Below are 60,315 nucleotides of genomic sequence, written 5' to 3'. Positions count from 1 at the left end.
CCATTATGGAGCAATCTCCCTGGCCCTTGTGACTGCTGTCCTTGGGTGTCAGTCTCATGTTATGTTATTTTATACTCCACAAATGAGCGCAGTCCTTCTATATCTGTCACTCTTTCTGACTCATTTCACTTAGCAAGATACTCTCCATGTCTATCCATTTAGAAGCAAAGTTCATGACTTCATCTCTCCTGACAGCTGCATAGTATTCCATTGTGTAGATGTACCAAAGTTTCTTTAACCAGTCATCTGTTCTAGGGCACTTGGGTTGTTTTCAGATTTTGGCTATTGTGAACAGTGCTGCAATGAACATACAGGTACAGGTGTCATTTCTACTGTGCTTTTTTGCATCCCTGGGATATATTCCCAGAAGTGGTAATGCGGGGTCATATGGAAGCTCAATTTCTAGTTTTTGAAGGACTGTCCATATTGTTTTCCAGAAAGGCTGGACTAGTGGGCATTCCCACCAACAGTGAAAGAGGGGACCCTGCTTTTGGGGTGTTAGGAACTAAGGGCAACTGAGGCGTAAGTCAAGAAAGCGGATATCTGGGAGTGAATATTACTCAGAGTAAATTAACTCCCAAGTTACAAAAACATAATATTAACTGTTTTCCTGTGTCCATACGAAAAGGACATTGTTTTAAACTATGCAAAAGACGTAAGAGAAGGAAAAGCAATATTTAACTTACAAGTTCAGTGTCCTTAGAAGGACACTTACAAGTTAACAGAGTCTGATTAAGGGGAAAAGGTGATTAAACTGGTTGGGGAGGAGAGCACAGAGAAGAGTGTACAGATAGACACAGAGGAATGGGAGTGACTTGGGAGCACTGTGATGGGTGTAATCTGATAAACCTAAGCTCCCTGTGGCAAGGGAGAAAGGACAAACCAACGTTACCCTACAGTCCCCGGAACTCTTGAGCACCCTTGGCAGCCCCCACCTCAAAAAGAAGTGTGAATGTCTAATGTCTAATGTGAATGTCAAGGGCATTCACATTACAAAGAAATAACTGTCCTTATTTGCAGATAACACCATTGTTCAAAGTGTCCAGGAATCTGCAAAAAACTCCTAGAATTCAAATGTGCATTCGGCACAGTCGCTGGACACAGTCGCACACAGACAGCTGCAGCAGTGCACCCTCTCCTCTCCTGCTAATGACAACAAAAAAAACTACAGCTTCTTCCCCCTCAAGAAAACAACTGTATTTCTACTCAGTAGCAACAAACACCAGAAAATAAAGAATTTAAATACCATTTCAAAACAGTAAATGTGGGTTTGAGTCATCGGGGGAAGTGCAGTCCTGTGGGCTACGACCTAATACCCTGGCCAGGTTGTCCTAGAACAGTGTAGGCTGGTCCTGCGGTAGCCCAAGGACCTTAAGGACCTTCCCAAGATTCCCAGGGGAGCTGGGAGTGCTAGCCTAGAGGAACGCCACCTTTCTGCCAGCAGCTTCTTGTCCCCTGATGTCCCTCCACTGCCCTCTGGGTCCCTATCCCTCCTCTGGCCATCAAAGCTAGAGGGTCCAAAACTAACCTAGGGCCCCACTGCCCTCTGAACTGATTCCCACAGCCAGCTAGTGCCCTGAAAATGCCCCCCCCCCCAAGTCTACAGCAACAAATGGACCATACCCTAGCCCTTTGTGTTCTCCCAGGCTGAAAAGTCACTGACCTTTGCGCAGCAGCTCACAAAACTCTGGGCTCCCAGCATCACACCTGAAGCTGACTGCTAGGTCGATGAGGGGGGCCAGACAGATGGGTGGGGAATGGGGGCCTGGGCCTGGGAAGGGGGTGGGTGCAGGGCCAGGCAGGACTGGGCCCTGCCTCCTTGATCAGGAGAGGGCAGACAGGTCCCTGTAGAGCCCCCCACTTCCCTTCCCTCCAAGAGGCTGAGAGGTGACTAGGGTGGGGGCTGACCTACAGACATGGGGGGATGAGGGGACATGACTCCCCATGGAACCTAGGCGAACACAACTCTCGAAATCTGGGTGGACGCAAGCCCCCTCAGAACATGGGGAAACACGAGGCATCTCAGAATCTGGGGGGCACGACTCCCCCCGGTACCTGGGGGCCACGACTCCCCTCGGAACCTGGGGGGCATGACTGTCCTCGGAACCTTGGGGGACACAACCCCCTCGGAACCTGAGTGGTCATGATCCCTCTCAGAACTTGGGGGGCACGACTCCCCTCGGAACCCGGGGGACACGACCCCCCTTGAAACCTGGGGGGCACGATTGCCCTCGGAACCTGGGGGGACACAATCCCCCTCAGAACATGAGGGAACACAAGCCCCCTCAGAACCTGGGGAGCACTACTGCCCTCTGAACCTGGGGAGCACGACTCCCCTAGGAACCTGAGGGGCACAACTGCCCTTGGAACTTGGGGGGATACAAGCCCCTCAGAACCTGAGGGGTCACGATCCTCCTCAGATACTGGGGGACACGACTCCCCTCGGAACCTGGGCGACACGATTCCCCTCAGAACCTGAGGGGACGCGACTGCCTTCGGAACCTGAGGGGACGCGACTCTCCTCAGAACCTGGGGGGACACAACCCCCCTCGGAGCCCGAGGGAGCACAACTCCCCTTGGTACCTGAAGGGACACAAGTCCCCTCGGAACCTGGGGGGACACAACTCTCCTCCAAACCTGAGGGGGCAGGGCTCTCCTCAGAACCTGAGGGGGCACAAGCCCCCTCCAAACCCGAGAGGACACGACCGCCCTCGGTACCTGAGGGTGTGCGACTCTCCTCAGAACCTGACGGGAGACGACTGTCCTCGGAACTTGGGGCGCCAGGACCCCCCTCGGAACTTGAGGGAACAGGACGCTCCTCGGAACCCGAGGGGACACGACCCCTCAGAACCTGACAGGACACTTTTCTCCTCGGAACCCGAGGGGACACGACCCCCTCAGAACCTGACAGGACACTTTTCTCCTCGGAACCCGAGGGGACACGACCCCCTCAGAACCTGACAGGACACTTTTCTCCTCGGAACCCGAGGGGACACGACCCCCTCAGAACCTGACAGGACACTTTTCTCCTCGGAACCCGAGGGGACACGACCCCCTCAGAACCTGACAGGACACGATTCTCCTCGGAACCCGAGGGGACACGACCCCCTCAGAACCTGACAGGACACGATTCTCCTCGGAATCCGAGGGGACACGACCCCCTCAGAGCCTCACGGGAGACGATTCTCCTCGGAACCGGGGGGGACTCGACGGCCCTCGGAACCTGAACACGGGGGCGGGGGCGCCTCCTCCTCGGGACGTGGGCGGCGGGGACGCTCGTCGAAGCCTCGGGGGCCTTTTCCGGGCCCGGGTCGGGGTCCCGCGGCCACGACGGATTCGGACCGGGCGGACTCGCTCGCGCCTGCGCGGCCGCGGCGGCCGGATCCCGACAGGCGCGGCGCGGGCAGCCCGTGGCGTCATCGCGGCGCGCCGGGCCGGCTCCGACAGGCGCGACGAGGGCGGCCCGTGACGTCACGCGCGCGCCGGCCGGGAGGACCGGCCGTCCCGGGGTCCTTGAGCGAGCGCCGGGAGCCATGGCCTTGAGGCTGCTGCGGGTCGCGGCGGCGGCCGCCCCGCGCGCGGTGAGTGCGGGAGGCCGGGGTCTCGGCGGGGAGTCCAGCGCCCCCCGGGGCGGCCGGCAGCCGGTGGGACGGGACGTGGGCCGGACGCGGGGGTCACGGGCGTGTGCTCGGGAGGAGGGGCCCTGCAGGGTGGGGGGTGCGGGGGCCCCTGCAGGGTGGGAGGTTGCCGGGCTCCTGCAGGGTGGGGGGTTGCGGGGGCCCCTGCAGGGTGGGAGGTTGCCGGGCTCCTGCAGGGTGAGGGGTTGCGGGGCCCCTGCAGGGTCGGGGGGTATGCGGGGGCCCTGCAGGGTGGGGGGTTGCGGGGCCCCTGCAGGATGATGGGGTTGCGGGGCCCCTGCAGGGTCGGGGGGTATGCGGGGGCTTTGCAGGGTGGGGGTTGCAGGGGCTCCCGCAGGGTGGGGGGGTTGCAGGGGCTCCTGCAGGGTGAGGGGGTATGCGGGGGCCCTGCAGGGTGGGGGGTTGCGGGGCCCCTGCAGGATGATGGGGTTGCGGGGCCCCTGCAGGGTCGGGGGGTATGCGGGGGCTTTGCAGGGTGGGGGTTGCAGGGGCTCCCGCAGGGTGGGGGGGTTGCAGGGGCTCCTGCAGGGTGAGGGGGTATGCGGGGGCCCTGCAGGGTGGGGGGTTGCGGGGCCCCTGCAGGGTCGGGGGGTATGCGGGGGCCCTGCAGGGTGGGGGTTGCAGGGGCTCCTGCAGGGGGGGGGGGGGTTGCAGGGGCTCCTGCAGGGTGGGGGGGGTTGCAGGGGCTCCTGCAGGGTGAGGGGTTGCGGGGGCCCTGCAGAGTGGAGGAGTTGCAGGAGCCTCTGCAGGGTGGGAGGGGTGTGGGGCTCCTGCAGGATGGGGGGTTGCGGGCTCCTGCAGGGTCGGGGGGGGTTGCCGGGCTCCTGCAGGGTGGGGGTTTGCAGGGGCCCTGCAGAGTGGAGGAGTTGCAGGAGCCTCTGCAGGGGCGGGGGGGGGGGGGTGGCTCCTGCAGGATGGGGGGTTGCAGGGCTCCTGCAGGGTGGGGGGTTGTGGGGACCCCTGCAGGGTAGGGGGAGATGTGGGGACCCCCTCCTTTCCCGCTTTCCTCCCAGCCAGTGTTTGGTGATCCCGTCAAGTAAGTTCTGTTAGGCTGGTGAGGATTTACCGCCGACACGGACGGACAGACAGACAGCTGCCCTTACACCTTCCGCCGGGGTGTGCAGTCAGAGCAGCAGCAGACAAACCCACGGTCCCAGGACCGTGGCCGTGGCTGCAGTGCTGCCACTTTGTCTTCCAGAATGGGTTTCACTCGAGTGCCCAGTGCGGGAGGCGCTACGGGCCTCTGGCCTTCGTGCTGGGTGAGAAAACCAGCAAGAAGCTGACGGAGTACAGCAAGGTCATCACCGTGGACGGCAACATCTGCTCCGGGAAAGGCAGACTGGCCAAGGAGATCGCCCAGAAACTCGGTACGAGCCCGACCGTGCGCGGAGATTCCTGGTGTCGGCACGTCCCGACTCGTGTGCTAGTTCACACCCGGGTGGCCCAGTGCAGTGGGGGTGCGCATCCGGAATATCGTCGAGAAAACCGTCTCCCTCTTTCCGAGGTGGGCGAGTGACAGACATATCGTGGTGGTCATGCCCGGTCGGGTTCTATTCCGGCGACCCTTCCTGGTGGGGGCTGGTGGTCGCCTGCTGCCCGGGTCTCCGCCTGCAGGATCCAGGCGTGAGGGGGCCTTCCCCGGGCCTGGCGTCTCCCGCAGGGGGGCTGCTGACGAGCTCTGCCCCCGCTGGGCACGTCTCCCCTGCAGGCCTGAAGCACTTTCCGGAAGCGGGGATCCATTATGCCGACAGCACCACGGGTGACGGGAGGCCCCTGGACGTGGAGTTCAGTGGGAACTGCAGCTTGGAGAAGTTCTACGATGACCCGAAAAGTAACGACGGCAACAGTTACCGCCTGCAGTCCTGGCTCTACGCCAGCCGCCTCCTGCAGTATGCGGACGCTCTGGAGCACCTGCTGAGCACAGGTGCGAGCCGGGGGGTCCTGGGGACGGCCACAGTGTCCACTTTTCCCAGGGCCTTTGGCGCCTTGGTTCCGGCATTCCCCGAGAGCCACAGTGCTGCTTCAGAGGGAAGGTAGCAGAGACCTCGTGACCTCAGAGACCGGGGTTCCCGCACCTGTCACTGGGGTGGGACAGGCAGGGATGGAGTGTGAGGACCTGTGAGGGACTGGGCAGGGAGCCCACGGATTGGGTTTGGCCAATGGTGCATTGCCGCCATCTGTTGTGCCCTGGCCGGGCTGGGACTGCCAAGGTGGGCCAAAGTGGACGGGGGTGGTGTGGCGGGGACTGGAGCATCAGGGCGGGGCTGGAGCGAAAGCACAGCGGGGAGGGCATTGGCCTTGCACGCGGTCGACCCGGGTTCGATTTCCCAGCATCCCCTAGGGTCCCCTGAGCACTGCCAGGAGTAATTCTTGAGTGCAGAGCCAGGAGCAACCCCTGTGCATTGCTGGGTGTGACCCAAAGAAGAAAAAAGCATCAGGGCTGTCAGGTGCAGCAGGAAATGGAACCTGCCTGGAGTGAGTCCCCACACATGCCAGCCAGCGACAACCATGGAGGGTCTGAGCTCCCGGGTGCTCTTGGGGTTGGGGGGTGTAGGTGTGTGTGGGTGGGTGCGTTTGCGTGCATTTGGTCATATGTGGGGGTGCAAAGACTGGAGGATCTTGGGGGGTGGACAGGGAGACTGTTGGGGGGGTGTGTTTAGAGTTTGGGTTGTGCAGACTGTTGGGTGTGTTTGGGGTGTTGGTATATGCAGAGTGATGGGGTGCATAGAGTGTGTGTGTGTGGACTCTTGGGGTACATGTGTAGACGTAGGGTTTGTAAGTAGTGTTGGGTGTGGGGAATGTTGAGGGTGCAGACTGTTGGGCTCTATGTGGAGTGTGGGGTGTGTAGAGTTCCAGGCGTGTGTGTGTCGTATCAGGTGTGGGGAGGACGTTGGGGTGTGGAGAGTTCCAGGCATGTGTGTGTTTGTCGTATCAGGTGTGTGTGGGATATTGGGGTGTGTAGAGGTCCAGGTGTGTGTGTGTGTGTGTGTGTGTGTGTGTGTGTGTGTGTTGTATCGTATGTGGGGGTGTAGACTGGCACTGTTCAGGACGCTGTTCACATCCAGCTGCTGCATCCGTGACTTGTGGTGCCCCTGGATCTGAGCTTGTGAGCCAGAAGGTGCTTTTGACAGGACCCCTGGCGGCCTGGCCCCTTGGGTGTGGGGTCCAGAGGGGCCGGACTCCCCTTGCAGCTGCCTGTGGGGGCTGGTTGGGTGCGTGCTATTTGGGAGTGGGTGGCCGTTGCCCGCCTTTCCCCGGGGCCTAGGGGAGGCCTGCATCTGCCCTCCCGGGCCCCGAAGCATTGAGTATCCGTGGGTGCGGGGGAGCACGGGAGGGCATGGTACCCTCAGGGTGGGTGTCGGGAGCTCAGGAGCGAGGTGCCTTGGGGGAGCCTGGTTGTCCGGGGCACATTCCCATCCGGGGCGCCGGGTGTGTGGGGACACTCCTGGCAGGAGCAGGACATCCCGACTGCGCATCGTTCTGGAAACAGCTCTCCTGCCGCCCGCACACGGCCCCTCACGGGTGCCAGCAGAGGGGGCCTGCTTCCCGCCTGATGTCCCCTCCATGTCCCCGCAGGCCAGGGCGTGGTGCTGGAGCGCTCCATCTTCAGCGACTTCGTCTTCCTGGATGCCATGTACAAGCAGGGCTTCATCAGGAAGCAGTGTGAGTCCGCGGGGTGCCGCCCACGCTGCCCTGGCCACCTCTGCAGCCTGAGGACGTCGGGTGAACCCTTGGTTCCCACAGGTTCACTTGGTGAACCTTTGGCAGCCACGCCTGCTGCTGTGCAAAGCTGCTTGAAGCTCTGTGAGGAGCCCCGGGAGGGGGGGGCACCCATTTGGGAGCGGGGGTCTGCCGAGCCCCTTCTCTGTGCACCCCAAGGACACGGCTCCCCGCCCTGCCGCTCTCGGGGTTCTCAGCAGAGAAGTCATGTCATTTGGGTTTGGGGCCCACACTTGGTGGTGTTCGGGCTTCGCCCGGCAGGGACAGTAAACGGTCCCCAGGGTTGAACAGGTGAGCTGTTGGGGGGAGGGAGTTCCCAACTGCTCAGCTGTCGGCCCAGGGCCTGTCAGCCATTCTCGGTGGGGGGTGGTCATAGTCTCAGGGGCCCTGAGTGGGGAAAGTGCAGCTGCACTGGGTGGAGCCACACCTGGCAGTGCTCAGGGAGCCGAGACCCCGGCCTCGCACACAGCCCAGACCGCACTGATGCTTTTCCCCCGGGTTGCAGGCAGCTGCGCCTGGCTCTTACACGGCTGTCCTGGCACTCGTGGGCCCTGGGAGGTGGGCCGGGAAGGGGGCCTGAGATGCGGCTGAGCCGTCCCTGCGGGCTTGGCATGCTGTGGGCTGGTCACTGGGGGCCAAGGGCCGTGGGGCAGGGTCTGCTGCAGTCGCGTGGGTGCCGCGTGGCAGTGACGGGTGCCCCTGGCCCGTGTGCAGGTGTGGACCATTACCACGAGGTGCGGAAGGTCACCCTCTGTGAGTACCTGCCCCCCCACGTCGTGGTCTACGTGGACGTCCCGGTCCCCGAGATCCAGAGCCGGATCCAGCAGAAAGGGAACGTAAGGCAGCCTGCTCCCCTCCCCACTCCTGTGTGGCATCGGTTGAGAGGGACCCCCGTAGCCTGGACACTGCCCTGGACCCCCTCACAGGCTCTGGGACGATGCTGGGCAGGGGCGGGCGGGGCTTGTGTTCCAGAGAGCCCCTCCCCGCGGCACAGCGTCCTGGGGTCCTGAAGGGGCTGGAAGTGACCCTGAGGGTGGGTACCCAGGCCTGAGCCTCCTGCCCTCCTGCCAGTTGCTAGTGCCGTGACACCCTCCTGCTTAGGGGCGACTAAAGCAGAAGTAGCCTTTAGGCTCTCGGGAACATTCCACCCAGGGTCAAAGGACAGAACTGCAAGCCTAAAAGACACCATGACCCTGGGGCAGGAGCAGCTGCACAACGGCTGGCCCAGCTCTGACCCCGGCGTCCCCTAGGGTCCCCCAAGCACTGCCCGGAGCAATTCCTGAGTGCAGAGCCAGCGTGGCCCCTGAGCGCGGCCAGGTGTGGCCCCAAAACCCAATCATAAAAAAGCCATTCTCCTCTGTGGAATGATCCAGAAACCGGTCTGGTCCTTGACGCCGAAGCAAGCCTCTGTGCAGGGTTCTGCGGCAGCTGCTTTGTTAGGTCCGAACCCAGCCCGGAGGGACAGAGTCCTCATTTTCCCAGGGTAGACCTGGTGGCCAGAGCTAGGAAGGCCTTTGTAGTAAAGGGACAGCTCACCCAACACCGCTGTCACGTGGCAGAGTGAACTGGCGCCCGCTAGGTCAGCCTCTGGCGTCCTGTGGCTCGGGTGGGTGGGTGCTTGGTGGGGGAGGGGTGTCAGTGTTTCACCCGCCCTTCCTGCCTCTGTCCAGCCGCACGAGAAGAAAGTGTCCGCTGCCTACCTCCAGGACATCGAGGACGCCTACAAGAAAACTTTCCTCCCAGAGATGAGGTGAGTGCCGCTAGGACCCTGTGCTGAGATGGTGCTGAGCTCGGTGCCGGGTTATGGGGCACTGAGATCTCACCACAGGTGCTGTCTGGGCTTGGTGCTGGGTTACAGGACGCTGGGCTCTCAATGCGGGTGCTGTCTGAGCTCGGTACCAGGTTGTGGGGTGCTGTCTGGGCTCGGTGCTGGGTTACAGGGCTGGGCTCTCACTGCGGGTGCTGTCCGGGGTTTCTGTCGCTTTCACATGAGGACAGAGCAGAACGTGTCTCCATTGGATTGGGGAAGGTGGGCTGGCTCCGGGTTTGCTGCTTTGGGCGATGCTTGGATTCTGAAGGGAGCCGGGCGGGAGAGAGGCCACAGCAAGGACGTTGTCCCTGGCTGACCCCAGAGCTCTGGCCACGCAGGGCCATTCCTGGGCGGGGCCTTGGGGCTGTCGTCAGCCACCTTGTCCCTTGACTTCAGGAGAATCAGGCCAGGGTCCAGCTCCTCGGAGGCAGGCAGGTACCAGAACCTGTCGCGGGGCTTGATCCTGAGGTCCGTGGCAATCAGGAGTGTCCAGGGCTTAGTGGGGCTTCCCGTCCTGGCCCTGTGTTGGGGTTCAGCTCGTGAGTTCCGAGGTTTGGGAGGTTTTACTCTCAGGGCTGATAACTAGGCCGTGGGGAGGGGCGGGGGTTCCTCGGCGGCTTCCCCAGGGACCGCGGCCAGAGTCGGCAGCAGGCAGCTTCTCCGCAGACCCCCGCCTCCTGCTGTTCAGCTACTCCCCCCGGTGGCCTCCCGGTGGCTCCATTGCCTCACGGTCTCCTCCGTGTGTCATGGTCGCCTTGCTGGTGACACACCCGCCTTGCAGGGGAGGCGACCGCGGAGGCCTGGGCAGTGTTCTCCAGGAGGGCACGGGAGCCAGCTGTGCCCAGCTCCTCCGAGGGCAGCCCTGCCCCTCCCGCCGCCTTCGGTGCTGTGCTTCCCGCCGCAGGTGGACTTAGGTCTGACCGCTTCACGTCTTTTTATCTTTTTCTTGTAGTGAAAAATGTGAGGTTTTGCAGTACACGGCAAGGGAAGCTCAAGATGCAGAAAAGGTAAGAAAGTGGGTAAACAGTCTGCGGTCACTTCTAGGTTTGATTCCGGCCGAGGGTCCAGCAGGCAGATAATCCCCCAGTCACCTCTCGCTGTTCTGGGAGTGTCCGGGGCCCGGCCTCTGCTGCTCCCGAGTGATGCTGCTTGTGGTTGTAGAACGTGGAGCGGGGAGGCAGCGACGGGCGCGCCCCCGGGCTCAGCACCCTGCGGATTAAGTTGCTTTTATTTTCCTTTCCGACCCCTTTCCTGGGAGCTTGACGTGTTTGCACAGATGGTAGTGGTTTAGGTGGCGCGTGTCAGAAGTCACCCCGTCCCGCAGACAGCGTGGTCTGAGTTCACGCCTCTGGGCCCGAGAGCTCCTGGTTCTGGTTCTTTGGGGACAGTGTGGCAGGGAAGGGAGGTTCTTTGGGGGAGCGGAGGTACTTCACCCCGGGAGCGAAACTGGTTCTGTGTTGGGTCAGATGTTTCCTCCTAGGACCGGTGGGGAAATGAGTGATTTCCCAGAGTGCCGCTTCCTGCGCCCTCTTGTCTTTTTTTTTTTTTTTTGGTTTTGGGGCCACATGAGGGCTTACTCCTGGCTCTGTGCCCGAAGTCACTCCTGGTGGGCTTGGGGTGCCATATTGGGTGCCGGGGATCGGACGCAGTTGGTTGTGTGCAAAGCCAGCGCCCCTCCGCCCAGTTCTCTGGCCCTGCCCTTCCCTGCCAGCGTTCGAGGATGTTTCTGTCCCACTCGGGTGACGCTGGGCAGAGCTCTCAGACCACGCCCTCCAGCACCTCCGTGACCCGCGCGAGCGGTGGGGCGCGCCTCCCTCTGGCCCCGTGACCCTTACGCTGCCTCCCCTGCCAGGTGGTGGAGGACATTGAATACCTCAAGTATGACAAGGGGCCGTGGCTCGACCAGGACGATCGCACGTTCCACAAACTGCGGATGCTGTGAGTCGGGCGCTGGGTGCCGTGGGATCTCGGGAAGTGCCGGGTCAGTCACCCTGCGGGGCCTCGTGGGGGAGAGTGACCCCCAGCCCTACGGCTGTGGGGGACGCGACCTCCCCCTGCTGGCCCCACACTCATCTCTGCCCAGCCCGGGTCAGCTGGCGTAGAATGGCCTTTCCAGGCAGGCGGGCGTTGCTGTGGGCTGCGTGCTGGCACATCGCCTCGGCTCTGCCCCCAGCAGCAGGGCGCCCCCTCCCCCCCACCCCACCCCCCCAGCCTTGCGCCTCCCGCAGGCTGCACAGGCCACTCCTGCCTTTGGAAAGTGCAGGGACTGTGCCAGGGCCATGACTTCATTCCCAGTGTGCGGAAGGAGTGTGGTCCCAGCTAGCAGGTCACGGCTCAGCCCCTCTGCCACTGCTCTGTCAGAGCTGCCCCACCTGAGGGGTCCCAACAGCTCACCATGGGAGTTTGATTCTTGTTTGAGCCCCATTTCTTAGCCCGGGCGCCGGAGAGGAAATTGCAGCCAGTTTTCCACTCCGTTACCTGCCCTTCTTGTTCCATCTGGACCAAACCGCTGGCAGGCACTTCTGTATTCTTGATTGTGTGTGGTGGGCCAGAGTTGTGGGGTGTGTACGTGTGTGTGTGTCAGGCACTTCTGTATTCTTGGTTGTGTGTGGTGGGCCAGAGTTGTGAGGTGTGTACCTGTGTGTGCATATGTGTGTGTGTGTGTGTGTGTGTGTGTGTGAGGCACTTCCTGTATTCTTGGTTGTGTGTGGTGGGCCAGAGTTGTGAGGTGTATACCTGTGTGTGTGAGTGTGTGTGTGTGTGTGTGTGTGTGTGTGAGGCACTTCTGTATTCTTGGTTGTGTGTGGTGGGCCAGAGTTGTGAGGTGTGTACCTGTGTGTGTGTGTGCGTGTGTGTGTGTGTGTGTGTGAGGCACTTCTGTATTCTTGGTTGTGAGTGGTGAGCCAGAGTTGTGAGGTGTGTACCTGTATGTGTGTGTGTGTGTGTCAGGCACTTCTGTATTCTTGGTTGTGTGTGGTGGGCCAGAGTTGTGAGGTGTGTACCTGTATGTGTGTGTGTGTGTGTGTGTGTGTGTGTGTGTGTGTGTGTCAGGCACTTCTGTATTCTTGGTTGTGAGTGGTGGGCCAGAGTTGTGAGGTGTGTACCTGTGTGTGTGCATGTATGTGTGTGTGTGTGTGTGTCTATCTGCTGCAGCATTTCCCATGTGTTGGCCACATCCCCCCCCTTCCCTGGGGTCCCAAGCCCTGTCCCTTCGTGGCGGCTTGCTTCCCCGAGGAGGGTGTGCCCTGCGGTGGCCTCCCTGGGGCAGCGTGGTGGGGGGCAGTTGGGAGAGGAGCAGCCTGCGGCTCCTTGGCAGGTGCTGAGGGAATTTCACGCCTGCCCGTTTGCATTGCATGCCCTCGACTGCGTTCTCCCTCCCGCAGTTTGGTTCTGGGATGTGTCCTCGGGGCTCGCGCTCCCTGGGCTGTGCTCTGCGTGACTGTGGGCAAGGTGGGAAGGGCAGCTGGGCATTGCTGGTGTCTCTGGCGTCGTGCTTGGGGGCCGGTCCCGCTAGGCTGTTCTCTAGGATTGGGGGATCATTCCAAAGTGTAGAAAAAGCCAAACCACCTCCAGCCCTGACTCGTGTTAACAGGTGAAAGGGGTCCTTCAGGTTCAGTTAAATTTGTTCTGTAGCGTCACTTTAGCAAACATCCTGGCGCAATACATCTAGGATAATTTTCACCTCTGAGTCTTGACACTGGTGCACGCTCCGAATAGGCCTGTGGGCCGATGCTGCTGTCAGCGGGCCTGCTGGCACTGAGGCTGGCCGGGGGGTCTGGCACCTTGGGGTCGTTGGGATGGTGTCCCTGTGCAGGGACTTGGGCACCAGACAGACACCTCCTGGGCACCCACATGCCTCTCGCCTGCAGCCCACTGGCCCCATTCAGACTGTTTCATTCAGAGAAGCAGCTTGTGCCAGTGTCCGCGTTTTGGCACTCAGGAGTGTGTGAGGGGCGTCCTGTGGTCTGTGTTCCTCCCAGACAGAGAAACATGTGGACAGCCACCAGCCACGGGGCCCCCACCCTGCCTGTGCCCTGTCAGCCCCAGCCCACAGGGACCCCACATGGTCCCCACAGGGGAGGACACAGCCCAGCACCAGCGTGTGACCCACCGCCTTCCTTCTCAGGGTGCAGAACAAGCTGGAGGTGCTGAAGTACACGACCATCCCCGTGTACCTCCCCGAGATCACCATCGGCGCCCACCAGAGCGACCGCGTCTTCCGCAAATTCAGCGAGGTGAGCCATGGGGGCCCGTGCCAGGCCCTGTGGGGTCTCAGGACTCGCAGTCTCTGTGGCAGGTTTGGGGCGTCTGCGTGCCCCGTCGGCTTGGGACCAGTAAGTGACTTGGTTGTCCTGAGATCCATCTCGAGTCACTGGAGAGGTCGGCCCGGCTGGGGCTAGCAGGGGTGTCGGCCAAGCTCAGCCTCGGCGCTGCCCACCCAGGCAGACGGCCACTGGCCTCCCCCAGCCTGCAGCCCCCCTCTGGCCGCGCTCTCTCCCCTCCCTCCCCTGCAGCCCCCGTGCTGTCCCCTTTCTCCCTGTGGCCCCCACAGTGTCTCCCCTGCCCCTGCAGTCAGCGTCTCGTGTCCCCTGTCCCCCGTTGGCCACAGGGTGGCCCTGGAGGGGTGGTGGGTGCAGCGCTGCCCCAGCCTAGCCTGGCAGGAATCCCTGACTCGTGGATTCACGGCCCTGGAAGGGAGCAGGAGAGACAGCCAGGCAGCCATTGGAAGCGGTGGGCCGTGCTGAGCAGCCTCGGGCGTTCAGGGGTGGGGGTCCCTGCTCAGGTGTCCACTGCTCCCCACCACGGGTGTCTGCACATGTGGGTGTGGACCGGCTGTTCTTGGATTCCTGGCTCCCTCTCCCCGCCTTACACGTGGTTGCTGCATTTCGGGAGCGAGTCCCCGTGTCCCTTCGGCCCCCGGGGCCCAGCCTGAGGTGTTTGCACGCCAAAGGGCCACCACATCTGCCGGGGCACGCAGCCCTGGAGAGGAGCTGGACCCGAGGGGCCGGCTGTCCTGTCGGCTGCTTGCTCGTTCCTGTGCTGTGCCCATTGTCTGGGGGGTCTGGGCCAGCAGAGCCGCAGCCCCGCGTGAGCAAGCGGGCACGTGTGTGTCAAGCAGCTCTCGGGCTCGCTCTGAACTTCAGGTTGTTCAGAACCCAAAGGACTTCTGAGGTGACTCTAGTCTCGTCACCACGCCCGTGACGGCATCACCAGGAAGCAACTTGAGGCCTGGGCTCCAAGTCAGCCCCGGGCCCTGCGTGTGGCCCCTGATCTCCCGTTGTCTCGTGCTGGACTCATCCCCCTACGTTCCCCACGTTCTTTCCCCTGTGGCCTGCCTGTGTCCCCGGGTTCCGTCGACAGTAGCTGGGCCAGCTGGGAGGAAGGTCTGTCCGGGGAGTCCTGGCCCTGTGTCTGCCCTGCTGGGCCCTAAGTGGCCCTAGGCACCCTGGACCAGCGCTCGGCAAGGCCCTGAGGCTCCCCCAGAGCTCGGGCCCAGCCTTAGCCAGGGGCGGCGAGCAGGGCAAGGAGCCACTCACCAGGCCTCTCCCCATAGCTGCCGGGGCGCAAGTACTGCCCCGGCTACAACGAGGACGTGGGCGACCAGTGGATCTGGCTGAAGTGAGCATCAGGCGCCCCACCACGGCCGAGGACAGTCTGCGGCGCCCAGGCGGCGGGAAGCGGGGTCAGCCCGCATGGGACCTCCCCTGCACCACTCGGACCCTGAGGAATAAACGTCTCTGCCTCTGTGCACACAGTGTCAGCCCACTGCACTCCTGCGGCTCCGTTAGGCCTTCAGGCTCAGCCACTGTCTCGGTGTCGGGGGTAGTTGGGGGATTTGGGGGGAGGGCAGAGGAGAGGGGGCTGGGGGAGGGCAGAGAGAGGCGGGGAGGGGGTTGGGGGGCACCCAGAGAGCCAGCCAAGCCCGTCGGGAAGGGGGCGGGCCCACCCAGATGGAACAGATGTGTCTGTCAAGCCCCCCAGGAATCTCAGGGTGCAGAGACCCCCAGGCCGCCCTCAGTGGGAGCCCCGGGCAGGAATGAACAGGCACCTGCTGGACGAGTGTCCAGGACAGCGCCCCCCCCCCACTGTCAGATTGAAGAGGCCATCACACCCAGTGTCCCCAGGGGTCGCCCTAGCTGCGTGGACGTGACGCTTCCTTGCGCCCAGATCTCAGCTGTGACCGGCCTCCAGTGACATGGCTCCCACGTGGCTTCCCTGCTGTCCCGGCAGTGTTCCCTGTGCTGACGCCAGTCTCATCCGGCCGGGGCTCGCAGTGGCCGTCTGCCCGTCCGGGAGAGCTGCTCGTGATGGGCGCTAAGCCCAGGCCACCTGCAGCTCCCTGCCGAGGTCAGCACTCCACTGAGACCCCGCTGGCCTCAAGCCCCTGGCGCAAGAGGCAGAAGCCGCCGTTTGTGCCCCACGCAGGGCCCAACCTTGGCCTCGGGCCTCCTCATCATTACTGCATCCATCACTTCACAGCAGCCTCAGTGGACAGCAAGGGGCACCTGCACTGACGCTCACTGTCTCTTGTCAGGGTGAGCACAGGCCCAGCTGCCACAGCCCACAACCTGCCCTGCTCTGTGTGGCCTGTCCCTCCCAAGTCCTTCTTGGGGGTGAGCATGCCATGTCCATCCACAGAGTTGCAGTGGCCTGTGGGGTTCTGGAGCTCAGGCCACACGTGGTGGTGGCGGCAGGTGCCTTTCAAGGCCACAGACCCTACCCAGAGGGCAGGGAAGAGGCGGAGGGTACCAGGATGAGTGGGGGCAAGGGGAGAGGCAGGGACTCTTGGCTCTGGACATGCAGGGGAGGGCCACAGCGACTGCAGGCTGGGGTGCTCTGGAACCTTTCCTGGTAGCTCCTGTCCATGTGGCCATGTCCCCCTCGACGCGCCTGGCTCCAGGCTGAGCCCCCTTGCTCACCCTCACTGGGAGTGGGGGGCACACAGCTTTTCCTCCAGACTGACCCGACCCTCTCAGGGACAGTGGGGCTGTACAGTGACCACTTTATCCCATGGCCTCTGTTCCCAGCCACACCTGGCCACCCCAGCCTCTTCACCTCCAGCCCACACGACCAAAGCCCAAAGGAGCCAAGTCCGGGCCACAGCCTGACCCCCAAATCCTGTGCATCCCGCACCCCACGTGCCCTGCACCCAGATGGCAGCACCCCACATGCCCGGCGCCCCAACGTCCTGTACCTCATGTCATTCATCTCCAGCTGGGCTGTGCCCCCTTCATAGCAGCCCTTTGGGGTTCCAGAGCCCTTCGCTCCTAGTATTGGGGTACAGGTGCCTCTTTTCATCCTCTGCAACTGAGAAAATGGTCCAGCGGATATGCAGAGCCCGTGTGTGAAGCGCCCTGAGCCCTTGGCCCCAAGCCCCAGCCCCGCCAGATTTTCACTGGCCCACATTCCCTGGAGGAAGAAAAACATCTGCGCTTAGGAGACAAAATTCTGGCCAAGTTTGTGGGTCATTCTAAGGAGTTTATTAGCCATCACAGGCCGTAACCCCTGCTTACAAATAGGTGAGTCGGAGAGCGGCATGGGCTGTTTCTGTACTCAGGATGAGCTCGGTTCAGCGCCAAACCCTGCAGTGCTCACTTGGCTTCCTCCCGGCAACAGAACTGAAGGAAAATGATCGGGCACAGACAGGGCCTGGTGTTCTGACACGGCCGTTCTTTTCTTGTGGGCTGTGGTGTAGAGCATTTCCAGCCAGACATGTTTCTGGGCCCACCCCAGGCTGCAGCACAGTCAGAAGCCTCCAAGGAGTGGGGTTTGGGTCAGGAGAGCAGCACCCCACTGTGGGTGGCAGGGGAGTCCCCGTCACCCACATTCCACACAAGCCACACACGGGGCCACTCAGTTCCAGCAAAGATCCGCTTGGCCCAGTGCTGCTCAGGGAGAGCCCTGAGGGGTGTCCCTGACCCCCTGATCCCCTGAGCTGAGGTCCTCTGGAGGTGGCTCTGTGGTGATGTCCCTTGAGGTGATGTGTCCTGAGAAGAGGTCCCTGAGGGAAAGGTCCTTGAGACATCCCTGAGGTGATGTCCCTTGTGAAGATGTGCCCTGAAGTGATGTCCCCTGTGGAGGTGTTCCTGAGATCATGTGGCCTGAGGAAATGGTCCTCGAGACATCTCTGAGGTGATGTTCTCTGAGCGGGGGTCCCTTGGAAGGGTTTCTGCACACAGCCTGTGCCCACAGTCCTCACTGTACCTGGCATCGTCAGGCCCTGGGATCAGCCATGTCCAAGCTCCTGGCTGAGGCCCCTGGAGAGACTCCAAAGCCTCCCTGGCCAGGGGCTGACTGTGAGTCACCACACCTGAAGCAAGCTGTGGCCCCGGCTGTCTGGGCCTGGGGGAACTTTCCAGAAATGGCCTTGGTCAGTGAGAGGTTCGGGAACTGTGTTCTCATCTGTCAGGCAGCCACTGCAGACAGACCCACGCGGGTTAAGAGGCAAGGGTGGTCCAGCCCCCTGCAAGAGAGGCTTCGGGCGGCACCAGCAGCTGATGCTCCGTCCCACAGCCCCCAACACAGCGGAGAAGGACACTTGGGCCCCAGGCTGCTGCCCTGCCAGCCCTTCGTCCTTCGGGGGCCAGGGAGGGGGTTCTGCTGGACGTGGGGACACCGGAGTGGGAGAGAGCTAGGCCGTGACAGCGCTGTGGCGCGCATCTCGGGCTTTTCCTCTCAAAGTGGAAAGTGACAGGCAGAGTCCAAAGTGACAGGCACGAGTCCGGGCCCAGGGCCCTTCTACGGCCCCCGCATGACACAGTCTCAACCCCCGGGAAAGCCCCAGACCTTGCAGGAGGCCTGGAAGTTTCTGCAGCCCCGCCGCCCTCTCCCGGGCCACAGGAGTGACGCCGTGGGCAGACCTGGGGCAGCTGCCCCTCCCCCCGGAGAGGCTGGTCAGTGGCTGCGCCCTGCGCTCATGTTGTCCACTCCTGCGCTTCCAGCCCCCGAAGCCTTGGAGACACAGTCAGAGTCTCATCTGCTCCCCAGTGGCACATCCTGCCCGTCCCGCGTAGTCCAGGGGCTCCCAAGGTGGCCGTGGCCCGCCGTGCTTGACCTCAGTTGGACTACACGTCCCAGAGGCCTGTGCCGGGAGGACCACACTTCCCAGCACCGCACAGTGCCAAGGACCACGGGGCTCGGACTGCACTTCCCAGCAGCCCTCGCGGCCTGGGCTACGCCCCCGGGAGCCTTGGACTACACTTCCCAGCAGCCCCCGGGGCCTTGGCCTACACGCCCCGGCAGCCCGCGCTGCAAGGCGTTCTGGGTAGTGTAGTTTTAAATTGTGGGCGTGTCTCGGGGGTCCGGGTCCTGCTCGGAGCCCTCCCGCGCCCTCCCTGCCTCCCTCCCTCCACTGGACGCTGTGACCTGGACCTGGCCCGTCCCTGCACTGACCCCCTGCACTGACCCCTGCACTGACCCGCGGGGTCCGGACCCCCGGGGGGGGGGGGGGGGGCGGGTCAGTGTTCCGGAACGGCCGCTGCTGTCCGCTGGGCCCGGGGCTGCCTGGAGGGGGCCTCGGAGCCGGCCTGGCCCTGATCCGTGCCCAGCGGGCGGGCGGACGGGCGAGGGACCTGGGGGCGCCCGAGACGCCCCTCCCCACACCGGGCAGGGGCGTTCGGGGGCCTCTGGGCCCGCCCGAGTGTCCCGTCCACGCCTGGTCTGGGTCTCCCTGCACGCCTGCGTCCCCGTGTCATTACCCTCCTCACCTGTGTCCATCACACCCGGACCGCACACCTGTGTGACTTCATCATTGCCCCTGACGCCTGTGTCCATCACACCTGGACCCCCAGGCCATCGCCCCTCACACCTCTGCCCCCTACCTGTACCCCACACCCGTGCCCCAACATGCAGCCACGCCTGTGCCCGCGCCGGGGCTTCGGGGCCTGGGCGCTTCCCTTCGCGCTGTGCCGCCCCCCGATGGCCGCGGTGGCCGGCGGCGCTGGGTGGCCAGTTGGCCCCGAGGCCCGCGACCTGCCCTGTCCCAGCCGGACCCGAGCGGGGACGCGCCCACCTGGGCTCCCCCGCGCTGCCCTGCCCTGCCCTGGCCTGCCCTGGGGAGACGCCGTCCCCGTCCCGGGAAGCCGCAGGGGTCGGCCCTGGTGCAGCCGCAGCGCCACACGCAGGCCCCGGCTCAGAGGGGACAGTGAGGCGGGCGGGGGACCCAGGGCAGGGCTGGGGGGAGCCTGGCCCTGAGGGGGCTGAGGGGAGCCTGGCCGAAGGCCCCAGGGCTGCAGCTGCGCCCACCAGGTGCCTTCCCTTGGTGTAACTCCCACCCCCGAGATGGGGGTAAGCACAGCCGGGACCTGGCACTGGGGTCTCTAGGGAGCGACAGGAGTGGGTGCAGTCTCGGAAAATTCCCCCGAGTTGGGGACAGGCCATTGGAACCTCGGGTGTTTTTGGGGTTTTTTTGTTTTTGTTTTTGCTGTTTGGGTCACACCCGGCGATGCACTCAGGAATCACTCCTGGCGGTGCTCGGGGGACCCTATGGGATGCTGGGAATCGAACCCGGGTCGGCCGCGTGCAAGGCCAGCGCCCTCCCGGCTGTGCTACGGCTCCAGCCCCACGGACCTCAGGCTTGAGAAGCAGAGGCCGGCTGAAGGTGGGGCTGGAACTTGAATGGAGCCCTGGGCGCCCGGGACGGGTCGGAGACGTGTCTTCATGTGTTCATGCTGAGCGTACATGCATACCTGTGTAAGTGCGTGTCTACGTGTGCACATGTGTAGTCATGTGTTCACATGTTTGTGGGGCGTCTTTATGCACGCCTGTGTTCGTGTGCTGTACCTGTGTGTTTGTGTGTCTGTGTGCACGTTTCTGAGTGTGTGTCTGCATGTGTATTTATGAGTGCATGTATGCATGTGGGTTTATTAGCACGTGTCTAAGTGCGTGTGAGCACGGGGGTGCGTGTGTCTTTGTAAGTGCCTGTGTGCACTGCACTGGATCCAGGCTGGAGGTGGCCAGGCAGCAGGCAACCCCTGGGAAGGCGGGCGAAGGGCCCTGAGGGATGCCCCCTGGCGGCCGGCTTGCGCCCTGATGCTGTGGAGCTGGAACAGCAGGAGCAGGTCCCCAGCTGGAGCTGGGAGTCCAAGTCATCGAGGGGCTGGGCTACAATGGTCCTGGGGAGGCCTGGAAGAGGGGGTACCCGGCTGCCTGGGTGAGGTGCCCAGCTGCCTGGGTGGGGGTGCCCAACTGGCTCCTTGCTGGGTGCTCCGCCCCTCCAGGGGCTCTGCAGCGCTTCACTCTGTAGGAGTCAGAATTCCTCACACCCTTCCCTTCCCGGGGTGCCCTGGCGGGATGCTGGTCGGGGCCCCAGCACCCCTGGGAGCCGTGGTGCAGAGACGCTGGGCGCAGTGGGGCCCCTCCCTGGGTGGGTCGCTGGGTCTCTGGCAAGCCAGGCGGGATGTGACAGAAAACAGACCCCCGGCTTTGGCAGAGGTCCAGTACCCACCCTCTGCTCAGGGCAAGGCCACACCCCCAGGGCAAGGCCATGCCCCAGGACAAGGCCACGCCCAGCCCAGGCAAGGTCACACCCCTTCCTTTGACAAAGCCACGCCCCCAGGACAGGGCCACGCCCCACCTCAGGTAAGGCCAGGCCCCTCCCCAAACAAGGCCACGCCCAGCCCAGGCAAGGTCACACCCCTTCCTTTGACAAAGCCACGCCCCCAGGACAGGGCCACGCCCCACCCCAGGTAAGGCCAGGCCCCTCCCCAAACAAGGCCACGCCCCAGGGCAAGGCCACGCCCCCTAAGGCAAGGCCCCGCCCAGGCAAGGTTGTGCCCCTCCCTTAGCAAGTACACGCCCCTCCCCAGGGCAAGGCCACGCCCCTGGGTCAAAGCCATCCCCCCCTTCAGGCAAGCCCAGCGCCCCTTCTCCAGGGCAAGGCCAGGGCCCCGTCCCAAGGCCTCTGGGAGGCAATTACACTCCCCGGAAATGCAACTGAGATCCCCCACGAAGCAGAACCGAATGCCCTGTAGGACAGCTGGGGGCAGCTTGGCCGTGGCTGGGCACCGGGAGGACCCACATCAGCACTGCACACCGCCAGGCCTCTTTGTGCTGTGAGGCTAGAGGCTGTGGGCCAGGGGGCCCCTCAGCCCGTCCCTAAGCCCATGCCAGGGACCTTAAGAGCCTGAGGTTGGGGTCTGCCACTCTGATCAGGCAAGAGCACAGAGAGTTCCAGAAGGAAGCAAGGGCTCGGACGGGCTCCTGGGAGTAACCGAAAGTGGAGGGGCTGCCCGAGAGGGGTCATGGCCGAGCAGGGTTGGAGGGTGTGGGGTGGGCAGAGCTGGCTAGGGGGCTCAGCCCAGCCTGAGATGGTCTGACCGGAAGGACAGGGAGAAGGTGACACCCACAGCCTCTGGGCAGGGGCCCTTTCTGGCCCTTCGCCCAGGGCCTGGACGCAGCCTCAGCAGGGCTGGGCTGCCCCGAAGGTCAGCGGAGAGAGAATTCAGCCAGCAGTGCCGGGAACTGGCGCTTTGCATGGAACAAATAAAATTAGGCTTCGACTCACTGATACCCAAAGATAACATCGAGGCGCAGCCCACAGTCCTAGGGGTAAATGTTTGGGGGGGCAGGATGTGGGGGTGGGCCGGGAGCGCCCGCTGGTGATGGGGGAGTCCAGGCCTGGCTGGAGGGCCTCACTGGACCCTGCTGGCAAAGCTCGAGACCAGCCAAGCCGTGTGACCTGCGAGAAGGCTCCAGACTGGACAGGGCGTCCGCGTGGAGCCAGGCTGGAGTTGCCCAGGTAGACTCGTGGCTGGCGGTCACTGGCGGCTGGGTTTGAACCAGTGCTGGGATGTTGGCACCGTGGAATCCAGACAACGATGGGCAAGAGTGACGGAGTCCAGGTCAGGGGTCGTTCCTGCGGACGCCAGTCTTCCCCGTGTAGCCATCAGCCGGGCCTTAACTGGGTCAGGCACGGGGAGAGCCTGGCCGGACTCGGGGGCCGCAGGGTGCAGTGGACGGACAGACGGAGGATTCCTGGGCCTCCTCCCGGCTGGACGCTGGACAGGATGGGAGAAGGGGAGCGAGCGGGGCAGCGCCATGGCTGAGGGCACAGGCTGCGTCTGCATCTGCATCTGCGGGTGGGCGGGCACCCCTGGGGGCTCTCCGGCTGCCTGGGGACGGCGGGCCTCACTGACATGGGCAGTCCTGAGGACAGTTGGTGCCTCCAAGCCAGGAGTTAACGCGACCTGCCACCCTTCTGTGTGCCGGCACAAAGTCCCCTCGGTGAAGGGGGCAGGAGAGCCCCTCCCCCGAGGTCCCCACCCGCTTCTCGGGAGGTGAGCTAAGCCCAGCTGCTGTGTGAGGGAATGTCCACAGTGATGAACGCGGCCCTGGCACGTGGCTTCCCTCAGATCCTGGATAAGACACATGCACCCAGGCGTGCTCCCAGTCTCCGTCTCATCCTTTTAAATAATCGGAACAACGACTCACAAAACACCCGGCTCTGATGCTCCCCCCGGGAGGCTCGTCCTCGCACTTCTCATGGTGGACCCGGCTCCCGTGTTCTTTAGGTGACTGGACGCGGGTTCTGCCCATGCTTCCCGTCACAGGCTCTGAGCTAGTAGGGCTCAACCCTTCCCAGAGCGGGGCTCAGACCCCAGCCACTCCCAAGCCGTGTCCAGCCCGACCTGCTGACGTGGATGGCGCACCCTGTGCCCTTTGCACCTGCATCCTGTCCGGAACATGGAAACCGCTGGTGGCCTCTGGGGGCCCAGAGATCTGTGCGGCCCCCCAGACCTGTGGACAGAGGCAGCATTTGTCCTTGTTGGGCAGCACCTGGACAGCCACCATGTCCCGGTCCCTGCACTGTGGGCTGCATGGGTCCAGCTCTCGGCTCTCCTGAGCCGGCCGGGGCTGGCGGCATCCAGGGGGACTCACGGGGACTGAGGCAGCTTCACTGGGTGGGAACTGTTCGGGGCCACACCTGGCAGCTCCCCTGGACAAAGACGGCCCAAACGTGCATCTCCTGAGAGCGGGAGGCCCGGCCGGCACACAGTTCTGCAGCTTGAGTGGGACTGACACGGGGCTCTGCACAGGGGGACCCCCACCCACGCGCCCTGGGGTTCCTGCCCGTGTGAGTGTAGCTGTGTGCACACCTGTGTGAGCATCAGTGGGTCTGGGGAGTCATGTGTGCACAGCTGTGTCTGTGTCCCTGTGCACACGTGTGAACACGCATCTGGGCATGTATACATGTGCGAGGCCGTAGTGCACAGTCCCAGGAGGCTGGAGAGCCCCCAGGGGTGCCCGCCCACCCGCAGATGCAGATGCAGATGCAGATGCAGACGCAGCCTGTGCCCTCAGCCATGGCGCTGCCCCGCTCGCTCCCCTTCTCCCGTCCTGTCCAGCGTCCAGCCGGGAGGAGGCCCAGGAATCCTCCGTCTGTCCGTCCACTGCGCCCTGTGGCCCCCGAGTCCGGCCAGGCTCTCCCCGTGCCTGACCCAGTTAAGGCCCGGCTGATGGCTACACGGGGAAGACTGGCGTCCGCAGGAACGACCCCTGACCTGGACTCCGTCACTCTTGCCCATCGTTGTCTGGATTCCACGGTGCCAACATCCCAGCACTGGTTCAAACCCAGCCGCCAGTGACCGCCAGCCACGAGTCTACCTGGGCAACTCCAGCCTGGCTCCACGCGGACGCCCTGTCCAGTCTGGAGCCTTCTCGCAGGTCACACGGCTCGGCTGGTCTCGAGCTTTGCCAGCAGGGTCCAGTGAGGCCCTCCAGCCAGGCCTGGACTCCCCCATCACCAGCGGGCGCTCCCGGCCCTCCCCCCACATCCTGCCCCCCCCCAAACGTTTACCCCTAGGACTGTGGGCTGCGCCTTGATGTTATCTTTGGGTATCAGTGAGCGTGCTCATGTGTCTGTGCAAGTGCCAGTGTGTGCGTGCGTGTGAGCGTGTGTGGTGTGAAAGTGCATGTGTGCGCAGGTGTATCTGAGTGTGCACGTGTGTGTGCGAGTCCATGTGTGCACGGATGTATCTGTGTGAGCACGTGTGTGAGCACATGTGTGAGCATGTGAGAGTGCATGTGTGCACAGATGTATCTGATTGTATGAGCGTGCGTGTGTGCATGGATGTATCTGTGTGAGCATGTGTCTGTGACAGCCTGTGTGCACAGATGTATCAGTGTGTGCACGTGTGTGAGCATGTGAGTGCCTGTGTGCACAGATGTATCAGTGTGTGCACGTGTGTGAGCATGTGAGTGCCTGTGTGCACAGGTGTGTCTGAGTGTGCATATGTGTGTCTGAGAGCGTATGTGTGCACGGACGTGTCTGTGTGAGTGTGCGTGTGAGTGTGTGTGTCCATGCATCTGGGAGTGTTCTCCGAGGGGAGCCTTAGCAGGGGCTGGAGAGGGCAGGAAGGGGAGCAGACCTGGGCCTTGAGGACCGCCTGCAGTCCCCACTGGAAGAGGCTTTCCATTGTCGCAGAGGTTCCAGAGGACGGCCACTTCGAGCAGGCGGCAAGCATCCAAGCCTCTAGAGGTGACACACACACACAGATGCTCGAGTTTGCAGGAGAAAACACACATGCAGGCAGCACGAGCCCCGGAGCTCACAGTGGTCAGAGAAAGTCTTCAAATCCGATGCGCGACTAGAAAACGTTCTACCAACGCCCCAGTTGGTGAAAAAGAACACAGGGGGCAAAACCCTCCCATCTAAGGACGGCAGCGGAGAGGTGCCTGGGGGCAGAGATGGGGCAGGAGGGGGGCGCGCAGACCCTCCCCACGGTGGGGTGGAGGAGGGAGCAGGGGAGCACAAGGTGTAGCACACAGCGGGAAACCAGTCCCCGTTCACCAAAGGGGCTGCGGGGAAAGACCCACGGCTTCCTCCTGCTGGTCCATTTCTCCCGGCCTTGCTCCAGGCCCCGGCCTCCTCCCGGCTCTCGGCAATTCACTCGCATGTTTTTTTTTTCTTTTTAAAAATCTCATTTAGTCTTGCCTGAGGTTTATCCATTTTATTGATTTTTTTAAAGACCTTCTTTGTGTTCCATTGATTTTCCCGATCACTTTCCGGTTTGCCGTTGCATTGATTTCTCTCGTTATTTCCTTTCTTGCGGCTGTTTTGCATTTGTTTTTTCACTCCTTTTCCGAGTGTCTGGGGTCGAGAGTGCCCGTTGATGGCTGCCACTTCCTCTCCCCGGCGGCAGCTTTCACAGACGGGGGCTCTCACGCATCTGGACACGTGGCGTTTCCGCCCTGCTGGGTCCTGAGAGACGCCCTCTGACCCCAGCGGTCTGTCTGTCTGTCTGGAGACTGATACATCGCCCGGAGGAGACAGTGGCAACTTAACTCTGCAGCCCGTGGTGGTTCTTTTTCAGACGTGACCTCTGTGTGTGTGTATGGTGGAGGGGGGGGGGGCGCTGGTCCCACCAGGTTCCGGGCTGAGTCCCGGTGAGGGGAGGCGTGCAGCCCTGGACAGGCCCAGGAGCCCCTTCGTGCTTCTGCTCCAGGAAGTTTGGTTCGGGGGCCACACGAGCAGTGCTCAGGGCTGACTCCTGACTCTGTGCTCAGGGATCAGTCCAGGGAGGCCTGTCCAGTCTCCAGCCACCACTCAGTGTTTGGGGGCTGGACAGAGTGCAGGGCTCGAAGGTGCTTCCCTGGGGGCCACGTGAGCCCCCTACCCTGTCTCTCCTGCCAGCCGGCCTGGCGGGTGGGGAGGCCAGGGTTAGAACGACCCCCTGAGGCAGAGTCATGCTCAGGGCCAGGGACCCATGCCAGGGGTGGTCTGCCTCGGGCAGCGCGTCCGGGTGGCTCACTCGTCCCTGGCAGCCCAGAGTGATGCCGTGCTCACCCGCATTCCAGCCCCTCCACAAGGTGCCTGTGGGGTCAGGACAGCAGAGCCCAGGGACCAGGGCTGGGTGCCTGGGATGCTGGGGGTGGGGGGGTGGCGGACCCCCAGCTCCAGGGGAACTGAGCACCCGACCCCACGGCACCCTGCATGGCTGAGGCCTGGGAGGGGATGGGAGGGCGTCCAGGGCTTGGGCAGTGTGAACTGGACATCGAAGGGGCCACGGTCATGTGATCCAGCAGTGACATTGCAGGACCCCACGCTCCATCCCGCCAGCATCCACTCTACCCCAGGGCAGCGGGTGGGAGGCACGGTCCAGCCAGCGTTGTCCCAGAGTGGCCCTCAGGGCAGAGCCTCTGGGCAGCGGGTGTGGGCACCGCACCAACGGGACCTGCTGAACTCATGGCTGAACGGAGGCGGAGCAGGGACTCACGTGTGTGCCTGTGTCTGTGTGCGTTTGTGCACACGTGTACATACGTGTGTTAGCACGTGCACCGAGCGTGCCCCTGTATGCATTGAGTGCATGCATGTGTGATCACGTGTTTCTCTTCACGAGCCTCTCTCTGTGCTCCTCCAAGTGAGAATGTGTTCATGAGTGTGAGCACACACATAAGAGTCTGTGCATGGGAGTGTCACGTGTCACGTGTGTGTTCCATGGGGGGGGGGGCGCTGTCCAGTCCTCTGGATGCGTGTTTAGATCTGACACCTGTAGGGCTCATGGGGATCTCCGTGTCCACAGTATATAGCTGCCCGGTCCAAGGACAGCTGAGGGGCAAGTTCCGGACAGGTGTGCCGCCCATGTGGGGCCGGTCAACCACAGGGGCTGCCACTGCTCCCCCTGCCCTCCCGCCAGCCCGCCCTACTCTCCCCTGCCCGCCCCCTTGCTACTCCTATACGCCTGCCCTCCTCCTCTTGGGGACAGAAGTTGCCTGTTCCCGACTGCGGTCAGGGTGGGCACACCAGCCCCTGGTTCATGAGTGCCGCCTCCAGGCCCCCGCCAAGGTGCTGTGGCCCTGGACAGGCAGGAGCCACTGGCCGCTCTCCTGGCCCTGCCCACTGCCCCAGCTGGGGAGGGAGGGGGCAACTGGAGGGGCAAGAAGGACAGGCCTGGGGGCAGCCCCGGTGCTCTGAGGGCGGGAGCAGACACCTCAGGGTGCTGGTTCCCTCTGGCTGGAGCCCCCTGCCCCGTGCCCAGGCTTTGTTCTCCCGGGAGGGCCCCTGCTGGGGGCCAGAGGGAGCCTGGGGGAGGGGCCAGGCCCAGGCTGATCCTCACCCCTCACAACACAGCCCCAGGAGCGACTCTGCCAGCACCTCCCTTATCTGGGCCGGGGGGCTGTTCCGAGCCAAGCCAGGAGCTTGGCTGCAGAGAGTGGCCGGTGCCCTGCGGGGCACCCAGGCCCCCTTCTGCCCCTGGGACTCCCCCATCCGCAGGCCCCGGCACAGCACCCACAAGGCTGGGCCCTGGGCTCCAGCCCCCAGGGTCCCCACCAGCCGCCAGCATGTGGCCCACCCTGGGTCACCCTGAGCTCAGCCCCCTTCTCGGCAGTATGGCCGCACAGGCGTATGTGCATGGGTGCATGCATGCGTGTGTATAGGTGTGCATGTGTGTGCGTGCTTGTGCTTGGGAGGCAGGGGGAGGAGGGCAAGGGGATGAAGAGGGGATGGGATGAAGGGAGAGGGGAGGGGAGAGGCAGGGAGGGGAGGGGAGGGGCCGGCACCCTGAGTCCATTTTGCTCCCCCCCCCCACACACACATCTGCTGTCTCCTGCGCTGCCCGCGGCCTGCTGTCCCCTCCTGTGACCCCTGGCCCCATGCTTGCTCTCCCTCAGTGCACCCCATGTTCCTGGCCCCCCGTTCACCCCACTGTCCAGCCAGGGGCCACGGGCACAACTGGGTGGAGAGAGGGGTCCCGGGCAGCCCCACACGCCTGGCAGGAGAGTGGCTCCCTGGTCACTGGACCCCTGGCAGAACCTGACCCCAGCCCAGCCCACGGACCGGGTCCTGTGGCCTTACGTGGCCTGCGAACTTGGGCTCATCTGGGCTTTCCCTGAGGGAGCCCCACCAGCTGACCTTCCAGAAGCTTCTCCCAGTGCGGGGAGATGCCGAGGATGACGGGCCCCTGGGGGTCATTGAGGTTGGCTCCAGGATGGGGGGAGGGGAGGCTCTCCGCCCTCTGCGCCCCCAAAGCCACAGGAGCACCTGCCCAGTCCCCAGGGGCTTTGGGGACGTCGTCTGGAGCTGCGTCAGCCACTGAGGCCAACGGGACCCTGGAGACAGGCCCTGGAGCCCGGCCTGCCAGACGCCCACCGTGGGGCCTGCCCTTACCTGCAGCTGGCCGTGCTTCGAGCACTGGCACCCTCCACCCCAGAGGCCCAAGGCCTCCCGCCCCCAGCCACTCGCAAATGTTGGCCGGGGGCCAGGGCAGAGCCGGCCAGGGGCAGAGTGACCCTCTGATGTCCAGTGCTAATCTCCCGGGCTCTTGTTGCTCAGAAACTTTCAGGGGGTCATTGCCCCTGGTTACAGCTTACCCTGGAGGCCCCCCAACACGCCCCCCCCAGGCCAGACCCCCAGCCCCCCCAAGCTCCCGCAGCCCGTGGTTGAGCCAGCTTGGGGCACGGCTGCATCCCGGGGCCTCGACACACCAGCCAGTCCCCACCCCCTGCAGCCACAGGCAGTTCAGGCCCAGAGAAAGGAGCTAGACTCAGTTCCCGGGGCCGCCTTGTGGGCTGAGCCTGGCCGTCAGGGACAGACCCTCAGGATGAGACCTCTCCCCCACTGCCTGTGACCCCCCCCCCACAACTGCCCATCACCTTCCCCCCAACTGCCCGTGACCCCCCTCACTGCCCGGGACCCTCCCCATCCCTGCTCATGACACTCATCCCCATTCCCCGTGACCCTCCCCCTACTGCCCTTGACCCTCCTCCCAACTGCCCGTGACCCTCCCCCTCCCTGCCCGTGACCCTCCCCACAACTGTCCGTGACCCCCTTCACTGCCCGGGACCTCCCCCTCCCTGCTCATGACACTCATCCCCATTCCCTGTGACCCTCCCCCTACTGCCCTTGACCCTCCTCCCAACTGCCTGTGACCTTCCCCCTCCCTGCCTGTGACCCTCCCGGCAACTGCCCGTGACCCTCCCCCTCAATTCCCGTGACCCTCCTCACTGCCTGTGACCCCCCACTGACCGTGACCCTTCCTCCCCTCCTTCCCATCCCTCCTCCCTCCCTGTCCTCTCTCTCTTCCCTCCCTCCCCATCCCTCCTCCTACCCTGCCCCCTCCCTCCCTCATTCCTCCTCCCTCCCTCCTCATCCCTCCTCCCTCCCTGTCCCTGTCCCTCCTCCCTCCCTCTCCATCCTTCCTCCCACCCTGCCCCCTCCCTCACTCCTCCTCCCTCACTCCCCATCCCTCCTCCCTCCCTGCCCCATCCCTCCTCCCTCCCTGTCCCTCTCCCCATCCCTCCCTGGTCCCCCTACCTTCTCCTTCTCACCTTCCTTCCCCCCTTCCTCCAATAATTTTGTTTGTTTGGGGGCCACACCCAGCAATGCTGAGGGGTTATTTCTGGCTCATGAATCACTCCTGGTGGTACAGGAGGACCCTATGGGATGCTGGGACCCGGACCCGGGCAGCCACATGCAAGGCAGCGCCCCACCCACTATACTCTCTGGCCCTCCCCGCAACAAAGAGCCCATGTCAGCTGCCCAGCCACACAGACGGGCTCTTGCACCCAGTCTGTCTCCCAGCCAGCTGGATGGGAATAAGGGTTGCGGGCAGCGCACTTGCCCGGGTTCGATCCCGCGCTGGGCTGTGACGGAGGAGGGCGCGCAGACACAGTGTAACCAAGCGATTTAATTTCCGCTGAATCGGTGGCAATTAAAGTAGAATGTTTGGGAGCAGATATTAAATTCTAGAGAGAATTGCCTTTTAAACTTCGCTTCTGCACGGCAGAGGGATAATAGGAGCAGTTAGGAGTTTCTCTGGAATTCAGTGAGGAAATTATAAAAATCAGGTCAAATGCCCCCTGGGAATCTTTAAACCGTCTATCAGCTTGATCTGGAAGAGCCCAGCAGGGTAGGACGGGGTGGGGGGTCACAGGCTCATGGCCCAATTATCCGATCGCAGATACCCAGAGCCACCGGGCTGGGTAGGAGCTTGGGAGACTGTTCTGAACAGAAGGTTCTAGAAATAGGGACCATAGACTGTTGAGGCAGGTACCTCCAACCCGACTTCATCCCACCCACCTTATCCTGAGCTGCCCCCACCCCCAGCCTCAGTAGGCGGGTGCCCTGCCCCACACATTCACCTCAGCAGGGGGGGGACCCACCCTCACACACTCACCTCAGAGGGGATGACCCGCCCCAAATACTCACCTCAGCAGGGGGATGACCCACCCAATACACTCACCTCAGCAGGGGGATGACCTGCCCTACACACTCACCTCAGCAGGGGGTGACCCGCCCTCATATACACCTCAGCAGGGGGATGACCTGCCCTACACACTCACCTCAGCAGGGGATGCCTGCCCCACACACTCACCTCAGCAGGGGGTGACCCACCCCACACACTCACCTCAGCAGGGGGATGACCTGCCCTACACACTCACCTCAGCAGTGGGGTGCCCCGCTCCCTTCACCCCATTGGCCATGAGCTTCTCTGTGCCTCTGCCATCTGACAGGCTTCCTCTTTAGACTTTTCTCTTTGTTTCACTTACCTGGGCGGTCCCACCTAGAGACACTAGCTGGGGCCATCACCTCTGCACTTTGCCCTGGGCTCCTGCTTGCTCACCTCAGGCTGAGGCTTCCCTCCAAGGGCAACATGTGCATGTGTGCGCATGTGCGTTCCCTGCATGTATGCGTGGGTGCACGTGTGCACGCGTGTGCTGTGTCAGGTCTCGGCAGGGGGAATGACCCACTCTCATACGCTCGCCGATCCTCATCCCAGATCCCTTGTTCCTGTTTTCTGGGTGGTGGTAAACGAGCTTCGCCCTCCAGACAGCCTGGGGCCTCCTGCTTCGCCCTGTCCTGTCGCTGGGGGCCCCTGTGAGCTTCCCGGGAGGCTTTTCTCTTCCTGCTCAAGATGCTGCTGCCCGGATTGAGCTGCCTCGGCTGGGGTCTCAGCCCCAACAACGAGCTCGCCCTCCTCGTCTGCCGCTTCCTTGGCGCCCTCCACAGAGCCTCATGGCTTTTGTGCGTTGTGGGTCTTTCCACTCCTCCGCTGTGCTTATCTCTAAGGATTTTATCTGTTTGTTTGTTTGTTTGTTTGTTTGTTTTACAAACACCCTGCCATGCTTAAGGCTCACTCCTGTCTCTGTGCTCAGGGATCACCTCTGATGGGACTCACGCGACCACAAATGGTTCAGGGGATCGAACCCAGGTCAACAAGGATCTCCCAAGTTCCGCAGGACCTCAGTCCCCATGCTGCAGTCAGGAGGGGACCGTGAGCTCACTTTTCTGCTCACTGTCAGCACAGGTCGACCTCCCCATGTGTGTCCTGCATCTTTATTTATTTACTTTTTTCCCCTTACACTTGATATAAACACTGTGGTTTGCAAAGCTGTCCATGATGATTTGTTACAGGCATTCGGTATTTCAACCCGAATCCCACCACCATTTCATTTTCCCTCCACCGTTGTCTTCAATTTTCCCTTTACCCTGCCCTCACAGCTGACCCTCGATCATTTATTTTCTAGTGCTTGTTATCAATAATTTGCCAGCGGAATGAACAAAAACTGTTTCCTTAGGAGAATGTTAGTGAAGATTGTATCTCACCATGGAGCCATTGAGTCCTTGTACCAGAGATTACGGAGATGTTGTTATGGGTTAAAGCTTCTGTGTTTATATTTTGTTAAGCGGGATTGGATGCCTTCTGCACTAGATCCCATCCAACCTGGCGTGCTACTCCTAGAGTTTGAGATGTCGCTCCAGGAACCCAAAATTTTTAACGGGGTGATACAACTGGAATTAAATTTTTAACTGGGTGGTGGCTTAGAGGAGTGTGCATGACTGTCAGGGCATCTAGAAGGACAGGGAGTTGGGGGGAGGTAGCCCATCCCCGAAAAACCTGCATACCTGAGTTTTCAGCAGATTAGTTTCTGGATAAGGCTCATCCTGAGCAGTGGGGTCTAGCCAGGAGCATGGTGGCAATTGTGGAGTGTAGAAGTTTTCAGCTGGCTCTGTTTGGGCAGGTGCTGTTCTCACCCACCTCTCCAGGGTGCTCTGGACAACTCAGCCTTACGTGGGATTGAAAAGAATCTCTGCAACTAGTTGGGCTCTCTCAAGATTTATTTATGAGTCTCTGAATCATGTGCTATCGCTCCAGCCCGTGGTCCGTGATGGACCTCTGAATCATGGCCAGTGAATCCTGCATCATTTGTTTGGGGGAACATCAGAAAAGGCCTCAGAGCCTGCAAAGTTTTCCTTTATCCATTTGGGCCTGTAGACCTCTCTTTTTAACTTTCTCTTCTTTTCTTTTCCTTTTTTCTATGTTTGATTTTTGTTTGTTCTTGGGCCGTACTTGGCAGTGTTCAGGAGTCACTCCTGGCTCTGTGCTCAGGGGCCACTCTTGGCAGGGCTCAGGGCCCCAGGAATGGCACCAGGCCTGTTTGCACTGCACTGTTCATTCCAATACAGGATTTCTCTGTACCACCCTGGTTCCAGTGATGTCATCAGAGCATCCCCTTGCGTACAGAACCTGAGTAATGTTAGTGTACAGAGCAGGAGGGGGCCCAGGAGCTGAGAGTCAGAGAGAGGCTGGAGAGGGGGCTGAGAGACTGCAGCTGGGGCAAGGAATGGGAACCCTGGCCTGCCCATCCATGGGTCCAGACTGCCATCTTGGGCGAGGCTTAAGTTGCCCAGGGCGGTGACTGGTAGCAGGGAGACTGGAACCCCTGGCCACAACTTCCCTCTCCTGCAAACACTTGGGCTGAGGTGCTCCTGTTCACCTGTTGGGGCAGAGGTGAGCAGAGAGCCCAGGACCGTCTCTCAACAAACCACGGCATGAAGAAGCCAAAGAACCAGTCACCAAGACTGAAATGTGTGAGAAATCACAGGTACACAGAGAAATAGCACTGTAGCACTGTCCTCTCATCGTTGATTGATTTGCTCGAGCAGGCCCAGTAACATCTCCATTGTGAGACTTGTTGTTACTGTTATTGGCATATCGAATACACCATGGTAAGCATGCCAGGCTTTGCCATGTGGGCGCGATACTCTCGGTAGCTTGCCGGGCTCTCCGAGAGGGGTGGAGGAATCGAACTGGGGTCAGCCAGAAATAGAAAACGCCAAGATCTCCCCCCAAAAGAGATTGAGGGAAATGTGATTGAGGGAAATTCAGCCCTCACTGAAATTTGAGGGCTCCCGATCCCAGCAGCCCGCAGCACTGTGCCTTCCAAGGAGGCCTCAGAGATGCTCCCCACTTCCCCACCCCCGCTGAACCCAGGTCCCATTCCCCATTCGTGGGGGGGGGATAGAGGAGAGGAGGGAGGGGGAAGAAAGGGGGAGAGAAGAGCCAGGAGGGGGTAGGAGTGGGGAGGGGGAAGAGGAAGGCTTGAGGGTAGAAAGGGAAGGAGGGCGTGGGGAGGATGGGGAGGGGAGATGGGGAAGTGAGGAGGAGGAGGGGTAGAGAGAAAATGGAGGAGTAGGGGGCGGGGGAGGAGGAAGGAAAGCAGAGGAGGGAGAGGATGGGGAGGGGAAGAGGAGGGGAGAGTGGTGGAGGGAGGTAGAGCTGGGGGAGGAGGGGGAGGGCAAGAAGGGAGGCAGGGGGAGGGCAGGGGAGGAGGGCGGGTCAGGGACGAGCAGCCTGGACCCCTGCGTGTCCCGGGGTGCTCGGTTTCCTGGCCTTCTGTGGGCGGCTGATTTCTCCTACTTGCCTGGGGGAGGCCTCTGCCCCCAACCCACCCACCACTACCTGGCACTCTCCCCTTCAGCCACGGCGCTGACCCTAAGCCTCACCCGCTTACCTGTCCAGTTCACACTGTCTGCAGGATGCAGGACAGATGCGAGGCCCCTGCGAGGCCTCCAGCGTGGAAGGGAGCCCATTGGCTGGGAAGTTGCCATGGCGATGCGCGGGCCAATCAGCGTCCTCCATGGGCGGGCGCACCACTCTCATTGGCTGAGCCTGGGGATGGTACCCACGCGCGCTCCGTGACGGGTGATGGATGGCGCCTGCCGGGAGGAAATGATTTCAGAGGGGATCAATGCTCCCGGGCGCAGCCTTAAACACAGGATGCATGAATAATCTGTCCGCGTGTGATTTAGAGACAGATGTTCGACAAACAACCAGCGCGCATCAGCTTTAACTCATTCGTGAGAGCGCCAGCAGGCAGGAGCGCAGCCCCAGGGGTCCCGCGGGCCGGGGGGCTCGTAGCCTCGCAGGGCCCCGGCGGAACCGGAGTCCACGCGCCAAGGCGATCCACCGCGCCCTAAGTCCTGGAGACCTTTCGCTGTAGCAGGGGCCCCTGCAGATGGACCGGGCAGTGCGTGAATTCCCCAGCGCAGGACAAAGTCTGGTCGCTGCTCTGCAAATCGCGCGTCAGATACGGCCTCAAAGAAGCAGATATGGTGGGTGGGAAGCAGGCTAGGGAGCATTGACCAGGCGGAGCGGTGTGGACAGTGTCAACCCTGCAGGGCCTGGGGAGATCGGACTCCCAGAGCGGAAAACAAACTCACCCTTCTGCAGAGGACCCAGTTTTCCACAGGGGCTGGATCGTGCACCCAGTTTACACGCGGATGCCTCAGGCCCACCCGAGGCAGCGGGTTGGGTGCAAAGTGATGTGCCCTGAGGGTTGAGGCAGGACCCTCACCTACACCCCGTGACCCCAGAGGACCCCAACTACATCCTGTGACCCCAGAGCTCAGCTCCCAGCCCCAGAGGGAGAGAGCTGGACTGTGTGTCAGCTGCCAACCTGCTTTTCCTGGAGCTGCCTGGCTGACTGAGGGGGGCCCAGAGTGTGAGATGCAGAAGCCCCCAGGCTTTACCCCCTACCCCAACTTCCACCTGAGTGCCCAGAACCAGGAACCTTCAGAGCTGGGACAGGCAGGGGTGGCCGGGAGTTGAAGCAGGGCCTGCATAAGGCCTGTTTGTCATGGAGAATGGGAGCCCCCAGTTCAGGATCTCCTGGCCCAGGGCCACCCACTTAGTGTGTGTCTGTGTATGAGGGTGTGGGGTGAGCACTGTGTGAGCGTGGGTGTGGTGTGGTGTGTGTGATATGGGGTGTGGTGTGTGTGATGTGGGGGTGTGATGTGTGTGGGCATGTGTGTTCGTGTGTGTACATACATTTGCCCCTGTGGATACAACTCATACAGACACAGTGTCAGTACTGCATTTCTGTCCCACAGCCCCTGGGGCATGGTGGGGGCAGCTGAGTGCCACGGGACAGAGGTCAGGGGGCCATGGTGGTAGGGGAGGGGCAAGGCTCATAGGGCGTCCCGGGGGCAGCTGGGCAGGGGTGATGGTCGGGGGTTTCTGCCCTACGACCTCTCCAGAGCCAGGTGCTGTCTCAGGGCCCCGCTGGCTCCCCGGATCAGAGACCTGCAGTCTCACCCGGAAGTGCGGACACCTGCCTGCTGGTGTCCGTGGACCTGTGGGCATTCACGGTCTGAGCACCCTTCCCGTGCTCAGACGCCACAGCGTCAGGGGAAGCCGGCACCTCCCTCCCTCCCTCCCCAGGATAGTGGTGGGCCACCCTGCCGTATCTCCTGCAGGTCACCGCTCCGCCCGAGTTTGGGAGGTGGTGTGCAGGCCATGCGGGGCCCATGGATAAGCAGCCACCCCAAGGTCAAGAGAGGCCACGGCCACACAGCTCAACACCACGCAAGGACCTTGGACGGGAAGGACACGCGTGGAGCACAGAGCACATGTGAGCCCATCCCCGTGCTCGGCGGCCCAGGGAGTCACGGGCCGTAGGGAGCACCGCGGAGTCACCGAGACACTGTCCTCATCTTTGTGATTTTTATTACTTTATTGTTTGTGCGTGTAGATTTGGGGATGGGAGAGGGGTGGGCCACACCCTGGGGCGCTCAGGGCTGAGTCCCAGCTCTGTGCTCAGGAACCACTCCTGGTGGGGCTTGCGGGACCCTATGGGGTGCAGGGATCAAACCCGGGTCAGTCATGCAAGCGCCTTACCCCTGCACCATCTCTGGCCCTGCTCTTTGCGAGTCTTAAGGTCAGTCTAATGACTCCCAGTAGAGCGGCTGCGAGCAGGAAACCACCTCCTCAGCACACGGGGGGCCTCCACGGCCTCCTGTGCGGCTGCACATCCCCTGATCCACGTTCTCCGAGCGATGCCTCCAGGGAGCAGCAGGGTCTCTGCAGGGTCAGGCCCAGGCACTGGTCAGCTTCGCACATGGGAGACCCCAGGGGCCTTGCTGCCTGGGCAGGGCAGAGCCGGCAGTGTCCAGGGAGAGATGCAGCCAGAGATGCAGCAGACAGGGAGGATGCTGGCCTTCAGGGACCAGCCGCTGAAGGCCCCGCTTCCCAGCTGGGCCCCACCCACCTCCACGGCTCTGCCCCTCGACCACGCCCACGCTTGGCCACGCCCCATATGTGGCCACGCCCACCCTCAGGCCCGCCCCACATGCAACCGTGCCCTACAGGTGGCCACACCCCACCCTCCGCCTTGCCCCACCCGTGGCCACACCCTGCCCGGGACCACACCCTGCCCGGGACCACGCCCACCACCCTGGGATACGCCCAGTGTTCTGAGGACACGCCCACCTCTCCCGACTGACAGCTGCCCTTCAGCTCCTGGGCCAAGCCCCATCACCTCCCCTTCCAGGGCACTGTCCAGGGCGGGAAACTGAGGCAGCAACCATGAGAGCCCCTGCAGGAAGAGGAGGGGGTTTCAAATGGCAAGTTCAGGAACAGACTGTTGGAAGGAGTGAGAGCACTGTGGGGTGAGCAGGGGGCGTGAGCTACATCCCAGTGCCACCTCCCTGTGCTGGGGCCCCACAAGGGACCTACACAAAAGCAAAGCGCCTCTGACCTGCCCCCTCCCAGGCTGTGGGGACGCACGTCCTGCGGCTGGCCAGGGCTGCCCTCTGCTCCACCCACCCACAGTCTGCAGGCCCAGCAGGGCCCCGGCAGTGAGTGTTTAATCCGACCTGCAAGGTTCACTGCGGAATGCGGGTTAGTCAAACGGAGAGGGCGGAGAGGGGACAGTTCCCAGAGGCCAGCGCGCTGCCCGCTGCGCGGAGGGCAGAGGCGCAGGCTCGGTGGCGGAAGCTTCAGGGGGTGGCACTCTGTCGGAGAGAGCTCCGGCAGAGTGCTCCTCGCAGCCAGGGGCACCCCTGCACATTCACCCTGAGGAGGGGCGGCCGTGGGGCTGCGAGGCAGAAAGGGGGCCGCACGCAGTGGAAACTTCTCCAAGCAGCCGAGGGCCCCGGCTGTGTTTGCGGGGAGACCCCACATCAGGCCTGGCCATCGCGGCCCTTCCTGAACCCCAGTATGGAGGGGCTTCTGGGTGCCCCCACCGATCCGTCCTGTGTCCTGAACGCAGAACCAGGTTCCTCCCCCGTGCGCCAGAGGCATGTGGGCTGGCGGTGCAGAGAGCCAGGTCCTTCACCCACAGGCCGCGAGTGTGGGCACATGCTCCGGTCAGCGTGGCAGCTGGCGGGCTCAGGCCGGGCCTCTCAGTCGCCTTTGGGGTCTTTGCCCCCCGTGTTCCGCCTGATCCTGGTCAGGCCCTGGCTGTCCCCTCCCACTGCTTAGGCCCTGCTTCCTGGGTGCACAGGCCATGGAGAAAGACAGAGGCACAGGCTCCTGAGCCCAGTGCCACGCATCTGCTGCCCACCTAGTATCCACAGCCCTGGGTGGCAGCACGGCCTTCTGAGAAGAGGGAGGGGGAGGAAGCTGGATGGAGGGGAGAGGGTGACACCCCTCCCCCACTATAAATGCCCATCCCCAGGAGGGACACCTGCTTCCTTCACCCCGTGCAGCCTCGCCCCTCCCCCAGGATGAGTGGGAGGGGCAGGGGCAGCTGCATGTCAGGGTCACACCTGGGCCTGGGCCAGAATGAGAGAAAGGAATTCCTTTCAGCACACACAGCCTCATGGGTGTGGGCAGCATACAGGGCCGGATCTCCAGAAAAGTCCACAGAGCCACGGAGCCGCAGAGTCGCAGAGCCACAGAGCCACAGAGTCCAAAGAGCCACAGAACCCACAGAGCCACAGAGCCCACAGAGTCCACAGAGCCCACAGAACCCACAGAGCCACAGAGTTCACAGATCCACAGAGCCACGGAGCCACAGAGTCACAGAGCCCATAGAGTCCAAAGAGCCACAGAACCCACAGAACCACAGAGCCCACAGAGTCCACAGAGCCACAGAACCACGGAGTCACGGAGTCACAGAGTCACAGAACCCACAGAGCAGAGAACTCAGAGTCTACAGCCCACACAGAGTCACGGGTTCTACAGTCTACAGAACACACAGAGTCCACAGAGCCCACAGTGCACACAGAGTCCACGGCCCGTGAAACACACGGTGCCCCCAGGAACAGAGTCCACAGAGCAGAGTCCAGAGCGCACGGCATACAGAGCGTAGAGCCTAGAGCATCCATGATGTCCACGGTGTCTTGGTGCCTGGGAATGGAGCCCCGGGTTACATGGCATGGTGTGACCAAGTGTGCCTGGAGCCTCAGCACAGACCCCCAGTGCAGGCATTCCCCCGTCCCCTGGAGTTTGCTGTGGCCAGGACACACTCGGGACACATCCCCATGAACAATGACTCCATCCCTGTGGCATGTGGCTATGTGAGGGTCACACTGCAGAAGGGGCCTGAGCCCAGCAGCGCCCAGGCGGACCATCAGATTCGTGACTCCCGGCTGGGCACAGTTCGAGATGTCCAGTGACACAGAGGCCCATGTGCTCTCTGGCGGCTGGCATGTGCTGAGGAACCACGGTAGAGCCCTGAGCATGCCCCAGAGGCTGTGGCGAGGTGCCACGTGGCTCCCTAGTTCCAGAGAAGACAAGAGCCACGTTTCCTAGTCGCTTCCTCCAGAGTCAGGGCCGTGGTGGGCCCTTGGGTTGCTCTGGATTGTTCCACCACTGGCGGGTGAGTGGACAGTTACCCCCAAATAACGTCCCTTCGAAAGGAGACTCAGGGCCAGAGAGAGCAGGGGGAGGCTCTGACCTTGCACGTGGCTGACCCAGGCCTGATCCCCAACTCTGCCAGGCAGGAACCTGAGCCTAGAGCCACGTGGGACTCCCCAGAACCACTGTATCACTGTCATCTTGTTGTTCATTGATTTCCTTAAGCAGGCACCAGTAACGTCTCCTTCATCCTAGCCCTGAGATTTTAGAAAGTGCCGCATTCGAGGCTCTTTCAGGGTCAGGAGAATGAGACCCATCATTGTTGCTGATTTTTAGCATACTGAAAACACCACGGGAAGTTTGCCAGACTCTGCCATGTGGGCAGGATACTTTGGTAGCCCGCCAGTTTCTCCACAGTAAGACGTGGGACCCTCCAGAACCACAAAAATACTGAATAATGAAAGTAAGTTCAGTGGCACGAGGCCATAGCGACAGGGGCACGACAGGACGCAGCCTCCACGCAGGCATCCACGGAGGTTCTCCCGGACCAACAGGAAGGGGCTGTGGGAGCCCGCGGGGTGGAGGGGGGGCCGGCCCGCACCCCACATTCTCTGGCCAGGCCATTTTCCAGGCAGGAGTCTCAGCGCTGCATGAAATTCGAAGAAAGGCGCAAGCGGCTGGAAGGTCAGTCAGAAATGCATCATTCAGCGGCGCTCCACGGGGCGGCACAGCTGGCATCGGGCCAGGCGGGGGCGGCGGGTCCTGCCTCGCTCTGCAGGCACGCGCTGCCTGGTGCTAGGACGCTCTCCGCTGGGCGATCGACCCGAGTGACTCATCGGGCCCCTGGGAGAAGGATTAGCCCTGGCCGCGGGCCGCCCTGCGACAGCTGGAGCCCGGGGCTCGGGGTCATGTGGGGGGGACAGGGAGGGACGCAGCGGCACGTTCCCTGTGCAAGGACAAAGCGCCTCCCCTCGCCCCGTGACCTCAGGGGTCAGCGCCATGAAGAGCTGTGGAAACTCCCCACCCCCCCACGCCTCCATGAGCAGCAATCAGGGATGGGGCCTGGTCACAAGCCGTGGGCCTCGGTCAGCGGCTCAGCCAGCTCCTCCCTGCAGCTCATTCTCTCCCATGACGTCCACTCCTGCTCCACGGCCTCAGGGCGCTCATCACTGACAATCCCACGAGCGTCCCCTGCCTCCCCCCGAACACATCCCCTCCGTGGGCAGAGCCAGCTCCCGGCGCAGGCTGGGAATTTCCTTCTGTTCTCTTGGGCTTTTGGTTCGGCCAGGAGCCGGACCCTGGTCTAAGCGCCGTCCCGTGGCACGTGGCGCATCCGCACGACAAGACAGGCATGGGCACTCCTCGCAGACACAGAGGCCACTGGGGCCGGGGCACGGCCATGTCGGAACGTCCCCACCTGGGGGACCGGCTTCGTTGCACGTGGCCTCTGTCCCTTCCCAGTTGTGTGTCCTCCTGCCGCAAGGTGGGTCCTTGTCCCCAGCGCTCTCTGCCCGGTGGCCGCCCCGGGGCTGGGCAGAGGCCCCCAGGGGCTGGAGAGACCTGGATGCCAGCCACACCCTGTCCTCAGACTGGCCCTGCCAGAAGGGCAGATCCACGGGGCCACACATCACACCAGACTCATCACTCTCTGCAGGAACATTCCAGAAGGGCCCTCCTCAAGCCTGGATCCAGACTCAGGCTCACCGTCAGCACCACTCGCATGCCCACCCGCCGTGCAGCATCAGGGGCTCCCTGCTGGGATCTCTCGTGGGGAAGGAGACCCCAGAACGGGCCAGGGCAGGTCCAGCCCCACCCCAGGCCGGCCCCACCTACAGAGAGCAGGCCTGTCCCCAGGAGGGCGGCCCACCTGCCCCACGGCTCCTCCCCGACTCGACAGCCCCATGGCCACAGCACGTCCCCACGGTGCAGCCACTGCCCCACAAACCCAGGTGCCCACGAGCGCCTGCCTCCTCCTCTGGGCCTGTGTGTGCCCGGGAGCACCATCAGGAATGGGACGGGGGTCCGCCTGGGAGCATCATTGAGCATGGGATGGGGTCCACCCGGGAGCACCGTTGAGCGTGGGAGGGGGGTCCTCCCTGGAGCACCGTCGGGCATGGGACAGGGGTCTGCCCGGGAGCACTGTGGTTGGCAGCTGACAAACATCCCCCTGCCCTCTCCCATCCCACCACTCCTGTGCCGCTGAGTCAAATCCCAACTCACAACATCACAGACAAGTGTCTGCCCTGCTGGGGGCCTCGAGAGCCCCAGGGAAGCCGTGTGTCCCCCTGGGCCGCGGCGGTCCAGCACAGTGGCCCTGGCAGGAATCCAGGCAGAGCCGGGCCCCCTGGGAAGAGGGGCCGAGGCCCCGGCAGGGGGTGCTGGGCGTCATTTGCGGTCTAGAGCAGCACTGAGGGCGAAGAGCTCAGCAGAGAAAACGTGGGCGAGGAGCGTGTCCAGCGGGGCCGGGAGGAGGGGCAGACCAAGGACAGGTCGGCTGGACTCAGGCGTGTCACCAGCAACCTGCACACATGCACACACATGCGAGCCACATGTGTACATCATACATGCACATGCATGCCAGTCATATGTACAAATGGGCACATCAGAATGTCCACTCACACGTACATGTGTGCCACATGGTACATGCACACCATACATGCCTACACATGTGTGACATGGACCACACACACCCGTGTGCATGTATGCATACCACACAGAACTACACAACTGCACACAGACACACATGCACACGTGTATATGATACAGACATGTTGCATACACCTCTCCATGCATGGCCACACCTGTGTATCCATGTGCCAGACATGTCCCCACATGCACACGTACACATGTGTGCGGTCATGGGAATCACACTGCACACTGTGGTCCAGATGAATATGTATGCTTACTCAGCCTGGGCATGAGTACCCCTGGCGTGACCTGTACAATCCAAGCGTGTGAACACGTGTGTGATGACCCAAAGGCTTTGTGCCCACTGTGCTCCCAGAGAGGCTCAGGTTGGACACTCAGCTGACCTCCAGCTCCCGCAGGCCCACCGCTGACCTCACTGACCTCTGGGACCCACCGCTGACCTCACCCCCACAGCTGCCTTGGCTGGAGAATGAGGTGAGCCGAAGGGCCTGTGAGGGGACAGGGACCCACTGTGAGCCCCGACTGGCGCTGGCCTGCGGAAAGGTGCCGGGCTCCGGGTGAAGGCCGAGTGCAGGCCCGGTGTGGGCGTTGATGCTGAGGGCAGTGACAGCCCCGCAGAGCTGGGGTCCCCGCTCGCACGCCGGCTCCGTACCCAGAGACGAAAATAGACTTCATTTCGAATCTCATTTCCAGAGAAACACAATAAAGGAACGCGGTGGATGGCTAATTAAGTCCTCTTTAAATTTAGCGTGTGATCGAACAGAAATGGACGGAACGTGAAGCCGGCGTGGGGCGAGGGCGAGGCTTCCTGAGAAGGGCTGGCTGAGAAGCGGCGGCAACCTGGCGGCTGGAGGGCTGCCGAGGGCCATGCGCTGGGTGCCAGGCGCCACTCCAGTGGGCACGGGAGAGACCAGGTCCAAGGCAGCTGCGCTTTGCTTCCGCCGGAGGGGCAGGAGGGAAGGCGGACCACCCCCGCGGCCCTCTGCCCTCGCACCCGCCCCTGCAACCCCCCATCCGCCCAGAGACTTCAAGGGGGCCAGTTCCTACACACACACACACACACACACACATACACACACACACACACACACACACACACACACGTTCCCAACTGTCCTGCCCCAGCCGCCTGGGTCTCCCCGTTCCACAGACCCCACTCCCACACCTGGCCTCCCCCTACCCTGCATCTCCATTCTACTCCCCGCTGAGACAGTGCTCCACACGCACGCACATGTGTGTCCATGGGTGCTGGACGTATGTGCACACTGTTGTAGACACGGGATCATGTATGGCCAGGCACTGTGTGCTTATATGTGTGCCTGACTGTGACACTGGATGCCATGCGTGGCGTGTACTTGCGCCAGTGCACACAGGACCATGTGCCACACACGGTCCTGTGTGTGCAGAGTCATGCATGTTTTGCATATGTCCCTACGTATGCACAGGAGCATGTATGCACTGTGTACATGTCTGGACATGTATGCATCTGTATTCTGTGAATTCCTTTAATCACATGGAGATGAAGTATTGTGTTTTCAAGATATTTTATCATAAACTCAAAATCATCTATTAAAATCAGTGTCAGATGCAACCTAAATTATACATTGAAGTTTTAGATGAAAATGATTTGGACCAGGCTGACTGGGGTGTGTTCAGGACAGTGAATCTTTTTTTTTTTTTTTATGTAGGAGTACTGCTATTTATTCAGCCACTGATTAGCTGAATGAGGACAGTGAATCTTTGCTTGGAATTGCTTCCAGGGGTCCCCTCCATGTGCTCTGTGATGAGGGAAGGTGTGTGTGTGCATGGGTACTGTTGGGAATGTGTGTACTTGGGTACTGTTGGGAATGTGTGTGTGTGTACCCAGTCAAGTAAGTAAAGTAAAGTAAAGGCCCTCCCGTTGATCATCGATTTGCTCGAGCGGGCCCAGTAACGTCTCCACTGGAGACTTTGTTGTTACTGTGTCTGGCATATCGAATACTCTCGGTAGCTTGCCGGGCTCTCCGAGAGGGGCGGAGGAATCGAACTCGGGTCGGCCATGTTGGCTGCGTGCAAGGCAGACGCCCTACCTGCTGTGCTATCGCTCCAGCCCGTATTCGATATGCCAAACACAGTACCCAGTCACTGTGTTGAAAATGTGTGTGTACATGGGCACAATGTTGGGATGTTTTCATGTGTGTACTGTGTCAAAATGTTGTGTGTACACGTGTGCAGTGTGTCAGTGTTGTGTGTTTGCATTGTATGGTGTTGGGAGTTTTGGGAGTATATACCGTGTGCCGGAGTGTATGTGGGCACGTGCACTGTGTGTGGATACGTGTTGGGAGTGTTGTGTGTGCACGTGTGGGCTGTGGTTGTCGGTGTGCGTGTGTCTGCAGGACTGTGGAGGCATGGGAGGGATGTGGGCAGCGGGCTCTGCGGCGGGGGTGTGTGTGGCGGGGGGGGGGGTGTCGCTGGCCTGGGCAGCTCTGGTGCCAGGAGTTCCGTGGGCCGTGGCGGGTCCCCAGGAGCGGGGCGGGGGGAGGCCGGGGGCTGCAGTTCTGCTCCTGCTGTGCCCTGGGCCCGGGGATGCTGTGTTTCTGTTTGCCTTTGTTTTCCAGATCTTGGTAGTAGTTATTAATGTTTTTCATTTCCTCCCAAATTACAGCTGTTGCGAAGTTAATGGGCTTAATTGTGACTGTGCAGCGGCTGGCGTGGCCGTCCCACACCTGCTGATGGAGCCGCGCGGCTGGAAGCTGGCAGGAAAGGGCCCGATCAGCCGCGCGATCATGTCACTCCGCGGCAAGTGGGAATTACAGGGCGGGGGGCGGGCCCGGTGCTGGACGGGGCAGGCTGGGGTGGGCGCAGAGCGGAGGGTGCCCGGGCTGGCACACGGCCACAGCTTCCCCGCCTCTCTCAGCCTCCACCCACCCTCCCCACCGATCAGGATCAGGCCGAGCTCGCTGCCTGTCCCTCCCCCCAGCTCTGACCTGCCACCTGCAGGCTCCACTCAGACCCCCCCCGCCCCCCACCCCTTGGGGTGCGAGTTTGAATCTGAGCCGTTATTAATAACTGTTATTAACTGTTCCCTAAGGCCTTGGTGACAGGGGCTCACCCCGCACCCAGGCCCGCGGGCAGGGGCACTCCCGCCCTTCCTCCTTTCCGGGGTCTCTCTGCGCTGTCTCCCCTCTCCCCCAACCTGTCCTGGGACTCCGTCCTTGGCTCTCGGGCACCTTCCTGTTTGTGGGTCTCCTGCGTGCCTGACAACCTGCTAAACGGGGCGTTCCTCATTTCCTGTCCCCCAGGTTAGTGTCAGGGACACAGCATCTTGGTTCTGACTCCTTGCCTCCCTTTCAGGGTGTTTTCCAGGTCTGCCTCCAGCAGGGCCCCTGCAGACAGCCTGCTCTGTCCTCCCTCCCGGTGACCTGAGGCTGCTTTCCCTGTGGCTCCGTCAGACAAAAAAAGCCAGGGAGGGGCTCCTATCTGCTCCTGGTGCGGAGGATTCCTCAGCCACACCCCGAGGACGCCACCCACGGGGGCTGCACAGGACAGGGCACTCCATGGCCACTTGACTTTCTTCTGCTGTTTAAATCACAAATGCATGTTGAATTGTGTCTTTATTTCTGCACCTATGAACTCTGTCGTGTGGCTCCGTTGTTCTTTGAGTTGAGGGGAAGAGTAGGTGCCAATCTGCACCTGCAATGAAGCCCGCCTGGGGAGAGGGACTGGGCGCTGTCAGGGCCACATGGGGACGTCAGCCGGCGGCTTCCTGGCTGCCCTATCTGGCTTTGGTATCACCAGCATCACGCTGGCCTCATAGAGTAGGTCAGGAGAGCTCCCTGCTCTTCATCAGTGGGGAAGGGTTTGCGAGGAACTCGTGTTCACTCCTCTCTTAACGCTTGCTGGGATTCCCTGGGACTGTGTTTTGCTGGGAGGCTGGAGATTACCCATCCGACCTCCTTCCTGGAAACCCAGTGACCTTCTTCCTGAAACCCATCTGACCTTCTTCCTGGAAAACCAATGACCTTCTTCCTGAAATCCCATCTGACCTTCTTCCTGGAAACCCAATGACCTTCTTCCTGAAATCCCATCTGACCTTCTTCCTGGAAACTCAATGACCTTCTTCCTGAAACCCATCTGACCTTCTTCCTGGAAACTCAATGACCTTCTTCCTGAAACCCATCTGACCTTCTTCCTAGAAACCTCTTCAGCCTTCTTCCTGAAACTCATCTGACCTCCTTCCTAAAACTCATTTGACCTTCCCAGGAGCCATCTGACCTCCTTTCTGGAAGCCATCTGACCTTCTTCCTAAAACTTGTTTGACCTCCCTCCCAGAAGCCATTGGACCTCCTTCCTGGAAACCAGTCCATTCAGAGGCTCCTTCCTTGGCCTTTCATCCTCGGGCACATCATCTTTCCAGATATGTGGGCATCCTCTCTGCTGTCGACGCGTCAGTAAGGCAACGCCATCGCTCCTTTGCGTCTGCACCCTCTGCCGTTTCCAGGACCTCTTTTCAAAGTGCACCCAACCCGCTGGCCGCCCTGCAGGAAGGACATGTCCCCGCGGTCCCCAGCTCGGCCCTGCTCTCTGGGGGAGCTGACTGGTGCACAGCGTCAGTGGTCACTCTGCCCATCACTCGGGGCAGCGTTCACCTGCTCTCCGTCAGTCTCAGCAAGCGGGAGCGGGGGTCGGGGAAGGACAGCAGGACAGACATGCACTTTCCTCTCATCTGTGGGCATCGAACTGGGACCTCACATGTGCCTCGGAGCAGAGTCCCTGACGGACACTCAGCTGTCCTGCAGCCTGAGGGCCGCTGCCCCCCCAAACCAGCAGTTCAACTTTGGGGCGCCTTGGCCCCTGTGGCCGCTCTGCTGTGAGCTGTGTGTGTGCCCAGAGGTGGCTGAGCCACTTCACGCCCTGCGCGGGGCTTTGCAGCCTGGAGAGGTGCTTCCTAGTGAAGGAGACTCAAGGGAGGGGCGGGGTGGGCAGTGGGGCTGGCCTGGGCCCACACCAGGCACCGGGCGGGTCTGCAGGGCATCCTACCATATCCGTGGGGGTTCTTCCACACATGCTTGGCCTTCCCGCCTTGAACTGGAAGGGCCACGGCCCAGACTGGCTCTCACACTTTTGGATGGCGGGGGTCATGGGAGGGCGCTCGTCTTGCACTCGGTGAGCTTGATCTGACCGCCAGCAGCCCAGGTGTGACCCCAAACCCACAGCCCCAAATCAAGACAGACCTTGGACGGCAGGGGAGGGCCCCGGCATTCTGCACAGCCAGGCTGGCCCCTTAGAATCATAAAGCAAGCAGGACTCCACACGGCCACACCCCGAGTCTATGTGCAGTGAGACTGTGGCATGTGTGACGCTCTCCGCTCTGACGGGACGTATGTAACATGACAAATACGGGATCCGTGTGAGACAGACAGCAGCGTGGAGCCTCAGACACCGCAGATTAATGGATGTGTGATAAATATGACAGGCTGGAGTGCGGTGTGACAGCATAATTAGGGGAATAAATGCATGACACTCACACATGACATAATATATTGAACAGAACACGATTGACATGATATACATAACTCTCCTATAAGACAGAATGTATTATAGTAACGGAGGATATATGTAAGATAAATATCACCCGTGATATAACGGAACAGCACCATTAGGGCGATAATGTGTGCATTATAGAGCATGTGGTAGAAGGCGGTATAGTGTGATTAATACGACTCATATGTGAGAGTGTGATGTGACACAGGAATCGCGACGCCCCGTAACTCATGGAGACTGTGAGGCTAGAGCTGATGTGACGTTTAGATCCGCTCTCAGGTAACATGCCGCTGTAGCGTCACAGAATGCCACATGACAGTCTGTGCGGTGGAACACACCGGATATCATCGATCAGCGAGTCTGGGCCGTAAATGCATCGCACCTCCCAGGAATGACGCGACGGGGCAGAACGTGGCAAATACCGCAACATCATGCATTCCGTGGACGGCGTATGCGGGCAGGGGCAGGAGGACCCCAAGGCTGGTTTGCCAGGTCACCCCCTTGCCCGTGTCTGCTGGGGCCACGCCCCGTGGCTCCCACACCAGCCCCCTCAGAAGCAACGAGGGGTGCAGCAGACAGCGCCCAGGGGATGGACAGAGGAGGGTGATCCCCGTCTCCCACCCACCTCTGCCAGCCTCACGGAACATTCCGGAACATGCTGGCCCCAGCTCTGCAGAGGTACTGGAGCTTCCCCAGGGCCCTTCGCCCAGACCACAGGCTCCTGCTGCTCCTGCTGGCTTCCTGGAGGAGACAGACCTGGGGACTTCACGCCAGGCCCCACGCACCGTGGTGAAGGTGCCGGACACACACCCTGGGACCAGTGCGAGTCCAGCAGCCCCAGACTTCCGTGTCTGCTGAGATCAGGTCCCCATGCCCCAGGCCCTGTCTGTCCGTCTGGAGCCTGCAAAGCGGCGGCAGCAGCAGCGCAGCAGAACTCAGGGTCCCAGATGCAGGCTGCAAGGGGGAGGCCCAGGGCCGAGGCTCGGGAGGGGAGGTCAGGGCCAAGGACCAGCACCCCGGGCAGCCCAGCGGCCCCTGCCCAGCTCCTCGCAGTGTTCACGTGCTGGGCCGGCCCTGCAGCGTGGCTGTGGCTCCCGCCTGCCTCAGCCCCGCTGGACAGCCGGGGTGGGTGGGAAGCCCCTCCCCACCCAGGGCTCCAGGACCACCACTGAACTGGGAGCGCATGGGATGGGCTCTGAGAAACGTGGGACTGTGATTGGCTGACTTTCAGAGGGGCGGGGCTATCTCTTATTGGCTCTCCCAGGACGACGGCGCTGTCTCACTGGCCGACTTTGAGACCGGTCCTTAGGGCTGCCTCTGATTGGCTGGTTTACATAAGGGTAGCCTTGTCTGATTGGCTGGCATTCAGGGGCGGGGCTGCTGATTGGCTGACTTACATAAGGGCTGCCTAAGTGGCTACCTTTCAGGCATGGGACTGCTCTGATTGGCTGGCTTTCATAAAGGTAGCCCTGTCTGATTGGCTAGCTTTCAGGGGTGGGGCTGCTCTGATTGGTTAACTTTCCTAGGGTAGTCCTAGTTGATTGGCTGGCTTTCAGGCGTGGGGCTGCTCCGATTGGTTGCCTTGCATAGTGTGGTCTGATTGGCTAGATGGCGCTGCCTGCTTGCCTCTGATTGGCTGACTCTAAGAGGCGGGCATCTCCGAGTAAATAATCAATAAACGCGGGTCGCGTTTGATGTCCTCGCTGGTGGCTATTAAGGCCGCGGCTCAGCAGCCGCTCCCCGAGGCAGCAGCTGCACGGGCCTCCAGGCCCAGGAGTTGGCGTGACCTGGAGTGACCCCGCTGTCCGATGCTGATCGTCACGGCGGAGGCCCCGGGCGCTGACCGGACGTGGACGTGCGGGAGGGGAACGGGTGCAGCTGCAGCTTCTGCGGGGACCCCGGACGCCCGCGAGCCTGGTCACCCAGCAACTGGCCCCGCAGCGTGCCCAGGGCTGAAGGCCAGGACGGACAGCGGCTCAGGACCTGGGGGGACGCTGCCCCAAGCCACCCACACTGTGGCCGGGGGTCAGTCGCGGGGGATAGTGGCTGTCCCTGCTCGGGCAGCAGCCCAGGGCCTGGGGGAACACTGCCCCCAAGCTGAGAGTGCTGTGGCCGGGGGACAGTGGCCAGGGACAGTGGCCAGGGACAGTGGCTGTCCCTGCCCAGACAGCGGCTCAGGGCCTGGGGGGACGCTGTCCCCAGCTGCCCATGCTGTGGCCGGGAACAGTGGCCAGGGACAGTGTCTGTTCCTGCTGGGGCAGTGGCCCAGGGCCTGGGGGAACACTGCCCCCAAGCTGAGAGTGCTTTGGCCGGGGACAGTGGCCCGGGACAGTGGCTGGGGACAGTGGCTGTCCCTGCCCAGACAGCGGCTCAGGGCCTGGGGGGACGCTGTCCCCAGCTGCCCACGCTGTGGCCAGGGACTCAGGCTGGGCACGGTTTGTACCTTTGAATCGGCATATTGCCGCCTTCACTGAGCCACATGCCTGCCTCAGAGCGCCAAATGCTTCCAGAGGAACAGGCCCGGCTCGCGCAGGACGCTGCCCACGGGCACGGGCGAGGAAAACACAGAAACGTCACCCCAGCAGAACGGGAGGCGTCGGCAAGGCTTGTGCTGTGGGCGTCTCAGCTCGGGGCGGGGGGGAGACCAAACTCTCCCCAAAGTGGGATCCCCGGGTTTTCTACATCATGCGATGTAGGTCGGGGGGACAAGGGACCCCCTGAGCCCCCAGAGTGAGCTGCAGCCCAGGCACCCCTCTCGCTCCTTGCAAGCCCTGCGGAACAACCCCCCCCCCCCAGACCCAGGATCCCTGATCTCGGCAGGCACCTGAGCCAGCTTCCCCCTGGCTCCGGACCTGAGCTTGGGCTTCTGCCACCACAGACCCGTCAGCAGACCCCACTCCCCCTCCCTCCACGCCTGGGGGCCTCCAGCTTCCAGGAACCTGCCACCCCTCCCCGGGACCAAGTTCCTTCCGGGTTCCAAGCTGTGCTCAGCCTGCTGCAGGCCACCTTCTCTGGTCCCCCTAGGGCCTGTCCCAGCACCTCCCGCACCGGGTCGTCCTCCCCAACCCCTTCCACTGCCTCCTCCCTGTCCGCCCCGTTTATTCTAGCAGCTGGGCCCGCTGTCCACCCCGTCCACCCCAACCATCCCCTCCACGGCCCCGCCTGTCCCGTCCACCCCGTCGGCCCTATTCGTTCCCAGGAAGCCAACCTGGTGCGGCTGAACAGTGACAGGCTGGTCCGTGGGCTCCATGCGCCCTCAGTCTTTGGGGGAGGTGACTTCCAGACTGTCCTGGTGCCCAGAGGTGTCTCCAGTGGGGAGACCCCCACGGGGGTCCCCTGTACCAAGCAGCTGCCGAGAGCAGGGGGCGGGACGGGGACAGACCCGAGGCAGCTGTACTTTCTGTGCAACTTTTCTCCAGACCTAAAGGCTCTAAAAATAAAATCTATTTTAAAAACGAAGCAAACACTTCACTTGGTGACTTTCAAGTGACTGACACGGGTGAGCTGGCATTCCCCAGGCTGCCCTAGGTCTGTCCCAGGAAGCCAGCTCATTTCGGCGTGTCCGGTGCTGGGGAAATGGTTTCCGGCTCGGTGAAAAGGACGGTTGGTCCCGAGGCGTGAGGCAGACCAGCTAGCTGCCAGGCATCACACTGGCCTGTGTGGGGTGGGCCAAGGTGAGTTTCTCTGCAGCCAAAGCCCCAGAAGGAAGAAGCCGTTGAGAAGAGCCCTGGAAAGTCCAGACAGACACACCAGAGCCGCTCCGGAAGCTGAATGAGGAGATGTCGGCAGCTGCGTCCCCCTGACCTCACGGCTGCGTCTTCCGAGCCTCCGCTGCCATCCTGGCCTGCAGGTGCCTCTGGGAGAGGCCTGCCTGTACCTGAGTCCACAGCGGAAGCGTCAGGGTCATTAGAGGTTGTGGCCTCAGCGCCTTCTTCTCCTTGAGCCTAGACGTACCTTAGTGGCGGCAGCCTGGGCCCGACCCTGAGAGGGGATCGTGGGTCCCCTGCCTGCAGGGACAGGGAGGTGCAGGGAAGCATGTCACCAGCAGCTGCTGATGGAGATGAGGAGGGTCACTGGGGAACTGGGGCAGCGGGGAGGGGCTGGCACTGAACATGGGGGCCCTGGGGAAGGGGTAGGGGGCTGGAGGGGTGGACGGGGGATGGGGTGGAGGCTGAAGGGGTTGGGGGGGCGGGGTGGGGTGGGGAGAGGGGCAGGGTCACATGCGTGGACAGAGGCCACGCAGCTCGAGCTGATTCAGCCGAGGGTGTGGGGGAGGGCGGCGGGGAGGGAGGCTCATCTTTAAAAGATCTCAGGGTGGAAAAACATAATCTTTTAATTAAAAATTTCCTGCATTTTAACTCGGGCTCCCATCTGCTCCCTCCATCAAGCCTAACCCTAAGCTGACTCTGAGCCATCTGCGCTTCTGCCTCATCAGACGGGGCTGCTTTGGTCTGATTCCTGCAGGAGACAAGCACCCTGGAAGGAGGAGCTCGGGACTGGCCGCTGGCTGGTCAGGGAGGCCCCCGCACGCAGGACTCGGTCGAGGCTCCGGCCCACCTGCCTCGACACTGGACGGACCCGCACGGACAGATGGGCAGGCCCTGGGCGGCGGCCACTAGTGCACGGGCGTCCTGGTCTGCTGACATCGACAGCTCACCTGCCACCACACTGCGGGTGACCAGAGGCTGACCAGTGGGTGACCAGCAGCCCCTCACACCAGCCCCCATGGACGCCTGCAGCTGACCTGTGCTGGAACCGTCCTGTGATCTTGCATCCTGCTGGGCCGGGCATGTGCCCGGTGTCCACCGTGGACAGTTCCCAGAGTCCATGAGCCGGGCTGGGTGAGCTCGGGCGGAAGTAGGACATGTGTCACCTCATGTGGCATAGAGGAGGGTCCCGCCCAGCCTTGCCCCCACCAGGCCCAGGGCACGGGGGGGCCTCTCTGAGCCCCACCCCTGGAGGCAGCTCCTCTGCCCCCATCTGGTCTGGGGCTGCTGAAAGTGGATGTTGGGGGCCAGAGCCACTGAACTACCGCCACAGCCTGGTTCAGGCACATTCAGCCACCCACTCTCCCGTCAGCCGGGAGGGGACCCAGCCCTGGGCCACAGCTGGCCAGGTCCACCCGGAGTGCAGGGAGGGAGCTGGGGTAGGAGGGGCCCGAGGCTCATGGCAGGTGCCCGCAAGGGAGCCCCCCACAGTCCCTCGCACCCGCCTCTGTCCCAGCACTGCCCACCCCCACGGCCCCCAGAAGCCTCCCTGGAACCCACTCACACCCCCGGGGGCTACAATCAGCTCATCGGGTGCCAGAGAAACAGGCCCCAGCCAGCACTGGTCTCCGAGTCGGCCCCGACTCTCGCACCCGGTAAGGTCGAGACACAGCCCCTCACCGACACACTGTGCATGTGTGCTCACACGTGTGTGCATGCATATGCACATGCACACACACGTGTTCACTGCCAATCTGAAGACTAGCCCTGGACTCGCTGGTGCAGAATGAACATTGCCTGGGGGTATGGTGCCGCCAGCAGGTCAATCTGTACCTGTGAGGCAAGTGCATCAGCAGCCCGATGGCGCCTTCAGACTTCCAGATACCCCAAAATTGCTGCTGTACCTTTGGCCAGACCCCAAAAACTTGGGGCAAAGTTTACCAAGAAAGTAAACAGCCAAAATTTAGGTATGTGGGAGACACACCCACAAACCACCTCAGGCTCAGCTATATAATTGGAGTCACTGCCTCTCTGGTTCCTGATTGAACTGCTTAATGGCCATGATCCCAGAGACTCAGAAACGAATCTCAGACCCAGTGGCTTTAGGTAGAAATGCGTCTGGTCTCTGCAGTAGGCTACCGGTGCTGGGCCAACCCAGGTGGGAATAGGTTTCGTGCCTTGGCCTACTCCCCCTGGCGGCCCAGTGGCCGCCATCCGTCTGAGGCCACTGGATAGTCACATTTGGGCCCCCAGTGACGAGACACACAGGGCCTCACAGGATGAGGGTGGAGGCGGGCTTGTCCTCCCCACCCCAACGAGACCCCAAATCATCGCCCATGAATGGCCTCTCTGGCTCCTGATCAAGCTGCTTAACGGCCATGATCCCAGAGACTCAGAAACAAATCTTAAAACCAGTGGCGTTTGGCAGAAATGCATCCGGACTCCACAGTACGTTACTGTCGCCGGGCCACCCCAGGGAGGAAAGGGTGTTGTCCCTCCGCCTGCTCCCTCTTGGCGACTTGGTGGCTGTCATCCTCCAGAGGCCATTGGACAGTCAGGCTTGGGCCCGCAGTGATGAAACTTGTTGGGTCTCACGGGATGGGGGGGGGAGGTGGAGCCGGGCCTGTCCTCCCCACCCTAACGAGACCCCAAGTCATCGCCCACGAATGGCCTCTTTGGCTCCTCATCAAGCTGCTCAACGGCCATGATCCCAGAGACTCAGGAGCAGATCTCTAAACCCAGTGGCTTTTGGCAGAAATCCCTCCAGATTTAAGTGTTAAAATTTCAGAATTTCAAAACCACATGGCCCTACTGCAGCCACACGACATCATATGTTATTCATAACCAGCAATAGAACACAAATTGTCTATTGTTGCCTTTTCAGCGGATCTGAGTGTTGGGGTAAAATCTTAAATAATGGTGGGTCTGGTGTCGAAATATTGAATGTGATCAAAGTAGAGAGAGTAAAGGCCCCACCCTTAAAAGTAGAGAGAGAGTAATGTGGAAATCATCTGCCCCACAGGCAGGGGGAGGGTGTGGGATGGGGGTATACTGGGATTTTTGGTGGTGGAGAATGGGCACTGGTGAAGGTACGGGTGTTTCATTGTATGACCGAGACTTAGACCCAAAAGCTTTGTAACTGCTCTCACGGTGATTCAATAAATAAAATTATAAAAAATGGAAAAAGAAAAAAAAGTAAGGTGGAGTTCATGCACAATTCAATCAGCTAATCAGTGGCTGGATAAATAGCAGTACTCCTACAAAAAAAGGAAAAAAAAAAAGAAAGAATGAACATTGCCTGAGTCACCAGTGCCCATGTTTGGGGAGGGAACAGCACGGCCGCCAGGGAGAATCTTCCGGCAGCTCAGGGCCCCTCGGCATCCTCCTGGGAACTGGGGACCCTCACTGCGCCACAGGAGTCTGTGTCTCCTGCAGGCAGGGAGGCCCAGTGGCTGGCGCGTGGTCCGCTCCTTCTGGAAATCTTGCACACCCCAAAGGGTGCCCGAGCAGAGGCCTGGAGGACAGGGTCACTCCAGGGCACTGCGGTCAGCACCGAGGACAGCGCGGCCCCAAGAGGCCCCCCTCCCGCTCCTGGTCAGGGAGGGGAGACGCTTGTGCTCCCGGCCAGAGGCTGTTCCCAGCCGCAGGTGATCATAGCAGCCGTCAGCCAGACTCTCACCAGGAGCCCTCACTCCCCAACACGGCTCCCGGGGGAGGCAGCCCACCCCAACACACGCTGGCCGGCACTGGCACTGCCCTCAGGGGCCCAGGATGGGAGCTGGGCAGTGGAGCCATCTCCCTCCACTGCCCATCCACGCCCAGCTCTGCTGCCCACTGTGAGGGGTCGGCGTCCCCACAGAATGAAGGGCCCAGGAGCTAGGACAGCTCTGGAGGGACAGGGACTGTCCACGCAGCGCGGTAGGTGGGCACGAAGAGGGAGCGGCAGAGCGGCCCTGGCGGTGGCCATCCCCCACCCCCGCACCCTGGAGGTCCCTCGCGCTCTCAGCCCACTGCCCGCACCCCCTTCCTGGGGCCTCCCCATCCCCCCGGCCTCTGTCTAGGGCCTTTCTCAGCTCCTGGAGGGGCATCGCCCCGGGACCCAGCTCAGAATGAGGAGCGCAGACACAGACGAGGGGCGGCAGCGCCCGCCACTGTCCCGGTGCCCGCGCCCTTGGCTCTGGGCTGGCAGCAGGATGGCAGGTGCACAGCCTGGACCCCCGCGGGGCAGCTCTGACCTGCTGGCAACACACAGAAGCTTCCGTGTCAGACTGGGTCCATTTCCTCGTGGCTGTGCCGACCCTGAAGGATGTCGGGGACGCCCAGGGTGGGGGATACCCACTGCCGGGGGGTGTCTGTACTCAGGGGGACCCACTGCCCGGGGGTGTTCGTACTCGGGGCTGCGCCCGCTGCCGGGACCCGTGTCCTTCCACCAGCTGCTTCTCAAAGGCCCAGGTGACAGAAGGGGCGGACCCCACAGCACCCAGACTCCCCTTTCGCAGGGAACAGTGCTGGTGACCACAGTGAGCCCCTCCCCCGGGCCTCCTGTGGCCCCTAGCCCTTGGCTTCTCAGTCACGCTGAACCGTGGGTCTGTGACACGAGCTGCCAGAGCCCGTCCTGCTCACCCTGTGCCGGCTGAGCCTGAGTTGAGGTGCCCAGACAGCTTCGGGCAGCTCCAAGGAGGGTCCCGCAGTGCTCACGACCACTCAGCTGTCGCCATCACAAATGCCCCCTCTACCCCCGCATACTGGCGCCTCTGCCCTGCTCTCGGTGGGGGGGCGCGCTGGGCTCTCAGTGGGGAGTGCTCTGGGCTCTCAGTGGGGGAGTGCTCTGGGCTCTCAGTGGGGAGAGCTCTGAGCTCTCAGTGGGGAGTGCTCTGGGCTCTCAGCGGGGAGTGCTCTGGGCTCTCAGTGGGGAGTGCTCTGGGCTCTCAGTGGGGAGTGCTCTGGGCTCTCAGTGGGGAGTGCTCTGGGCTCTCGGTGGGGAGTGCTCTGCCTCAGAGTCCCGTTCCTTCGTCAATCTCAGGGCCTGCAGTCTGCAGTCTCCGTGTTCCTGGTTAAGTTTCTTCTAGATCTTTACTTTCTATGAGTGGATTGTTCCCTTAAGATCCCTTTGGGTTCTTGGCTGTTAGTCAATCTACACTGAGTTTCGTGTGTTGATCTTGTGATCCCACGACTTGCCTGAATTTATTCACTGATCCTAGTAACTTTTCATTATTTCCTTTCCCTTCTCTGCATCTGTGGCCTTGTCCTAGGAGGCAGAGAGAAGGTTCCTTTGTGCCTCTGCATTATCCTGTCTCCCGCTGTGGCTCCACCCCCAGGGCACGTGGGCAGGTGCGAGTGGACGCCCTGTCCAGCTCGGCTCTCCCGAGGGGGAGGTTCCCGCGGGCCTCCACTCGGGTCTGCTCTGGGGAATCTCAACTAAACAAACAAATAAGCATAAACCTGCGACCCGTCAGAAGGTCTGTCTGGTCTGTGTGAGACGGCGTGTGGCCCGCCTGCCTGCTGGCACACACTGGACACTGAGGGACTCGTGTGTGCTGTCCCTGCATCCCAGATGACCTACCTGGCTGTGCGAGGGGTCCTGGTGGCCTCTGCTGGGTTTGTGGAGGACTCGGCTGGGAGTGGCCTTCTTGCTCCGTGTCCAGCCACACACACAGAAGCTGTGGCATCAGGGGTGCAGACTCCAGCCGTGCCCGGGGCAGTGCCCAGGGTCCAGCGACAGAGCGGAGGGGCCTGGCCCAGCCCTGCCCTCACTGCCACCCTTCTGCCTCTGCAGGGTCAGGCCGAGTCCCCAGAGGGCGCCTCCCAGCCCACCCTCTGCCCGTGGCATTCCTTTCCTCTCTCCCCTTTCCTCCCTCAGGTGGCCAGGCCAGGGTCCAGGACGTGGGGGCAAAAGCCCTTTGGGGGGCTGGGAGGGGGGAGGGGCATCCCAGGGGACACGGGTGGGGGGGCAAGGAGGGGAGAGAGTTCCAGAAGCGGGTGATCAGGGCGGGACCCCCCAGGGCAGGCGGAAGGACACGGAACTGAAGTCTTTAGGACGGTCAGAGGCCACCAGGACCCTCATGGTCACAGCTGGGGGCACTGCCTGGGGTTAGGGTGGGGGCAGCTGTGCCCCCCAGCCCCACCCAGGTGCAGCCGGGATCAGGCGGGTGCTTCCTGCCTCCTTGGGTAGCACACAGGCGTGCCCCGGGCAGGGTAGCACCTCAGCACCTGGGGCTTCCAACACGGCAGGCACAGCACCCTCACGGCCTCCCCTCACCCAATCACACCCAACTCCTATTCATCCCGCAAAACCCTCTGCTCTGCATGCCCCCGCCCGGCCCCACACGCCCTTGCTGCTCTGTCTCCCGCTGCACTCTGCCAGCCCCCTTCCCCAGCCCTCCCAGGCAGCGGGGGGCCTCTCCCAGACCACAGGCCCGACTTCTCTCCAGTCAGACGCCAGCTGCCTGGGGCTGCCGCCGTGAGGGACCTGTGAACAGGGGACCTGCTGCCCCCTGTGCCCTCAGCCGCGGTGATTACAGGTCACCCGGCCTCCTCCCGCCCGAGCCACGGCAACCTGGGCGGCACAGCGGGGCAGGAACACGGGCGGTGATGGCCTCACTGTCACCAAATCACCCAGAACACCGCCTGCTGAGGAGGGGTGTGAGGGAGGAGAGGGGTGTGAGTGTCCCCTCCCCTGCCCGCCCACCCTCCCCACACTCCTCCTCCGCCCAGACCCCTCTCCAGCCTCCCTCACTCCCCCTGCTCCTCAGTTCCCTCCAGGTTCCTGACCCCACTGTCTTGGGTCACTATAGACACAGTCGGGGTCGGCCCAGGCCGCCAGGATCTTCCGACAGGACAGGGGACACCTGAGACCACAGGAGCAAGAAGGCCCCATGGCCTAGTCATATCCCAGAGTCAGAGCAGGTCCGACCCAGACACTGCACACACACACACACACACTCACACTCACACTCATATACACACACACTCACACACTCACACTCAGACACACTCAGACACACACACTAACACTCAGACATACTCACACTCATATACACAAAATCATATACACACTCAGACAGACACTCACACTCTGACACACATTCAGGCACACACACTCACACTCACATACACACTCATACATGCACACTCAGACACACACTCACTTAGACACACACTCAGACACTCACACTAAGGCACACTTATACTCACACTCAGACACACACTCAGACATGCACTCACACTAAGACACACTCAAACACACTCAGCCACACACTCTCACACTCAGACACACTCAGACGAAACACCTCAGCAGTGCACGCACACACGCTCCTGCAGCGCACACACTCACACAGCCCATATCAAGCACCTACAGATCTGCTGGCCGATATGTTTAGGGGGCTCCCAGTAGCACCTCCAGCCCCGGTCCAGGGCTCAGGAGCTGCTTGGCCCTGCAGTGCTCAGGGCATCCAGACATGCACCCAGAGACGGGCTCGAGGCCGGAGCTTACAGCCGGCACTGTCCCCACCCTGAGACATCAGATCCAGCGGCAGAAGGGGGCGGCGAGGGCTGCAGCTGGCAGGGAAGGGTCACATCCCCCTGGGGGCCCAGGACTTCTGCTGCCACGATTTCTATTCTCTTAGCTATTTCTTAGACTCTCTTGAAGGCGTTCCAAGCAGCTCTCTTCTCCTGCGCAGCTCGGGTGCCAGGTCATTCGTCGTGTTGACTTCTCGACCTACGTGCACATAACTGTTGCATTAGGAGATGGTTGTTCCGTTGAGAGTGAACGGAACGTCAGGAACGAGACCATTTCCCATAAACATTGTCTTCATGAGATTCAGCTGTAGTCCAACCTTTCCACACACATTTGTGCCGCTTGGCTGATGTTTGGTGTTATTAAAACAATGTCATCAGCAAAGCAGAGGTGGTGTAGTTGCCGACTGTCTATCTTCAGTCCCATTCCTTCCCATTCCAGTCGTCGCATGATGTTCTCAAGGGTGGCACTGAAGAGTTTCGGTGAGATGGTATCACCCTGCCGCACCCTTCTCTTGACATCAACGATCACTTCTTTGTAGAATGGTGAGATCCTGGTAGTGAATCCGCAATACAGCTCATGGAGGATCCTGATGTATTGGGCTTGAATGCCCTAATTGGCTAGGGCTTCAATGACCGCTTCCGTCTCAACAGAATCAAAGGCCTTCTTTTAATCAATGAACGTTAGACAGAGCGGCATCTTGAACTCCCGAGAAACCTCAATGAGCTTGGTTATTGTGTGGATATGGTCAATCGTGCTTGAATCCTTTGCGGAACCCTGTCTGCCTCCACCAACCGCCGGTGACCCAGGGATTACACACAGAAGGCCCACCCTACCGGTACTAGATAAATACCTCACTGGCAGACCTCCACTACCTCCATTACCTCCACTACCCAGCTGCCGCCATGCTCCAGGATGCTTTCCCGACCGCATGGCCGCTTTGCAGCCATGCGACACATCATAAGACACTTAATACCCATCTTTCTGGATTGCCGCACCATATTTGGTAGGGTTCAAATATGGTTTGAACCATTGGAACACCTGCAAGGGCGATTAGAGACCGCCCTAAAAGCCTCGATTCCTCTCGGAGAGCCTGGCAAGCTACCGAGAATATCCCGCCCGCACAGCAGAGCCTGGGAAGCTATCCGTGGCGTATTTGATATGCCAAAACCAGTAAATACAATGGGTCTCATTCCCCTGACCCTGGAAGAGCCAGCCCTATATACCACATCTTAAAAATAAACACACACACACAGACACACACACAGACACACATACAGACACACATGCAGACACACACAGACATGCAGACACACATAGAGATACACACAGACACACAGAGACATGCACAGACACACAGACACACTCACAGACACACATATAGGCACACATGCAGACACAGACACACAGAGAGAGACACACACACGCAGACACACACAGACACACACAGAGACACACACAGACACACATAAAGACACACCACAGACACACACACGCAGACACACACCCTTTAAAAGAACTCAAGATTTCTTAAGTTTTGAAAAGTGACTAAATAATCGATATTTAAAATGAAAAGACACTGCTGGAGAGATAATACAGGATTGAGGATCTTGTTTGCATCTTGCAGACCCTGGTTTGGTTCCAGGACAACTGGGCTCCAAGCACTGAGGAGATCACACAGGGCAGGAGCCCCAAGTACCCCAGGGAGCGCCCCCAACTCCCACCCCTCAAAAAATGAAACTAAAGGGCTGGACCTCACAGCAGTTTAAACAGCAAATCCAAAGGCAGCTGCCCTCGACCTGCAAATGCAAAGAAGGAAATAGCTCAAATAAAGCACGAAGCCCACGGGGAAACGGAGAACTAATGATTTATGGGGAATTATTTTCTGTATTAACCATACCTATTTTAATAGATAAGAAAAAATAAGGAAAAAAAGATTTATGGGGAA

General features: G+C 61.6%; 1 protein-coding gene across 1 annotated transcript; it reads left to right on the top strand.

Moving 5' to 3' along the window:
• Nucleotides 1-3,475: 3,475 nt before the first annotated feature.
• Nucleotides 3,476-14,917, top strand: NDUFA10 (NADH:ubiquinone oxidoreductase subunit A10). Its single transcript, XM_056108295.1, has 10 exons — nucleotides 3,476-3,581; nucleotides 4,837-5,005; nucleotides 5,347-5,562; nucleotides 7,215-7,301; nucleotides 8,073-8,194; nucleotides 9,029-9,108; nucleotides 10,121-10,175; nucleotides 11,021-11,106; nucleotides 13,295-13,403; nucleotides 14,723-14,917. Exons 1-10 carry the CDS (start codon nucleotides 3,534-3,536, stop codon nucleotides 14,789-14,791), a joined length of 1,041 nt encoding a protein of 346 aa, XP_055964270.1. The 5' UTR covers nucleotides 3,476-3,533; the 3' UTR covers nucleotides 14,792-14,917.
• The last annotated feature ends 45,398 nt before the right edge of the window (nucleotides 14,918-60,315 follow it).

The sequence above is a fragment of the Sorex fumeus genome, unplaced genomic scaffold, assembly GCF_029834395.1.
Source record: "Sorex fumeus unplaced genomic scaffold, SorFum_2.1 ptg000207l, whole genome shotgun sequence".
Classification (NCBI taxonomy): domain Eukaryota; kingdom Metazoa; phylum Chordata; class Mammalia; order Eulipotyphla; family Soricidae; genus Sorex; species Sorex fumeus.
Note: the sequence above shows the minus strand (reverse complement) of the source record. Positions and strands in the feature narration are given on the sequence as shown.

Excerpts from the sequence above, each read along its gene's own strand:
- NDUFA10 (XM_056108295.1), top strand. The coding sequence starts at position 3,534 with ATGGCCTTGAGGCTGCTGCGGGTCGCGGCGGCGGCCGCCCCGCGCGCG. Across the intron at positions 5,563-7,214 it reads GGAGCACCTGCTGAGCACAG|GCCAGGGCGTGGTGCTGGAG; the intron begins GTGCGAGCCGGG and ends ATGTCCCCGCAG. Across the intron at positions 8,195-9,028 it reads GGATCCAGCAGAAAGGGAAC|CCGCACGAGAAGAAAGTGTC; the intron begins GTAAGGCAGCCT and ends GCCTCTGTCCAG.